The sequence below is a fragment of the Stegodyphus dumicola genome, chromosome 10 (assembly GCF_044657685.1).
Source record: "Stegodyphus dumicola isolate Sdum_Otavi_A_Nest chromosome 10, ASM4465768v1".
NCBI lineage: Eukaryota > Metazoa > Arthropoda > Arachnida > Araneae > Eresidae > Stegodyphus > Stegodyphus dumicola.
The window spans coordinates 8355099-8419304 of record NC_140777.1 but is presented as its reverse complement, the minus strand read 5'-3'; the positions used below and the strand labels follow the sequence as shown (position 1 = coordinate 8419304).

The window sequence follows — 64206 nt, the reverse complement described above, 5'->3', positions numbered from 1 at the left end:
ATACGTTCATATAGACGCCACGAAAAATTCTCTTCAGAATTCATTTTAAACCAGTTTTATAATTTTTTGGAGGAAAAGAGTCTTTTCTTCTGTTCTTACGTACAGATATCATGCAAAAACATCGTGAAATTTCATTTGATAGCAGTGAAAATGGATATTATCGTTGAAATATGTTGCCTGAAACTTTCCGCGATTACAATACTTCCTTTTTACTTCGTACAAGGAAGTAAAAAAGTTTAGACATCACTGGATGAGTTATTACTGAAGCTGTCATGTATTGATAAACATGCGACGATAAAAGCAAAATATTATAAATAATGACTCTCCGTGCCGGCGTCAGGGATATGAAATAGGTGAATGTTTGCTTTGAGATGTATTCCAAGCAGATACTCAACAACGAAGCCAAATTATTAATCTCACAAATTTATGCTTACATGATTGTTTTCTATAACGAGTTATTTTATTTAGTTCCTAAGTGAAATTAAGAATCGGAATATTTAAGTGAAAATCTCCACACGTTTTATTATGGAAGAAAAATCAAATGCGCCTGTATGAATGAAGCATACAAAAAAATGTTTGTGGCTTTGAGGTCCGGATTTTAGATCATTTCGGATAATGGACCTCCGGATTTCGGACATTGTACTGTATATATCTGCATATGTATATGTGGGATGAGGTTGTACTTTAGAGCTATAGCAACAGTCTTATAGAAGGCAACGATAGTAATATTTAGTAGCGTAATTACGAAACCACGCGAAAAAAACAGACGTAATTAATATAAAGAGGAATCCCATGTTATTTTTGATTGGTTATTTATTGTGTCTTGTTTATGATTTGTTAAACCATGATCTGTTGTAAAGTTATATATATGACATCTGAAACCGCTTATCGCTGCTTCTGCGTGTATTATTCTGCTTGTATTACTCTGCTTGTACTTATCTCTGCTTGCTTGTATTTCTTTGCGTTTAACCCTGCGTGTATCTCTGCATATCTCAATAATAAATATTTGTTTTGCGAACCACGGCATTTTCTGTTTAACATAAATGAAATAACGTAAAAAACATTTTTTATCTTTAAACGACTTTCACATGAATGCAAACACTTCCGTGGAAATTTTAGTATGGTCAGTAGAACATCCGGGAAATGTTTCGATATAAGGGGACAAAGTGACAGACGTCAACGATAGCAGATACAAATGATTTTCTTGGAGCAAATGGGTTAACATCGACTTCCATTATTTGTGCGCAGATTCCCTACAACGCCATATCCAACCACATTAGCTCTCATTTCAGGAGACTTCGCCATGGTTTGGACAGCCCGAGCGATTATATACAAGATGTACGCTTTCGTGAAGTTCACATTCAAACCCAAAGTTTCATACATAAGTTGCTATTTTATTTATAATAGTACTTTACCAGACTATTATAAATATGCAACGTTTTCTGGTGTTTTTAATATACGAAGGTTTACTAGATAACCACTCGATTAAGCATCAAGTGTCACCCTTACCAGAGAAGGCGTCCACCTTTTGTCCGTAATTCATGCAGGGCGCTTGCTGCTTTGTTGTAAGCAATTTAATGTTTCCATTCTGTTTTGGTCGCGAAAAATGCAGTAACCAGGTATAGTTTTATACCAGTATGCTGGATAATTTTCCTTTAATAAATGAAAAGCAACACCTAGAATTATAAAATCACAAGTTACTTTTAGACTAGTGCATTTTAATTTGAAAAAAATCCTATATTTATGCCTAATAAGTAATACTAAATTCTGAACAGTAGTTTTTGAAGAGTTAACTTGCATGCATCAGTATGATTCATAACCTCACACATGAACGTTATAACGAAATAGACTAAATGAGTGGGCGGGATATGCGGTCCCTACGTGTAGGGAATCTCTCATGTGATGTATTAAGAATTACGCTGTTCGTACTAGCATTCCATAGGATACTCAAACACAAAATCACATGCCAAAATAATAATAATAATAGTAAAATATTAACCGGAAAATTTTCAGGTTTTTTAAAAGGCAATAAAAATCAAAGCCAAGCCTCCTTGTGAACGGTGTTTAAACTATATGTAGCGGCAACAGGTTCCGAAAGAACTAGGATGTAAAAATTGTATATAATTTGTTTCGTACGGAAACTGGATATAACACGTTAACCCCCAAATTACATTAAAATGTGAATTTTGAAAAAATATTTTTAAATTACATTTCTTATACCATAAATAAAGCAATTATGAAGTTTTATTCGCTTACCATAACTAGGTGGTGTGGTGTGGTGGTGTACTTAATTATGGCAAAGCTCACGAGGGCTATCTGCCTAAGGGAGTGCCTTCGTGGAGGACTTTCTAAGGGAAACTGGCTCGTATACACGTTACACATGGGGAAAACCACGAAAACGCCCATGCAGCCAGCCCGTTCGCGGGATTCGAACCTCGGACCGAACTACCAGTGTTCAGCGACTTTACCGCTCGGCCGCTGGTGGGCCTACCATAACTAGGAGTTCAGATAATAGGTGACCTATAAATAGATCGCTGGGTTCTTCTGGTAATGAAAGAACAAGCAATTTGCAATATTAAAAGATGATATAGTGGAGAACATTTCACAAATTATGTTACATCGCATTTTGTACAAAACGTAGGAAATCTTTCCTTACATTTTTTAAAGTGGCATCTTCTTTGGTTTTACCTTTTACCTGTAACAGGTAGTCTTTTTTTTCTAAATGTACAGATTCTATTACTTTTGACCTCGATAACATCCCCAAAAGTTTTCCAATGCTTATCTTAGAATTTATTCCCAGCTTGAGGTACACCAAACGCGATATATTTTCTGATTTCTTTGATACTTCTCTTTTCAGAATTTGTTAAATTGAACAGAATATACGTATTTATGACAGCCATGTCAATAACTCTTGTAAAAATTGGTCAGTACCATTTTTGCCACAATTTTAATTTATTTTTTTTTTTCTGACAGCCAGTCGTGCTGATGAACACCACCCATATCTTTTTGATATTGAGCTATAGTACTAGGTTACAAAATTAGTGGTTTTACTTTCAAACCTTTTTCATACCTTGAAAGTTAGGTTAGACCCTCTATGTAATCAAAGTTTGCTGCTGCTGTTACACACTTGTTATCCTTCCATTTAACTACAGTTATTTCTTTCCTTTCGTCGAAACAGTAGTCATAAGTACCACGATTTTTTCTTGCTAATGTCTTATCAGCCATTAAAGAGCAAGAAGCAGTTCTGTTGTTTCTAATTGTGCCCGTGGTTCTGAATCCTTCGGTTTCTAATGTAACAGCAGATGATAAGAATTAAAATATATTGTCAAAAACTTGATGAGGCTATTGGGATCAATTACTGGTTGCAGCACGTTTTTTTCGCCGCTCGTGTTCCAAGCAGTTCGTTCGAAGTATTCTCAAAACTCTCTGTATCACAATATAATCAAAATTATGACACTAGCCTACTCCACGCATGACCCAAAATTTATAGAGAAACCGTAGGGGTTTGGAATTAAAAAATTGTTTTAAAACATGATGACCGTAATATCTAATCATAATTTCATCAACAGACAGAAATTTATCGAAAATTCTAAATTTTTTAAAACAGTGATTAATGTTCTTACTTTAAATATCCTGTCTGATTTCTGCATTCATGCATAATTATAGTCGGCAAAATGGATAAGATACTTAAATTCTAAATATTTATTTCGAGGCACTGCATTTTTTATTATCGGTACCATAACATCTTCTTCCTTTGACCAGTAATCACGTTAACTACGTAAAGTAAGGTAGCCGGAGAAAATCAAGAAACCAATAAAACCTTTCATTTGTAACTGGAAACTCTGGCCTAGTGTTCCCCTCTGTCCTATATCTTTTTGTTTCATTTATTATAAATTCGTAAAATTCGGGAAGTAAAAGTTCTTAAAAATTTCATGTAGATTCTAATTTTCTAAAAGATTTGAAATGCTCTCAAGGTTTTCACTAGAGAAATTATCTTCTTCGTTAAAAGCATAAATAAAGTTATTTATGTCCAAATAGCTTTTGGCTCCAGTTTTAATTTTTTCAAGCACTTTTTTTTGATTATTTCAACCTAACTGGTTTTTTATTTTCATTTCCAATACTGACGCTAGGTGTAGATGGAAGATGCTCCGTAATATTAGGTCCCAAATCATTTATGTTTCTTGATTCCCATTGTTCTTTTACCTCTATTTCTTCCTCGGGTAAACAAATTTCTTCATTACCTGACAAGTCTTTTACCGATGGAATAATCATTTCACCATCATCAAAGCACTCTTCTTCAGTTAAATAATCCACATCATCAGGCGGTAAAGGAATTATACCCGGCTCAGTATCCTTAGAAAACATATATTCTAATGCTTCTTCGGCGGTGTGAAACACTTTACGTCTGGAGTTTCTGGAAAAAATGAAAAAGAAAAAAATAGTATTAGTTACCATTAACATCCAGCGATCTATTTATACATCAGCATGTTTAATCTAAAAGATTAATTATAAGAACAGTTATTTTTCTAATTTAAAAAATGTAGGACAATTACGGAGGATTTGAAAAAAAATTTATATAACTTACTTTTACGTTCCCCCGTTGCACACAAAATGGAAAGTTGCGCTTTGAAACATCACTTGGCAACTTCAGAAGTTATCTGCTGGATTGATCTGGAAAAGAATGTTAAAAGCACCGCCTTTGGGGGGTGGCCACATATGTAATGAAACCAGAGAATGACAAGAAGTGATTCAGATATACTATTTTCATTGAGCAGGCAAAAAGTAAGTGATCCATAATTAGATCACCGGGCTTTAACGGGATAATTTCAAACTGCATTTCGGAAAAACAACAAAGGGCAGACGCAATTTAAATACAAAATCCAACAGTAAAAACAAAGAAATTGCAAATTATCCCAAAACCACCACTAAGCCTGAAATAGGCAAGCAGTTTTATTTAAAAGAAAAGCAAAATTACTTTTCCGAAAGTGTAAATATCCGTCATTTTAAAATACATATACTGCAAGAGTATATGAAAAAACTAGTAAGTAACAAGTTGGAAATATATTTTTTTTTTATTAATAGGCGTAATTTCACGGTGTGCATTCATTTCTTTAATGTTTTCGCAGATTTTCTTTAAAAGTCGCTAATATTCATCGGTAGCAATCAAAGAGAATATCATACATTTGTTTAGAAACTGAAAGGTAGTATTGTGAGATATTCTCCATGTCTCAGTTATAATAGTGTTAAGGATTTGGTATTTAAATAGCTTATGTTAGTTGAATTGTAAATTAAATGGTTTTATTTCACGCGCAGTGCAGCGCGTGACGAATATTAAAAGAAAGCTAAGCCGGAAAATTGAAAATACAAGGGCGCGTGCACGTAACAATATTTATTTATTTTTTATTTATTTATTTATTTATTATTATTATTATTATTTCGAGAAAGTACTAGAAAATGCTCGCGCGCGATTTTAAAATTGTATAAAAGGAGGAAAACTTCTCAGTTCGTAATAGTTACTTAGTTTGTTGTTGTTTAGAAAACTGCTCTTGTTGACTGTAGCGAATTCGCGGATTAGCTTCTTTAGCTCTTTTGAATGTTTTGCTTTAGCTGTTTCTCTTGAACGTTTGAGTATTAGGAGATAACTACTGTGATATATTGTGATACTGCACGATTATTTGAGGAGATTTAATCATATTTGTTGTGATAATAATAAATTTTTGTTCATTCTTTCATCGGACTTGTGCATTGATTTCGTAACGAACACGTACGCACGCAACAATATGTTTATATTAATCTTTACAAGTCTCGTACAATTTACACGACTTCGTAGGTAGCAAAATTGATTCCCTTGCCTGTGAAAAAACTTTGATCTGCATTTGATTACTAGTCTTTTTCTCTTAAATTTTGAGACTTGAATCTTCTTTATTCAAGCTGCAAGAAAAGCATAATTTTGAAATTAACATATGTTACCAATGATTGCAATACAAATTTATGTAAGCAACCAAATCTGTAACTTCAAACCTTTGGATAAGATTTATATCCGAGTTTGTAGATTTTCAAAGAAGTTACTTCTGTTCGTTTTTAGGTTAGGTTATTTAATTACGGCAAAGCCTCGAGGGCTATCTGCCTAAGAGGAGGGATGCCTTCGTGGAGGACTTACTAAGGGAAACTGGCTCGTATACACGTTACACAAGAGGAAAACCATAAAAACGCCCATGCAGCCAGCCCGTTCGCGGGATTCGAACCTCGGACCGAACTACCAGTGTTCAGCGACTTTACCGCTCGGCCGCTGGTGCAGCCTACCATAACTAACCTACCATAACATTTACCGCAGCCTACCATAATTTTTAAGAAAGTGTCAGTTTAATAAGTTGTATGATCGGCTCAGAAATCACATTCTACTTTTAACATCAGATAGCAAAAAATGTTAGGGAGTGTAATTGCAAACCATATTCGCTTGAGTTGGGTAAACCATTTTACAATGAAAAAAAAAAAAAAAAAAAAAAAAAAAAAAAAAAAAACCGTGTGAAACTGTGAACACACAACATAACGGGTTAAAATTCAAAATTTGAAATATTAGTCAAATTAACAACTGCTAAATTTGGTAAAAATGTAATGTAAGTTTGGTAAAAATCCAAATAAAAAATGATTAAGCCATTCGATGCTTTGATACATGGTCGGTTTACTGGCCTGGAGCAGGCAATAGTGATCCCTACACTTGCCAGTTATTGAAAGAGTCCAATTAAGGCCTGACTTGTGATACAACCGTAGAGAATATTCTCCAAAATAAGATAGGTAACTGACGAGGAGAGAACAGATTGAAGTGTTTTGCTTCTAAAAATTGAAGATCGGGTAGGTCTGGAGACTGCTCGGTCCTCTCGATGCTGGTGTTCTCCCAGAATTCATACATTCGCGAAGACACAATATCAATCTAATTAATAGAAGCACTATGGAAATTAAGACATTCCTGTGGTTTATAACCAAAAACATAACGCAAATCAAAAACGATGACTGGTAATAAAAGAAGTATGTCGAGAATGAGGTTGGTTTACGCTTGTATTTAAGTTTCAATTACTTATAAAAGAAACGCTTTAGTAAAAGTTTAACATATTATAGGTTTTAGTTTTAATTTTAAAAGCAAGGTTTCAGCTGGAAATAAACAAATGGTTTTAGGTATTTTAAAAGCTCAGGGACTTAAATCAGTCACGATATGCTTCGAAGAGATTTTAATCTACATGACAAGATTTACACCATTTAATTTTCTAAAAGAATGCTTAGCTTTTATTCGTCAACAGATAGACATATCCGCCTTACTCGCAGGCAATCAAAGTAAACGTTCAACTTAGACTCCGGTTCGCATATTTTACAAGTGCACATGAGCGTAGCCACTGAGGGAGGGGTTTCGAAAACGGACCAATGAGCTGCTATTGCTCTTGTGACGCTAAATCTCCGTGCATGTGAGCATATGTTGTTTACGTTTTAATTTGCATTTGTTTCGCAGTTATAAATTTATGGCGTAATAGTAGAAATCTTGTAGTGCTTTCGTTTTCTGAGTTTGAGCTGAGAATGACTGAAAGGATTACGATGAATCTAGTGTTTTCTTATTTCAGTCCTTGCATTCTTTTGATTTTTAAAGTGTAAGATTCAGAATACATATGATCTAATGAGTATCTCTTGTGCAGACAGTACATTTAAGAGCCAGTTATTAAATGTGAAATTTAGCACACTAAATCTATACGAATGCAAATTAGTAAAGTTCACTTTGAATAAAATTTTGCGTTGGGTATTATTATAGAACATCTTTTTCATATAGACTGCAATAAAAAGTCATGAATTCTATTTACATATATAACTGGTGTAAATATTTTTCTCATACGCATAGTTTTATGTAAAGATTGCATTTGAGCTTAGATGTTTAAAGAATGCTTAGCTTTTATTCGTCAACAAATGGTTATATCCGCCTTCTAATAGACTTCATTCGCAGGCAATCAAAGTAAACATTCAACTTAGACTCTAATTCTTTGAAAACGCTATGGTCGCACAAAATGGCCTTAGACAAATGTCTAATTATGTATAAAATTATGCAGTTGTTTAACTATTAAACACAATTTTTGTTATCCAAAATTAAATTAAAGTTTGATCAGAGTTAAGGTACGTAGACTTCAATTTCTGTGATTTAAAGTAAAGGTAATGTTTATCACATTTAAATCTCAAACTGGAGTAAAAGGACTATGTAAATTTAATTAATATAACATATAAATGTATTAAAACATGAATCATTAGGCACCATGTATAACGGAAATTAAAAAATAAGTATAAGTATATCTAAAATTTTTTAATTCACTTATAAGCCGCTAAAAAATTCAATTCGCGAAACCTTAGGAATTCTCGTGACATTTCAAATTGCTTCGGAGAGAATTTGGAAATTATTTCCGAAACAATGGTTCTTTTATTTGTTAAATTGTTCTCTAGTTCACCCTATTTTAAAAATTATATTAGAATTTGATGCAGCTACATTTTAAAACAAAGCCATACCGGCCTCATATGGACATAGTCCAATAAGATGTGCATAGATTCCCACTTCAAAAACAGCGTTAACAACGAAGAATCAAAACAAAGGCGTCCAATTGGCGGACCAAAGCAAGTATGAATGAGACCTAAGCGAAGCGGAATAGAAATATCAAGACTCATGTCTTTAACTTGAAACATGCTCTTTAGCGATCCGATATGGAATAAAAAATATGCATTCTGAATAGCCAAATAAAGCAAGCCTAGACAAACGCATATAATCATTTACATATCAACACTTTTGATAAACGTAGCACTAAAATTGGGAAGAAATGCGAAGCCTCTTTTTTTGGTTTGGTAAAAGAATACGAAAATAAATTTCAAAATTTTTGGAAAATAAATCAAAATTTTTACATTTTTTGACTCTATTTACAATCGATATAGGTTTGTTTCAACAAATCTGCGAATATAATGCATAGATTTGTTATCTCATATTCAGCAAAAAGAAGCATCTTGCTGTATATTATAAATCAGCCCTAGGAAGAGATTTATGTGTTATACTTCATAGTGACGTTTTTTTTTTCCAGCACTATTTGAGAGTTCTTATGTTTGTGGGCGAATATTTTCAGTAGTGAAGGAAAGTAAGAATAAAATTAGAGCCAGAACATCGGATGAACATCTTGAGAACTGAGAATTTCAACCATTTCACTCGAACCAGACATTAAAGTATTAGTCTCTCGAATTCAAGGTTGAATATTATCTAAACTTTATCATTTATTGTAATTACAACCAACAGTTACAATGAAATTTTATGCATAAAATGTCTTGTAAGATGTGAAAATAATTCTCTTTCGCTGTAACTATATTCGAAAATCATAAATTAATAATATTATTTAATTTCTATATCTGCGATATAGTATATGCGATTTCTTATATAAAGCACACTTTCAGCAAACTAGAAATAATGCAGTCAAACGCGCACATTACTGTCTTAGAGGGGATATTCACAAATTTCTTTCAGTAGTCAAACCTGAGCAGAACCGGAAAATTTTCAATGAAACTTGCGTAATTATTTGAGTTTGCTTATTTCGGAGGTCACGAGTTTTAACTGATATTCGAAATTATTGGTGTAACCCGAAATATATTATCTTTTTCCAGTGCGGTCCTTCGTGGCTAAATGCTTGGATTTGTCTGCTTTAAAGCATCAAACAGAAAAGAGTCTGTATTATGTAGCTGCTGAAAGCGTGTTATCCAAGGAAGTGTCCGAGTATGGTTTCTGTCCATTTTATTATTTGCTAGGGTAATAACGCAGTTTCGTGCATTATTAGAGCAGGTGGAATCAAATGTTTGGTCTTTCTTGCTTATAGAAGCAAACCCATCAGCAGCAGAGATTTAAAGTTTCTGAACAACGGTAGTTTGATCTAGATCGCATCACATGAAGAAATAGGACGGATTTTTGTAAAGATGAAATGTACGAACTTTGCTAACAAATCTATATTAATAATCTAATATTTGAAAGTTTAGCAAAATGCCTAAATTGTTATTGAAATATTTTAATTGACGAAACCTTTCTGCGTGGCTTAAGAGAAGCTAACATGAGTGATGCATCATTAGAAAGATAGAGCTTACAAAATTTCTTAAAAATTATTTCAATTTCACGTCAGATGTTGAATCCTCAACACACACGCTTTAAATCGAATTTCCTAATTAAATTCCTATAAGAATTTACGGTGAACAAACAGTACTATGAAAAAGATAAAACAGCAAAAATTCAATTTAAGAGAAAGCCACCGCTCTGACTAACACCTTTGTTAATTTTTTATCCGTTCCAATATTATCCGTACGATGTTCCAAATTTTTATACCTCAAAACGGAATAAAATACTGGTGGCCAGTAATTTAGAAATTAATTATATTAAGCATTAGACTTGATTATTTTGACTTTAAAATCAATTATGCGGATCACTCTCCTCCATTTTTGGCCCGGCTAAAAAATGGACACTATGATGTGCTGGCGTTTTTCGCCAGTTTAATTCACTTTTCTTATGTTTTTCACTCTAGAAATCCAATGTAGAGTGGTAAAGATCTTCGGGTCGTACACCACATACAAAGCGACTACCTAGGCTCTAAAACCTAAATATTTTATCTTAACAAACGTACTTTTAAAACCACTTAGAAAGAAAACTCTATTAACAACTTCTATTACATGTCCTAAAACCACCTCTTTGCCTATTAAACGGCAAGGGAATTTTTTTTAAGAGAATACCTGAAATTGTCCAATGCTTGCTTGCAAAGATTTTTCCAAATTTTTATAGCACAAGAAGAGAATAAAATACTGGTGGTCAGTAATTAGCAATTATTCATATTAAGTATTAGACTGGATTTTTCTGACTTATTCCATTACTTCTTTGAATCAAAGCTTATATCGATAATTTCTATTTCCCGCTGAAATCATCCAAACTGGAAGCGCATATATTGACTTAAAACACAAAGAATAAGTTTGCCCAGTTTTGCATTTACCTCACAATGTAAATTTCCTTCTCGTTCATTAAATACTAATAATTAAATTTTATATATATATTACATCTTATAGCTATATAGGAAAGCTAAAATTTAAAATTAGAAGAAAAAGGAATATAAAATTATAGGAAAATTTTAAAAAGTTTAAATATAAAACACATTTAACTATTAAATTTTAGAACGAAGTAAAACATAAATTGAAATGTTAAAATATGTTGATATTTCATAGAAATATTTTAAACTAAATAAAAAAATGAATAATTTTAAACTAATCAAAACTAAATAAACACTATATGAAAATGCAAATTAATTATTCGTTTTTCATGCTTCAAATCGACTCGTAAAAGGCGAATAATTTAAAACATTAAATTTCGAAATAAAATAGAGTACTGCCTCATATTTTGTTCCACTTGATAGCCTTTTTATTTAGCCTTTTTCTGGCATAGAAATAGGGAAGCCAGTTGCCACGGCCTAAGGAGAAATAAATATCCCTCATAGTCATGTCTTATTTATCGTCATCATTATTTGGAAGCTAGTATATTTGAGAAAAAATATCTTCAATACTTAAGTATACTAAGAGTGAAATCAGAAGCAGAACATAGGACGAACATCTTGAGAATTCTCTCAGAACTGCAAACGCTTCAGTCAAACTAGATATTCTGAAATGTAAAGGGAAAATTACACTAATTTTATTTCTTACAAAGAAAAACAAAAGTTGCAATTAAAATGAATGTATTCAATGTAAAATAAAATATCAAAATGATTCTTTGTTGCTTCCATTACATTAAAAGAATCATAAATTAATAAAGTTTAAAAATTATTTTAATATATTTTTAAGCTAATTTTTGTCATCATCCATCTTTAGAGTAAGGCAGTTTTGTCTCGCCAGATAAGTCCAGTAATTGACTGATTCCCTTAAATATTTTATATATGTGATTTCTTATATACACATTGTCCACACACATTATAGTATACATTGGTTTGCTTGAAGTATGTGCATTTACGCTTAATATTGAAAATGCATCCTTAGAAAGAACTTTTAAAATTTCTTTCGAATTCCCTCGACTTTATATCAATCTCAGAACCATCGTTTCTGAAATGTTTTGCGGGGACTTACAAACCAAAACAACAATTTTAAGCTCAAAACAATGCAGTAGATATAAGATAAGTACATTTTATTCCAAAGCATAGGTAGAGCAGTTTCATTTAAATAAAGCATAATTTTATTCAATTTATGCAGCCAGCTGTCATTTAAAAGTGTATAAAGCGCAAGACTATATAAGAAAACTAGTAACAAATGGGTTGTATTTTTAATCATAATAATTATAATCTCAAACTGTAAATGCATTTTTCAATATCGATGGCATCATCGAATGGAAACCTATTTCAATGTCAGACGCATTTCATGACGAAATGTGAAATATTTTTAATAATTTTAAGAACACAATAATTAATAAATTTCGGAAGTATTTGAGAGCCCAACTTGTATAAGCTGCATTCATTTGTTTAAAAGCTAGTAAAGGGTTATTACAGATTTTTATGAAATGTTATCAGAAATAAATGCTGATATTAATCAAAAGCAATGAACGACAATATAATACACTTTTTAAGAACAGAGGCGAAGTATTTGTGAGATTTTCTGCCTGACCCAGTCTCAGGTTTACTATTAATCGCTACAAGTCTGACATAATTTATGTGACTCAAATAGGCATGGAAAAATGAGTCACAGTGTAAAAAATTTATCTGTATTTTCTTACAATGTTTTTTTATCCTTAAATTTTATTTTTTTAAACAACATGTCTGTAATTAATGTGACAACCAATTTAATACTGGAAAAACACTGAAACTTCAATTATCATTATACAAGCTAAAGAAAAATAAAATATAATTGTGAAAATAAAGTACTCTAACAACGACTATAATGATACAGCATATATATAATCAAACCTGTAGCCTCATATCTTTATATCTTTGAATAAGGTTATTTTCACATGCATTACTCATGTTCATTTTTAATGGTAATCAACGTAACGTGGAAGAGGTCTGAAAAGTATTAAAAATCTTAAAATTTCTACAAGTTTTTGTCATAATATTAAATATCATAATAATGCGAACGGAAAATGTGTTGGCTGGTCGTGAAAATTTCACCAACGGCCTCTAGATTAAGACCACTAGCTTTTAGTCTTCGTGCATTTTCGTCCTATGAAAAGCTAATTTTTAAGATAGTTTCAGTCTAATATGTTGTATGATCGGCTCGGAAATAACATTCTATTTTTTGCCTCAAATAGCAGAAAATGTAAGGGAGTCTAATTACAATCAATGTTCGCTTGAGTTGGGTTTAAAAAAAAAAAAAAAAAAAAAAAACTCTGAACACAACATAACGGGTTAAAATTCAAAATTATCCTATCCTTTTGAAATAACAGTCAAATTAACAACTGCTAAATGTAATCACAATGTAAGTTTGGTGAAAATACAAATAAAAAATGATTAAGCCTGCAATATACTGGCCTGCAGCAGGTGATAGTGATCCCTACTCTTGTCAGTTATTGAAAGAGCCCCACTAGGGCTTGACTTGTGATACAACCATAAAGCATATTCTCCAAAAGAGATAAATACCTGACGAGGAGAGCACAGACTGAAGGGCTTTGCTTCTAAAAATTGAAGACCGGATAGGTCTGGAGACTGGTCGTTGTCGATGTTGGTGTTCTCCCAGAATTCATACATTTGCGAAGACACATTATCAATGTAAGCAATAAAATCACTATGTAAATTAAGACATTCCTGTGGTTTAAAACCGAAAATTAACACAAATCAAAAACGATGACTGGTAATAAAAGAAGTATGTCAAGGGATGAAGTTGTTTACGCTTGTATTTAAGTTTCAAATGCATTTAGAAGAAAAGCTTAATTAAAAGTTTAACATATTATAGGTTTTAGTTTTAATTTTTCAACGTAAGGTTTCAGCTGGAAATATACGAATGTTTCTTGTTATTTAAAAAGCTCAAGGACTTAAATCAGTCACGATATGCTTCGAAGAGATTCTAGTTTACATAACAAAATTTACACCATTTAATTTTCTAAAAGAATGCTTATCTTTTATTCGTCAACAGATAGACAGATCCGCCTTACTCGCAGGCAACCAAAGTAAACGTTGAAATTAGACTCCGGTTCTTTGAAAAAGCTATAGGTCGCAAAAAATGGATTTCGACAAATATCTAAGTATAAAATTATGAAGTTCGTTTAACTAATCAATACAATTTTTATGATCCAAAACTAAAGTAATGGTTGGTCAGAGTTAAAGTAAGTAGAGTTGAATTTCTGTGATTCGAAGTGAAGGTAATGCTTGATCACATTTAAGGCTCAGGCTCAAGCAGGAAGATTTTGAAATAAAATATCCTCGTAAATGTACTTAATATAACTTATAAATGTATTAAAATGAATCATTAGACTCCATCTGAAACGAAAATAAAAAATAAGTTATTTGAAATTTGTTATTTCACTGGGTAGCCGCTAAAAGAATTCAAGTCGCGAAACCTTAGGTTTCAAACTGGCATAGGAAACCTGGCATTTCAAACTGCTTCGGAAAGAATTTGAAAATTTTTTCCATAAAATTGTTCTATTTGTTACATTATGTTCTAGTTCAACATATTTTAACGGGTATATTAGAATTTTATGCAGCTAGAATTTGTAATAAAGACATATCCGCCTGATATGGACATGGTCCAATAAGAGGTGCATATGTTCACACTTCAAAAACACCGTTAACATCGAAGAATCAAAACAAGGGCGTCCAATTTGCGGACCAAAGTAAGTATGAATGAGACCTAAGCGAATAGGACGTGAAATATCAAGATCCATCCCCGAAGCGGGATTGCGCTCGGGATTTATGCTGGCCTTTAACTTGAAAGACGGCGTCTTTGGCGATCCGAAATGGAATAAGAAATATGCATTCTCAATGGCCAGATACAGAAGCCCAAACAAACACATATAATTATTTACATATCAGAACGTTTGATAAACGTAACACTAAAATTGGGAAGAAATACGCAGCCTTTCTTTTTGATTTACTACAAGAATACAAAAATAAATTTCAAGATTTTCGGAAAAGAAATCAAAATTTTTATATCTTTTGACTCGACTTACAATCGATATAGGATTTTTCAACAAATCTTCGAATAGATTGCGTACATTTGCTATCTGATATTCACTTCAAGGCAGCACTGAAGACGTCTCTGTGCTGGATTTTATAAACCATGCCTAGGAAGAGATAAATATGCCTCACTGCATAGTCAAGCGTAAATCTTTGTCATCACTATTTGGCAGTACGCATTCGGGCAAATATTTTAAATAGTTAAGAATAGTAAGAAGCAAATAGTTTAAATAGTAAGAACAAACTTAGAACAAGAACATCGGATAATCGTCTTGAGAAGTCCCTGAGAATTTCTCAAATTTAAGGTTTAATAGTACCTTAGCTTTATAATTTGTAGTAATTACAACCAAAATTTAGAATGAAATTTTATGCATAAAATGCCTAGTAAAATGTGAACAAATTCCCTTTCGCTACGACTATATTAAACAATTATAAGTTAATAATGTTATTTAATCACGCAGAATATGTTTTAAAGTTATTTTTTGTCATCAGCCATCAGTATTACGCAGTGACGGCTCGCCGAATCATTCATGTAAATGAGAGATTCATTTACATTATTATATGTATGATATAGTGTGTGTGCTTTTTTATATAAAGCACACGTTAAGCAAGCTAGAAATAAGGCAGTCAAACGCGCACATTTCTCTGTTAGAGGGAAGTTCAAAAATTTCCTTAAGCAGTCAAACCTAAGCAGACCGTAGAATTTTCAATGAAACCTAAGTAATTATCTGATTTGTTTATTTCGAAGCTCACGCGTTGCCACTGACATTCGAAATTACTTCTGCAAGCTGAAATATATTATTTTCCAGTGCGGTCCTTGGTTGCTAAATGCTTGAATCTCTCTGCTTAAAGCATCAAACAGAAAAACTTCTGTATGCTGAATTCAAAAGCAGTGCCCGAGTATGGCTTCTGTCCCTTGATTATTTTCTAGGGTAAATACGCAGTTTTGGGTATTGTTAATGTAGGTGGAAAATTAAACATTTTCTCTTTTTTGCTTATAGAAGCAAACGCGCCAGCAGCAGAGTTTTAAAATTGCTGAACACTGATAGCTTCATCAACGCTGAATCACAAAAAGAAATAAGACGGATTTTCGTGAAGATAAAATGTAAGAACTTTGCTAAAAAGTCTATATTAGTACAATAACACTTTACAATAAGTTTTAAAAGATTTGAAGGTTTATTTAAAGTCTAGATTGTTATTTAATCCTTCCTTCAAGGTTTTATAAGGTTTTATATATAACATTGCTAAAAAGTCTATATTAGTACAATAACATTTTACAATAAGTTTTAAAAGATTTGAAGGTTTATTTAAAGTCTAGATTGTTATTTAATCCTTCCTTCAAGGTTTTATAAACTTGATACTTAATGAAACATCAATGAATGTATCTGTAGATAACGATTATGTAATTTATTCAAAATTATTTTGATTTCATGTCAGATGTTGAATTCTAAGCACATGTTTTAAATCGAACTTCTTAATTAAATTCCTAAAAGATTTTTCAATTAACAGGGCCATGATAAGACGAAATTCAATTTTAACGAAAGCCACCGCTCTGACTAAAATACGCAAAGCAGTTTGATCTAACACCTCTTGAAATACGCGGGGCATTTCCAATATGGTCACAAATGTATAAGTCGCCTATAGGCTCAACGGCTCTTACCAATATAGACGACTTCGAAAGTCCTTCATATGTTTGCAAATTCCTGAAGTTCCTCGATAGAACGTCATTAGTTCGTCTGAAGGTTTTAAAATTTATATAGTGCGATAGTGTAGGGTAAAACTTATGACTAACAAATTGGTTATAAGATTCTTTTTTCATAATAAATACAAGCTCAAACCGTAAATATAATTTTAAAAATCCATGACATTATCGAACGAAACGTATTCCCATGTCAGATGCATGTTATGAAGAAATATGATTTTTCTCAAAATTTGAAGCTCTAAATTTCCGAAGTATTTGACAGTCCAACCTAGATATGCTGCATGCATTTGTTTAAAATTTAGTAAAGTTTAATCATAGATTTTTCATTAAAATTTATCAAGAGTGAAAAAATAGTGCCCTTAAAAACTATTTAAGAGTAATCACAAAGCCAGTTTCCTAAAAAACTAAATAAGTGGTGATTGAGACATTCTTGTTATTTATAATCGAAAATGAAACTAAAATCTGAAACGATGACTTGTTGTAATAAAATAGTTGTTTAGTTGCTAATAGAAGGCTCAGGTGCTGGGCACTTCTTCAGGCGCCTCGGCTGGGAAAGCCGCATCCTGTGTCTATCACGTGTAAGGTGGCATATCTTTTACTGGCATATCATGGCATATTACTTAGAAGAGGAAGGTTCCTCGTGATAAGCAGTGGACGTGATAATCAATGGATGAGCCCTTCGCATAAACAGCACGGAGAGTTAGTCGCGTTCATGGTAGGAGCTGCGAGTAAAACCTAAGTGATGCTACTGCTACGTTGGCCGGCGCTCAAATGAAGATGGAATGGCATAGAGATGGTCGAAGAGGTGTAGGGAGGAGCTACTGGTCACGTGCGCCAATGATTGATCTGTAAAGAAAGTGCACAGTCTTGCTTGTCAGGCATTGGATAAAAGATAAAATAATAATTAGAAACTAAAAAGGGGAGAACGCAATATAGTGAAAGGATCAAGTGCTGAAATAATATGTGGTCTAAATAACTATTATATGTGGTCGTAATAGTGTTAAGGATATGGAGTAGAATAATAAAGATTGAAGTCCGTGTGAGTGCATATAGATGGCGACATTTATGCGTGTCCTAAAATTCCATAGAAGTAGTATTACCAATACAATTTTTGAATTTTATGAAATATGGTGTGAGAAATTAATTTATAATTTGGGTAAAACTACAATAAATGCCGGAGTACAGCTCCTGGTCTCTTGTTATTTTCTTCAATCGTATAGTCGTAGGTCAGCCTGGGAATGGAACTATAATTAACTTTTTCAATATTGTTGAAAAATTTTTTTGCTATTTTAGCAATACAAATACTGATGCTATCTGTATTTAGTTCGTTGTGGATGGCTTCGTTTCTGAAGTACCAGGGGCTGTTAGAGATTCTTCTTAGTGTAATTTTCTGGCATTGCTGGATTTTTTGCATGTGTGTTTTACAAACATACCCCCAGACGGGACAGGCGTAAGTAACAATTGGTCGCAGCATGGATCTGAATACATGAAGTTTGTTATGAATAGATAAAACCGAGTTTCGAGCAATTAGGGGGTTGAGTAATGCTTTAGTTCCCCGAAACGTATTCAGGATATGTGTGATGTGTGGGGCCCATGTGAGTTTTTGGTCTAAAATGACACCAAGGTATTTGACATGCTTGGCCCAGGGAATGTTGACTTCATACATCTGGAGGGTGATACTCAGGTCGACGATTCTTTTTTTGGTGAAGTAAACAGCTTCGGATTTTTCGACGTTCGTTTTAATTTTCCATTTGAGCATCCAGGACTCTAATGCATGGATGTGTTCTTGTAGTGTTTGTACGACTGCGGCCATGGACGCATCTTGGTATAGGATTGCAGTATCGTCTGCATAAAGTGCGAGTGTAGTGCGGGGATGGTGTGGGATGTCGTTCGTATAAATTGAAAATAATGTGGGCGAAAGTAAACTTCCTTGAAGTAAACCCGCAAGAGTTACTTTCCGTATGGAGTGAGTATTGTTATAGCGAACGACAAAGTGTCTATCGTAGAGAGAGGAATTAATGATGTTTATGATGTAATCTGGGAATCCCAGAGTGAGTAATTTGTAAGTGAGGCCCTGTAACCATACACAGTCAAAGGCTTTCGAAATATCGAGGAAGAGAGCTCCTGTGATTTGCCTCCTCTGGAAGCCGTCTGCAATCATCTCAGTAACTCGGTAGAGTTGATGCGTAGTTGAGTGTTTACTTCTGAACCCATATTGCTGCGGGATGAGGACGTTGTTAACTGTTAAGAAGTCTTGCACTCTCTTCAAGATGACTGCTTCTGCAATTTTGCTTAGAGTCGATAGCAAGCTAATCGGCCTGTATGAGGTACCCAGGGTGGGATCCTTTCCTGGTTTTAGAATTGGAGCGATAATGGCTGTTTTCCAATTGGTCGAAAAGTACTGGAGGCGGAGCATGGCGCTCCCATCTCTTTAAGCATTTTATTACTGATTTTATCCAGTCCAGGGCTTTTTCTGTTTTTTCTCTTCTCGATATAACTAATAACCTCTGATGCAATAATTAGGGGTGTGTTGTTTGTGTATGTTTTTGTTTGGAATTGTGTGATGAGTGATGCGACTGTGAGTTCTGTTTGGGGGTTAGAGATGTTGTGAGTGCGAAATTGAGAAGCACAGTGATCTGCATTCAATAGACTCAGCTTTCTCAAAATCGGTGTATGCGATCCCGTTGGGGCCATTAATGGGCGGAATATTAGTGTTAAGTCTTTTAAATTTAGAAACAGCGTTCCACAGCGAATTATCATCCGTGGAAAGTGATTCTAAATGGCTGGCCCAGTCAAGTTGTGCATGCTTTTTTAATTGAGTCCTGACTTGCTGGTTAAGTTGATTTAATAGTGCTTTGTCCGTAGGGTATCTGAATCTCTGCCACTGCTTACGAGTGTGATTTCTGCGTCTGATGATTTCTCTGATGATCTTGTTCTTGTAGCGTTTATCTGCTCTCATAGTTTTGCTGTTTTTCAGCAGAGCATCGTGAAGTTCATCCGTGAATTCTTCCATGAAGGCGTCTAACTCATCCCTCGACTGTATCGTGTGGATAGGGTACTGAGTGTTGTTGAGAGCTTTGGAATAACCTGCCTAATTCGTAATAAGGGCTCGTTTGTGTGGTGTACTATAGGAATCGGTAGAAATTTCCATCATCACAGGGTTATGATCTGATGATAATTCAGTCAGACTTTCCACATAACTGGGTGGATTGATGTTTTTTAGGATGAAGAAATCCATGACTGATGGTCTACCTATCCCATAATGTGTTGGTTTTTCAGGAACTGCGAGGTGAATATTGGCCGCTTGGGCAATGGTGTGGATGACTTTTCCGTGTTGGTTAAAATCCCAGCAGTTCCACTCGCGGTGGTGTGCGTTAAAATCTCCACCTATAATAACTCGATTGTTAGTGTTTAATAAGGTTTGCAAATCTGTCTTGAGAGAATTTTGACTGTGATTGGTCGTGAAGTGTTTGGCGTGAGTGTGATAGCTAGGGCTTCAACTGCTAAAAGCTGTGGTAATGTTGTAACATGATGGGGGATGGAGCGCTTGATTAAAATGAGCAACTCTCCTCTTGCGTTGCCTCTTGGAGCATATCTGCCTTCTGTGGGTCTGTTCCAACGATGCGTCTCGTAGTTTAATGCTCTGAAGTAGTTTTGGGGGCCAAGCATGTGTTCTTGTAGGAATAGAATATCAGGGGAAACTTCATGTAAAAACTCCTTAAGCTCGTAAGCTTTTTGGAGCAGTCCATTTGCGTTCCAAGTAACACAAGTAAAATGCATATTATGGTTGAGCTGAGACATTATTGTGAATTTCATTTACTATTTCATAGAACATAAATAATTTATCAACAGGGTCACTTAATTCTTTTAACCTTGGTAAATATGTTTTAACACATTGTTCATTAATCTGATATTGTTAATTCCTAAAACATTATTGAATTCTGAGATATTTTCATAAAATACAAAAATTCAGAGCCTTGTGGCTTCTCTTGGTTATCATTTGTGACATTTTCACTAGATTTGTTTACATTAGACATATTTAGGTTTTTTAATGCATTACTGAGATCAGTTAACTTAATATTTTCACAGTTTTTACTTTGTGCAGCAGAAGCCGATTTTGGGACTGACATATTTGGATTTTCGTTGAACATATGCGCCTGGTCTTTTAGCATATCTGCAAAAGAGATTCCTTTTTTAACAGTGTTATCCTTTTTTGGGGGATTAATTCTGTTTTTGGGAAACTTTTCGCAGCCACGGTAGGAAGCTACGTGATTTTTTAGGCAGTTGGCACATTTAGGTTCTTCCATTTTTCCTTTCGTCAGGCAGTCCATAGTTTTATGCTCTTGTGAACATTTAACACAACGTGGAGCGAAATAGCAATTTTCTGATGAGTGGTGCCACTTTTGACAATTATAACATTGTGGCACCTGATTTTTGGAGATGTATTTTTCCACCGTGACCGCAAAAAATAATAAATCACTAACGTTATATATTTCCTCTGCAATTTCATTTTTAATGACCTGTACCAAAAAGAGAGGCATTGGGGCTTTAGTTCGTTGTCGTGTGAGCTGGGTTACTTTGCTGATTCCAAATCCTTTGGCAGTAAGGGCACCGGGAATATCATCTGTGCTTGTGGTTATGGATAAACCCCTAATAACCACTTTTATGGGTCTGGCGTAGTTTGCATTTATGATATAATGCTCCACTTTCTTTTCCAAGAATAAGGCTGTAAGCATCCGATGGTCGTCAGCTGTCCTGGGTAGTACTTTTATGAGTTCTCCGTTCACTTTTCCTAAGAATTTTGCCTCTGTTTTTAAAGATAATTCTTTTAGAAAAACCTCATGGGTTAATTTCCCTGGGTTAACCATAATTGGGGGGATAGTTTGGGTATGATTATTAGTCGGCTGCTGCTGCACTGCCTGCTCATCTGGGGTAGCAATAATATTTACATTATCAACATCAGCATTATCATTGAGTACATTAAATCTGTTCGCGCTTTCCATAACAACAGGAATTTTTTCAAGATTTTGCTGCTTAGCAGTCTTACTGGGAATTTTAAATCCATCACTATCAGTAATATCTGAGTTACTACTATTTTTCCTTTTATTTTCAAAATTTTTCCGTTTAAGATTAGGGTTAACTGGGGGGACAATGCCTGAGAAACAAGAAAAATCGCACTTACTTCTAATATCCTCCGCTTGAGCCTGGAGAGTTTGCAGATTTTTCTTCATAATATATGTGATGGTGTCTGGATCCGATACTGGTCGAAGACGTTGGCACGCTTTCATCGCAGTCTTAAGTCCGTCGATTTCTTTTTACAAATCCATTAATTTTTCGCGGTAATAATCCATTTTGGTTTCGTCAATCTGAGTTTGCGGGGGAAGACCAACGCAGCTCTCAGTAGTAGTAGTCGCCTCTGATGAATCGCTGGTATCCATCCGTGCGCCGTTTTCGGCTGGGGTACTCGTTTCCGTCGGAGCGCTCATGACCGTGGCCTTCGAGATAACATGGCCTGGTTAGCTGCGAGTGACGTCACGAAAGGCGTCCGATCCTTCCGTGACTTTCATTGCTTCAGATTTGAATGCGAGCGTTTCGTTCGATGTTTAGAGTGTTTTGTTTTTAATAATGCAAATTGATTAAATTTCCAGAGACTTGACGGGAAAACGTATATAAAAGGTCGTATATTCATTTGCAGTTAAGATTAATAACTTAATAAATATTATTTTTTAAGAAATATTCACGAAGTTTTCTATGCCATGTTTTAGGTTATCTTGTGCATTTTTTTTACACTGTATTGTAATAATTTGTTAGGATACACTCAAAAAAGAAAGTTTTGAATTAAGGAAATAAAAAGGCTGTTATTTATTAACATAAAAATGGCTTTACAGTTGGAGAAGGAGAGGAATGAAAAGATTTAGAAATATAAATAATTCACTACAAAAGTAAATATAATTTAGCAAATTAAAAGACATAAAAAATTATTTTTCCTTGAAACTATAAATATTTCAGGGCTTCCAAACATTATGCAAATACATTTTTAATTCATTTAAATTACTATCTAATAAAATGAAAAGCAGTTCAAAAGCCACAGAAAAAATTTAAACCTCGAAACTTTGTAAATTAAATAAATTACAATTTTCCTGCAACATTACAGAAAACGAATAATTTTCACATATTTATATGTTATCTATAGCAATAATTATAATAATATTTACGTCATTCTAACGTTTCAAAAATTTAATAGTTCGTTATGTTTTATTTTTTAAATGTTTTTAAAAATTTTTTCTGCAATAGTATATATATATATATATATATATATTTCTTATTCTACTCTACTACCTAGGGTGATCTACCGATGCCTACGGTGGTATCCGTAGATCTACGGTGGCACCGGTAGATGGCGCTACCTTATGGATATGACTTGCTGATGCGCTTCTTCTCAGCTCTGAAGTAATCTTGCATTCCCTCCTGCTAGTTGGTTCATCTCGAATGGAATCCGGTCGATCGCAAACACCATTTTCAGATTAAATCGTAAACTGATAACAATAAGGTCTAGGAGTAACGTGTAATTCGAATCTATTTCGGGGGAAAACATATAAATAGGAGGAACGGCTCCGGCAAAACAAGAAACCAGCATGTAATATATTTTTCCGTTGTAAACAGGCGTGTAGACGAAATGCTGATAATTCCATATTTCTGTTTTTCATGGGACCTAAATAAGAAATGATTCGATCTCGATATGATCTGCTATTTCATTATTATTAGTAGATCTGAAACCCTTCCAGTTCACGGAAACTATATGTAATAATAATTATAAACCTCATCTTTTTACTGTCTGTCTACGGTAAGAACAGCTCTCGCCAGTTTGTCTGCGGCTGTCTGTTGCCATAGAAACGAGCCGTGACCCATTTTTCGTAGGGGTGTCTTGAAGATTTACTTCTCAGTTTGCCAACTTGGCATATTTAAAGATGATTTGGCGATATTCACATTTTGTTTTAGTTTCAAGTAAAATGCTTGTTGACCCTTTGCGTCGACCCCGACATTAAATTTCCGAAAATGAAAATTGATGGCGTAAATAAAGTTTTTGCAGTTAAGGAACGGTCTTTGATTTTGCCGAGTGAGGTGCGAGTCGCTGAATTTGCCATCTTTCTAGATGTACAATGAGTAAAAATATATCAAAATAACTTGTAGGGAAATGCATTTAAAAATCCGTGCTTATTTTTGAAGAAAAATGCTCTCAATAAATACTTTTTGCGAACATTTCTTCTTTTCCCATACCTTCAAACTAAACCAAAAGCTGGTCAATTGAATGACGAAAGGAAGCGAAGGTAAATTAAAATCAAAACTGTTTTTACTTAATTACCAGTGGTTTGGGTTGGTTTATATGATTACGAAAAGCCTCCAAGGTTAAATGCCTAAGAGGAGGGATGCATTCGTGGAGGGCTTGCTAAGGAAAACTGCCTCGTATACACGTTACACATGGGGAAAACAACCATGCAGCCAGCCCGTTCACGGGATTCAAACCTCGGACCGAACTACAAGTGTTCAGTGACTTTACCGATCGGCCGCTGCTGGGCCTCTTAATTACCAGCGCCCATTTATGCATCATGCTGCTTTTTATAGACACTGTAATAGCTTGTAACATAATAAAATGTTAAAATCAGAACAAAATTAAGGTCTCTTAAATTATTCAGTTACCTATTTTATATTTAAAATTATACGAAATTTATATAATTATACAAAATTTGGCTTTTATAACTGCAGTGAGCATTGTTCATTAATATAATTTTGTGTTAATATTTTCATAATAAAACAAAACTTATTTAATTTCAATTAAAGATTAAAAATTATTTTTTAAGCATATTATACCATGGCTTGTGGGTCCCCAAGAACACAGTAATGGGAAATGAAGCAACCATTCAGTGTTCTTTATTATCCACAGGGGGGGTTTCGCCTCTGCCGAAGGCTCATTGTTGCCCACTTTTGGTAATCTTTCATTTACATAGTGGCAAAGAAAATATTGAACCTAGAAATATCCTTACAACTTGACAAAGCTATCAGATGAAGAAGAGGAATGCCTTCGTGGAGGACTTTGGTATAACATCTGAAAAGTCATCTAGTCACTGTCGCAAGATTCCGTTTCTTTTGAATCAGAATCAGAATCGCTGCTGCCAGTTTGAATTATTAATCCATCCACTATCTCTTCTAAAAGTTCGTCCTTGTCCCAATAATAATTTTCAAGTTTTTCTACGTGGTTGCAGTGCGCCTGCCATTCTTGAGAAGTGACTTCATCCAAAGCTTTTTGTGTTAAATTTTTCAAATTTTCCAAGCTTAAGTCTCCAGTCACATTCCTTTCCCTGATCAGTCTTTTAACTGATGACCAAACGTATTCAATTGCGTTTAGATCACAGTGGTAAGGAGGGAGACGTACAACATGATGCCCATTTTCTTTTATGATGTTGTCAATTTTATATATTACTTTTTTAGGACGATTGCATTCTATTAAGCTGAACAGTTCCGCTTTTCGCATTTTGGGATCGCAGCATATCGTCTTCTTCATCAGCCAATTTACCATTGTTTGCTTTGTAGCATATTTCGTGGGTGTCGGATCTTCAATTTTTGTGTGATACGGGGCATTATCCATGCATACCACACTTTGAGGTCGTAAATTTGGAAGAAGCTTTTCCTACACCCATTTTTTAAAATTTTCATAGTTCATTTGCCCATGGTAATCCCCGCTTTGAGCTGATGCTTTATATATAAGTTGGGCACCTGGAATAAATCCTGCGGAAGAGCCAGCATGGACAACAATCCTATTTTTGGAACTGACATTTATCTGTGCGCCCAAAACCGTATCATGCTGCCAACATTTCTTAAAAGTTAAATTGCTGTCAATCCATGTTTCATCGATGTAAACGATGTGGCGTCCACTTGCTCTGAGTTTCCTCATTTCGCGTAAATAATTGTTCCTCCAAAATACAATGTGAGGTCTTTCGATAAGAATTTTTCTTTTGTTAACACACTTCCTTGCAGCGAAAATTCATCGAACGCCAAACTTTGCACAATGAGTCTTTTTGCCACGGGAAGTCTATTTTTTGCCTCAAGACAGGCAATAATTTCCGCACAGATGGCACTTTCTTTTCTTTGATGTAAAAGTCTTGTATAGTCTGCCGTATAACGCATTTGTCAAAATCGTCAATTTCGCACTTATGATTAGCAGGGCTTTTGCGTTTCTTTCCAGGCGTATTTAGAAGTTGATCTTGCCCCATTGTTGATACTTCGCGCTTAATTTTTTTAATTGTATACTCCAATACTCCAGTAGCTTGCGATGTTCTCTTCAAAACTTGAGGAAGAGGAACTACTAAAGAGTTCGCCGAAGCTTCAGAAGCGCAAAATTCTGCGACATTGTACACTATTTGACGTGCCTGAGACTTTAAAGGTTGACCTTTCTTAAACTGGAAGGGCATTTTAAAAAATTGGCGATTAACAAAGCACTACGAAAATCAAGCTAAATAGAAGCAAATTTGAACAAATACCAGTACAAAAGATATAACAACGAGAATAAAAATAGCTAATAGTAATAATATAAGGCTTAAGAAAAGATGCGTGCAGCTGGAATGAAACTAAGAAGACGAATGATAAACTCTTTTCCCTTCAGCCAACAGTCGCCAAAAACAAAATAACAATAAAGCAACCCTTGGTTCGTCCCTATTTGAAATATACTAGCCCTGTTGCTATAGCGACCGCCACCCGCCAGACACCGTGGCGGGAGGTGTTCTTACCGTAGACAGACAGTACTTTCCTGCCTTTTTGCAATATGCTTTTTTGTCTCACTCATTGACATCTTCCACGATGTTATTTAAGCAAGACTGCAGTAATGAGATACGATCAAGATGGAAAGCGTATCAAAGTCAATCTACTATGAAATGTAAGAATGAATGAGATTTTGATACAGGAGTAAATTCGATTTCGGTAGTTGTAACATCTTCCGCTGAAGAAATAAAAAATAAAAATTAAACCAAAAAAAAAAAAATCTGAAAGGTTTCAGATTTTAAATTATGTCCAAAGAGGCTTTTTTTTTTTTTTTTTTTTTTTTTTGACATTTTGTCTGTTACCTTTATTTATTAAATATCACGTTCTTCGCACTTAAAATTCAGTTCAAGAGCAATAATAAGTTTTAAACTGAGCACATGTTTAGAATTTCCGAAACAGAGTCTCGCGCGCGGGAAATATTTTTTTTTTTGGTAGAACGTTGCCATTGCTTGTTTTGAAAGCATTTAGTTTGTTAATAAAAAATTCGTTAACATTTTACAAAATATGAAATCGATAATAAAACAAATTTCAAATTCAAATTTGGGCTTTCACATGCCCATATTCGCGGGAGGATTACGTCATTCATAATTCTATGCCTCTAGGCACCGTTGTTTTATCACAATGCGAGAAATATACATACATTTGTGCAAATTTTTCATTATTTAATTTCCTCAAATATAATGCAGGACTCTAACATTTGGTGGCAACAGTTTGAAAAGTGAAACGGACATTTATAGTAAATCAACGCAAAACGAAAACAACAGTTCTTCAAGGACAAAGCCCCTTTAGAGTAAAAGTAGATATCAATGAAAAAAAATTATGTATTTGCTCAAGTTACTTGTGTTGGCAGAATTCACATGTAATACAATATTTCACAAAGTTAAAAAAATGGAATGTACACCTTGGGAAAAAAAAAAATGGGACAATTCTAAATCTCCCCGTTCTACTGGACAAATTGTCCAAATTTAACTTGCGTTTTTCATACCTCGAAAGCTGCGACTTAGGATATATATTAGATTTACATATAGCATTGTTCTATCATAGGCATTTTGACACTAAATCGGACTTTTTCTGAAATAACACCAATTTTTTTCCATATTTCGATTCTACGACTCAAGTAAAAAAGTACCAAGTTTTATAAAAGCCACACGAGTAGTTTTTAAAAAATTTAGCTCTCAAAAGTTTAGCTCCTCCATTGGTTAATTGAATTTGTATATATTTATTAACATCTCTTTCTTTATTACACTTATCTGATTCATCATTTCCCATTTCGAAATTTAGGTTCATTCCAAATAAAAGTCGCCCATTTTTTTTTTTTTTTTTTTTTATAATTTATTTCTAAAATTTGTATTTTAAGTAGTTTTTATAAATTTCTCGAAACAAATTTTGAATTATAATCTATGAAATTTTTACCATCATCTTAAAGTAGATGCATTTCTAAGCATACCTGCAAAAAATTAGAGCTTTTTATTCTAGATTTTCAACGATATACGGGAATTCACATTTGGCGCGTTTTGAAGTTTGGCATATTCGTTATAAGCGATAATAACGCCAAATATGGCTTACGAACTTCGTGAGAATTATTTGAAAGTAGGAACGACGATCTTTTTTCCGGTAGCGTACAGTGAAATAAAGGAAAAGAAAATAGGTTGCTATAAATTAAGAAGTTCGCCAAGTGAATTATTCTAGGCGCAAACTAAAAAAATTCGCCAAGGACAGTTTTTTTTCCCCCCCTCCAACTTCTCATCAAATATTACAAAATTTATTATCTAGACATAATTTGAGTCGCAGAACCGAAATATGGAAAAAAAAAAATCTGTGTGTGTTTTCAGAAAAACACCGATTGTGTCAAAATACATATGTTAGAATAATGCTATATATAAATCTAATTTATATCCTAAGTCGCGCTTTCGAGACATGGAAAATGCAAGATAAATTTCGACAATCGGTCCAGTAGAACGGAAGATATAGAGCAGTCCCTTATTTTTGTGCAATGTGTACACTAAAAATGTGTAATAAATTCTTTTACCACTATAGAGATGTATCCAATCAATCACAACACATGGACAATGATTCATAACATGTAATTTTAAAATATTAAGCTTCAACACATGGACAAAAATTCATAACATGCAATTTCAAAATATTAAGCTTTATTTTGCTTAAGTGTTCAGTACAAATACATTCACAGGATACTTAACTACATGTTTCATTGAAAAGAGGTTTCTCCACAGCTGCAGCTTAAAATATAGCCAACAGAATTAACAGATGTGCATATTCAACATGATTGTAAGTAATTTGTCTACACATACAATACAAACACTACGACTTTTATAAGATATATTGATTGATGATGTAATGTATAATATGTTTAACATTTAAATTCCAACACATATATTTAATGAACATTACCAAAACAGCGTAACTACTAACTCAACACAAAAAATCTGTCAAATTTAAGAACGATGAAAACTGATCCTGCAGATAGGGCTGTCAAAAAACGGCCATCATAGTCTTCAGGCGAATACAAAACTGAGGCCAGAAAATATGTAGGGAAAATAGTCCCGACAGTGTACGAAAATAAATTCTAACATTGTGCAAGCATTTAATTTCTTATATTTTCTTGATACGTCAGCCCCAGTGCAGAAAATTAAACGCGCAAAACCACTGACAGTCATTTTAACCGTGACAAATGGAACATCCATGCAACTGGCTGATATTGCAGAAACATTACTTTAATGCTTGAGTAAATGAACACTGCACAGCAACAGTTTAAAAATGCTATTTCAAAACACCAAAATGTGGGATACTTAAGTAATTTCGATTTTTCATTGTTACAACATACGTTACTGTTAAACGTTAGCATAAATTACCCTCATCAAAAAATAGCCCAAACATGGTGTAAAAAGCAGTATTAATTTGTTTCACATAATTGAGCACTACAGTGGCTACATAATGAAACAATAGTGAAATTTCAAGTATTTAAAAACAGATTGTCACAATGTGCACTATAATACTACATTACTTACTCAGCAAATACTAATTCCACTTTTGGAAAACAAGAACACCTTCACACATATCGTCTGAGTAGAATATTAAGCATAGGAATAAGACCACTCTTAACGAGTCAATGAATCATGTGTTAAAAACACTAAATTACAATAATAAGCAATTAGAACATCAAAAAACAAATTAAATTTAATACATCGCAATAAAATTATAATTACTGGGAATATAATAGTATCGAAGTAATTTCAGATTTATATTAAAGCAATATGAGGAAAAACCAGACCTTCAAAAGGTAATAACAGAAACGAAATGATTGCATAAAATCAAATTATTGCACAACTCGTCGAGGCAGAATCTTCAGTAAACATATAAAATGTTGATAGATTATATTAAATCTTAAAGCTGGAAACAAACAACAGGCAATAAATCAATTGACAAATACGAAACCATAAGTAAAAAATATTAAGTCTGCTACTATTGTATTAAGCACTCTAATAAATCCTAACACAAAATGTGAAAAAATTACACAATTTAAAACACCTTACTGCAAACATCCTAACTCGCTTTTTGCTACTAATGATGCTAAAAGCTCTTTCGTGAGAGGAAAAAAAAAAAAAAAAAAAAAGATGCGTTTGCTGGCATATTGGCCAACGCTTAAACAGTTTTAAAAAAAGTGTAAAAATACAGATTTCTATTTTTACGTTAAGAGAAACATACGAGTAAACATAGCCTAATATATGACTGTATAGTATCAGCCAGTCGCATTGCAACTAAAATTACAAATACAAACCATGCCGCACTACAATATCTTAAGACATTGGCTATTTAAAGGATCAGTTTCATCCATTAACTTCATCCATCAGTGCGATCCTCAGCATACAAACTGTAAACAATAAGCAAAACTAATTCTATCAAGTTCGCAACGGCAACTTGTTTACATTGCTCAGAACTAGTTAAAAGTTAAATTCTCAAATATTTGGAATATAACAGGACTGAGTTCGCCAAAGCAAAAGTTCGCATGACTCGATAACTATCAGATCTTGATGTAACTATTTTCAACACTTTTCACTTAGAGTACTTAAAAATCTGTTCGGCGCGTAATAAGAACGAGCAATAAATATAAATAAGTCAACACGAAATTTGATACACATTAAAATTAACAGGTAAAGTAGCACCCATGTTAAATATAACTAATAAAACCTGGAATGTAATCTAAATTGACAGTACAGGAGAAAAATGCCTGCACAGTATTGGAACAGAACAGTCCTGGTGGATGAGACAGGTCACAAAGGCAAAGGTAGGTACTGTGGTCCAAGCATTTTATTAAGGTAGAAAACTCAGATTGGCAGAGTATTGAACAACTGTTTTCACAAAGCGGCCACCAATCTTCAAAAGGAAATCACAGGAAAAAGGTTTTTACAATGTATCTTTGGCTTTACCAGTCTTCTTAAAAAATTGTGTTTTACCATTAATAAGTTAAAACATTGTTACATTTCAATATAGCACAAAAATTTGTGGGAACAAGCAATGTATGCAGCTTCAATAGTAGCTGCTGGCTATTATGACCAGGGCCAGTAATAACATTTGACAACTGCAAAAAATATGGTATATCTTAAAGTAACTATTTTAATTTCAAATCCAGCATAATAATGCGTGTCAAGTAAGAGGACACTTCTAGAAAAGTACTTGGAGTATTAACTGCCTCTTCATTAACAAGTGACCGCTGTATTCAAGTGTGCACATAAAAACTGTTGGACATCTTCACATTTTATTCTGCAAACTAAATTTACAGATAACACCAACAATTTGCAAATACAGGTTACCACATATGTTTCTTCCAATAACTTTCTTTCACATATTTACTTTCCCATTTCATTTGCAACAGCTGCCCGAAAAGGCAATAACTGAGTATAATATTTCAAATACAACAACTTCACTAAAGATGATTTCCACATAGTTTAAATTCCTAAACATGGAATCTACATATAACGATAGATGTACAAGTGGTAATCCTTGCTAGCAAGGACAACTGAGCCGTCATCCATTAAAGCAACATCAAAGCACTGGGCATGCTTAACTTTACTTTCAAAAGCATTCACTAATCGTCCATCTTCTGTGAATATTGTAATGTTGAAGTTGTTGTGATTGTCAGCTACTAAAATTTCACCATTCTGATTAATACAGACACCAATGGGATAGTTAGTAAGACCCTCACCTCCGATCTGACGAAGAAATGCTCCATCATAGCTAAATACCTTCACACAGTGTGTTCGGTTATCACTAATAAATATTTCTTCCTTATCATTCACTACAACTCCATTTGGAAACTCTATATGTTTAGAGCAACCAAATTTCTGCAAGACATTACCAAGTTGGTCAAAGATTATCACTCTCATGACCTTACACTCAATGACAATAATTCGACCATTAATGTCAACAGCCACTCCTCGAGGATGCTGAAGAATATTATCCCCAAATTTTCTAACAAACTGTCCATATTGATTATATATTTGAATTTGATGAGTAGGGCTTCTCTCTGTTACAATAATGTCTCCAGATGTTTTCGCAATAGAAACTCTATTGGGATATAACAACTGTCCATCTCTTTTCCCACATTCTCCAAATTGAAAATGAAATCTTCCTACTTTATCAAAAACTTGTATTCTGTGATTATTTGTATCTGCTACTAGGATATCATTTTGGGCATTAACTGCTACACCACTAGGCTCAGTAAATTGTCCTTCCATAACACCAAAGTCTCCAAACTTACAATGATAAATCATTTTTTGCCTTTTAATTTGAGATCTTATGGGATACATGCTGGGAGAAATGAATTTGGGTGAAAAATCAACAGCTGGTTCACTAGTCAGATGAAATAAGTCAGCTGTTCCACTGGACCAGTTTTCATATGGGGACGGGACCATTTCAGACTGCACCATTTCACTGGACCATTTCATACCACCCAAACTTGTAGAAAATGCTCCAAGGCTATTTGCAGAACCAAGGCTATTTGCAGAACTTTTAGATATGATGTTTGACTCATAGGCATGCGCATTTTGATAGGTACGATCAGAATTAACCACACCATTTGGCCTTGCAATTGTTTGTGCCTTAGTAGTTGGAACATCTTCAGAATTATGGCGAATATATCCAAACGTGTTCCGAACACCAACTTGGATGGCCTGGTGATTGGACAGAAACTCAAGATCTAAAGATTGCATATTGACTTCAGGATTATACGAAATAATACTCTGTAATTTAGAGTCAAGAAGCTGTTTAAACATTAAAATTTCTGAATTGCTGTAGAATCTCTTCTTAATGCGATCAACAAACAGAAGCGTTTGTTGAGCCCTTTCTATCATTTCTTGGACTTTATTGCCCATTAAAGTTAAAGAAACCATCTTAGTATTATACAGATCGTCAAGCTCTTTCTTCAGTTCTTCTTTACGTTCTTCCAATACAGAACAATAAAAATTAAAAGTGTCATCGATTTTTGTTTGTGCTTTATGATACTGCATTTGCAGACGTGATGAAAAATCTTCTACAGATTTGGCAGCACTTCTTAAATCATTCGTTTTGGTTTTGCTCCGTTCAAGCAAATCCTCAAGTATTTCTTGAGATTTGTAATCATGGAGACCTTTTGGATGATCATTCTTCATGCATTCTTTGCAAATTGGTGTATTACATGCTTTACAAAAGGATCTGAGCGTTTCCATCATGTGTCGAGGACAACGTTTCACTTTATCTGTTTTAAAGTCATCTTTGTCGAACTTCTCATTATGATTGAAAATATGATGACCTTCAAAATAATTCATAAATTGATGAGCCATGACACAGTTTCGGCACAAATAATTGTCACAGTCAAAGCAAAGAGCAACAGCGTGAGTATCTTTTGCCTTGCAACCAGTGCAAGGATGAGAAACTTCTAAGGCAGAGGTTTCAAGCACATTGCTGATGGCGTTACCTTGAGATAAAAGAGCACGATCCTGTTCATACTTGGGACAATGGATTTTATCGTGGTTTTCTGTTAGTTTTTCACGACAAGTTTCGCAGAAAGTGCGTAAACAAGGTAAAACTTTTTGAGTTGTATATGTTTCGGGGCAAAGACTGCCCTCAGTGCCTACGTTTTCCGGTTGTGCTCGGTCTCCAAAGGACTCTAACTGACGAGATCCAAATAATGAGGAATCTAGGACAGAAGGAGTAGGTGATGCCATTATAAGAGATGCCTCAAATTATTGAAGAACCAACCTGGAAAACAAATGAAGAAAGTAAATATTGAAAAATATACAATATAACAATTATATTTCCCATAAAAATTTTCACTTCTTGTGTAGTTTCTAACAGAATTACAAAACTTACAGCAGTTACTTCCTAGGACCAACACAGATATGCTCACCTTAAACATAAAATTTACAACCAGGGTTCGTACACATTTCTGTAGACGGAAATTAAGTACTTTTAAGGACCATTAATGAAAACAAATAAGGACCTATCAGCAAATGGGAGCTGAATAAATTTAATTAAAGATATTATCTATGCCTGAACTTCACTTTTGTAATACCAATTTAAAAATAAAATAGATCCGTAAGTAGATGCATTACTATTAAACATAATTATTAATAAGCTTGAGAATAAAATAAACTTTGCGAAATTTATCAAGTAGCATTAAATATTTTACACTCATATAATATTTGGACATATTTGAAAGAAGATAAGTGACATTTTATTTGCGTTTTACTAACAGTTGGCTTTATGTTGATTATTTTTGTGTCTCATTTTGTCACAAACTCAGTCTAGAGCTTTAAATAGCCAGTAGATTTCACGTCAAGCGGCATAGGTTAAAATGAGATGTAAAAATGCATGATTCATTACAAAAGACTAGCTGTTGTCTTTCGTTATGAATCATGCATTTTTGCTACTGCATTTTTGCTACAGAATAAGAACATGCGTTTATGGTCTGCCGTTTGCCTAGAGAGAGATCTGCTGATCAGAACAAACCTGTAGGGTCTGATCTAGGCACGGTCGGCAAGTGTTGAAAGTTAGTCAGGCTCTGTTTGATGCAGTTAGTGTCGTAGCTTCGTGTACAGTTCCAGGGGTTGTAACCCAGGTAATATACTTTAAGGTTCCAATAAGCCAAAGCACCAGAGTGATAAGTTGTTTTGTATTATTTCAAGTCTCACTAAATGCGAAGAATAAGTTTTACATGAATTTTACATTTTCGAGTTTTATCTCGTGACCACGGTAAGGATAAATGAAACGTAATAACTCCTTTTAATATGCAGAGATAATTTTTAAGAATAAGCAGTTAGTTATAAATTATTTAATTAAATCAGCTAGTTGGATAACCTTAATCCTTATGGATTTACATGACCACTATTAGATTTTACTTATTTTTTAACAATATTTGTTAACTATATTTGTTAAAAAAGCCCTATTAAAATCACAATCTAATAAAATTTCACAGTTTAAAATATATGCAATTTATGACATTGATTCTTAGAAAAATATCAGGATAATTACACATTAAAACCTACAAAACATTTATGTTTTGCAGCAACAACACTCAACAAAATATTTATGCTTCCTTTTAATTTGGAGCCTTCCTAGACATTTTGGCTAATTTATATCAATTTCCTCCTCTATAAACATCTTTTCTAACAATCAGAAATTTGCCTCAATACGAAAACCAATGTTCTCAATATTTTCTGCGTGCTTTATCTTCTAATTTGTAAACCTCTTCACAATGTACCTATGAGGATTTATTTGATCTGGTGACAGTTAAATAGTCCAAAATATCCACACAGACGTGAAAGAAATTATTGCTATGTCTGAAAGTAACTACAGTTACAAACAAAGTCAGATAAAGGTTTAAATAAGCAGAACAAATAAAGCAGATAAAAGTCAGACAAAGGTTTAAATAAGCAGAACCTAGACCGTAAACGCATGTTCATATGCTAAGAAAGTCAATTACAGCTCGCGGTGATGTAATTAAACAAGAAGAGTCAAATTCAAATTAAAAACGGGGACGCCTGGTCAAAGACTAAAGAATATAATTTTAATTTATGCTAGCTCAGTAACTCTATCATCATAACAAATTGAAATGTCAGCAGTGATAATCCAAAGCAGTTACAAATGATCAGAGCTGGCAGGAACTAATGCAGCAAACAAGCGGTGAGGTCAGAAACACGTTCTGTCTTATACTCCAAAAACCTCAGTTTAAAAACTGTCTAAGTGATTGCATTCTGGTCAGGAAAGCGAAATAAGAAATTATAGTAAAGGCCGAAATTATAAACAATTGGGTAATTTTCATAATAGTAACTGTACATAGCTTTGAAGAAAAATTTTCTCTCTGTTTATGCATTCATTTCCTTTCTTCAATACATTTCCTTTTTATTTTAGAATTTAAAGATTTCTAATATTCTAAAAAACTAAATGTATTGAATAGAATGTATAGAAAGTATAGAAATATAGAATTAGAATAGTGTAGAAGGTATAGAAACATAGAATGTATAGAATATGCTGGTAATTTTATTTCATTAGTCATATGAACATTCAGAAGAAATATGAAATATATATGATAACGACCAACTACAGAGCTGGTGCGGCAGAATTTTTAGAATTTAGTGACACACCAAGCAAAAAAAATCTAGAAATGTCAAAACTTTTAGAACTTAGAGCAGGCACTGGAAGCAGAATTTAAAAAGGCACTGGGCAGCAGAAGTTAGGATCCACAGAGATTGAATGAGGTGGGAGAATGTCTATTGCCAGCCTTGTGTATGATGCATTAAGACATATTAGATGAATCTATTAAATTGTCAATTTTCAATTTCTTTATTAATGAAAAATTTCCTCTCTATAATGTCTGTCCATGTCATATGATTAGAAGAATTTTTGATACTTTCCATGCTTGAGTCTGGTAGAAAACAGAGAAAATAATAGATTATTTTCCTATTTGTTTTATAGAGAAAATAAATAGGGGAAGATAAACATGTTAAAAAAAAGATTTTAGCTTTAGCAGTAAAACATTCAACTATTATGTTTTCAATGTTCTTCCAGATGTTCTCCAAAAAGTAAGAAATTCTTCGCAAACTTTCTGTAAAATACATCCATTACAACTGAATACCATGGAGGCATTTTTCTGGTATCTTCTAGAATCGTGGGTCTATAAATCTTGCCTTCAAATGATCCTAAACTTTCCAAGCTGCAGTGTCTAATACCCTAAAGAAAAATTGCTTCTACGAATTCTACAACAGCAAATAGCCAGAAATCTTTTGGAAAAAAAATCAGAGGGGAAGATGTAAAATGAATTTTATAGAGAAAACTGATGCATATTCTGAGAATTCTGAGACAAAAACATGGGAAAAACTCTTACCATAAAAAAATTAAAAAGAAGATACTTTTAATTAATTACACAGCTATTTTGCTTTTGCTAACAACTGTTTCATAAATTCGGCTTTTTAAAATTATACCTTGTTTATTTTTCAGATTCAAAATATTGTATAATAAGTGGCCAAAATGGAAGTGTACAATATGACAGCAAAAAATAAAAATGTTTTTTTTTAATGTTATTTTTTAAACATAATTTCAATGCATTACCATTATTTTAATGAAATTTGTCAATGCTACAATGTTTTAAAAAAAATCGTCGAAAAATACCCAAATCTCGGAATTAAAAATTTTCTATAGAAATTGATCTCAAAATCGCCAAAATGTTGATAAATCGACAAATGTAGAACCGTTTAATAAAATAATTCACATCCCCAAAAGCGGAAAGTTAGGAAAGCGGAAAGTCCCAATAGGAAAAATTAAATAATTTTAAAATGCTTATGTTTCACGTCTTGCTCAAAAACTCAAGTATCCCTCCGTGTATATTAGAAATAGGAACGAATTATAACCCATGAACCCATTTAAAAGATAGCCATATTTGTCAGTCAATCGCCAAAAATATTCCTCCAAAATGCTAATTCACACTAAAAATGGCAGTCGTAAAAACAGACAGAAATTTCTAATGATTAAATTTAAGGACCTTCTATCCATTTTGGCCAAAATTAAGGACTATTAAGGACCAAAAATCGATTAAAAAATACCAAGGACTCTTAAGAACCGTATAAAAACCCCGTAAAACGTAATCAGAAACCTAAACAGCAGTTCATTACCTGGCTTCTCCAACAGATTAAATAAAATTTTAATTCTGATAGTTTAGGAGATATCGGTCAACTGTTTTTCACATTTCACAAACTTTATAATCACAGATATGCCTTCACATGTTTCATCATCTTATAGAAGTTGATGCAACCACAATACTTCTTTCACTGATGTTAAAGCTGAAACATATTCAGTCTCAGTGCTAAAGATATAGTACTCATGTGTGTGTGTGTGTATTTAATTATGGTGTGTGTGGTGTATTTAATTACGGCAAAGCACACTAGGGCTATCTGCCTAAGGGGAGGGATGCCTTTCGTGGAGGACTTTCTAAGGGAAACTGGCTCGTATACACGTTACACATGGGGAAAACCACGAAAACGCCCATGCAGCCAGCCCGTTCGCGGGATTCGAACCTCAGACCGAACTACCAGTGTTCAGCGACTTTACCGCTCGGCCGCTGGTGGGCTATTTGATTATGGCAAAGCAGCCTAAGGAGAGGGGTGCCTTCGTGGAGGACTTTCTAAGGGAAACTGGCTCGTATACACGTTACACATGGGGAAAACCATGAAAACACCCATGCAGCCAGCCCGTTCGCGGAATTCGAACCTCGGACCGAACTACCAGTGTTCAGCGACTTACCGCTCGGCCGCTGTTTCATCAGGAGGAAAAGAAAAGCATCTTTTGGTGACATCCACACACATCACTGGATAAACTCCTGAATCTTCAAATAATTCGACTGAGAAAATTATGGGATTCTCCATTTATGATTCGATATGATGTTCTATAACGTAATTTAAATTTATACAATCATATAGTCTAAAACCAGTCGCTCTTCAATCTGCAATGATATCGTTTTTGTCTTTTCTCTTAACACAAGCTCAATTGATGGTATTTGATCGTGTACACGTCCAAGTGTTTTCTCTTTCAACACCTAAATTCTTTGAAGTATCCTGAAAGTATATTCAAAAGCGTCCAACTTTTTGAAACATCTTGGTATGTCTAACAGCCAAATTTCCCTGCACATTTTTGCTTACTTTTCTCCCTAATTTTCTTCTTTCCTTCTACAGTTATTTTCAGTGCTCACACAAGAAAAATATGATTTTTCCATTGCTAGACTTTCATAAATTTTGCATTCTTGTCAATTTTTTTTTAATATCAATTACATGAATTGCGTTTCAGCTGAAGACAGTTTTTAATTTTCTAGTCGTTTTAACTATACGTGTAAAGGAGGTTATGGGAATTTATTTTCCGCGGGAAAAAAGAGTTCATATTAAAGATCATTTTTTTATACAATGAACGTCTCACTTTTTTATACAATGAACGTTCATTTATACAATGAACTTACCACCAGTGGAAAAATGGCGCTGTCTACAATATTGGTAAATGAAATAAGACATGAAAAGATCTGTTTAAAATGTATTTAATAGTTTCCGAAACGTGTTACAAAGCATGTTCAATGTAGCGTCCAGCATTTTCCGAGAGCAAGTTAAATCCTGTTACTGCATTCTCAACAGCAGCTCTTAGCATATCCAGGAGGAATGTTACGGACATGTCAGTGTATCACATTTTTCATTTCTGCCAAATTGTTTAGATTATCACCATAAACAGTGCTTTTGAGATAACCCCATAGCCAAAAGTCACAGAGATTGAGGTCTGGTGGGAAGAGGGGAATTGCCGGCTTATAAGACGTTCATTCGTGAAATGTTGCCTAAGTAACTGTGCGACACACGTGAGGTGGGGCCCAGTCCTGCATAAAAGTCGTAGTATCTAAAATGCCACGTTACTGCAGTTTATGTATCACGAAACATTTTAACATTGACTCTAAGTGAGCTGCAATCACAGTGGTCCAGCTGTCGACTGCTCTTCAGAGAAAAATGGGTCAGTTATAAAACTAGCTGTCATTCAACACTAAACGGTGTGGAATGACTGCTCTGCAATCGAATGCTGTACGAGAATGCACTGGAACTAGATAGATAACATGAGGGATTTCTTTGGCCCAAATCGATTAAAATCGTTTTGAATCAGTATCTTCATGTTTTAGGGCCGAATTCAGGCTTCAAAAATTACAAATTAGTGATCTGTAAGAAAACGATTTCGCACTTGTGCGAGTGATTTGCGATCTCACATTTTCTAATCGCTAATTCGTGATTTTCACGGAAGAATTTCTCACCTACACGGATGGCGCACTCGACTTTTATCGAATTTAGCGCCTTTAAATGGTAATTTGCTTACTTCAAAGTTTCTTAAGAGTATACAACATATTAAACCCGTGTAACAAAAGGTTAAGTTAGATTCCGCCCAATATTTCGTTTAACAATATTGCATACAGCGCCATTTCTTCCCCGATGGTGAAGTTTCGAACTTTCTTTTTTTTTGCGGAAAATAAATTCCCATGACATCCTTTACACTGTTACAAAGTTTGATAACATTTGATCCAGTAGTTTTCTTTTTATGACCGTTTCAAAGCGAAACTTTAATTATAACCACCCTGTATATTATTAAATTTTAATTTGAAGCTATGCATTATATGTATACCATGCGTAAGATTTTCGCTTTTATGGAAAAAATAAAGAATCGAAGCAAATATACTTAAGATACTGGACCAAAACTGAAAAACTTTCCCCTCCCTCCGAAAATAAAATATTGAAACTTCGACCAAGAATTTATTGAATTATCAAAATATTCAATTTGACTTATCTTCTAAGTCCTAGTTCCGACAACAATTCCGTAAAAAATTTCGAATTACTGAATCTGAAGTAAAAAGTTTAGTATATATTCATTGTATGTTAATAAAGTAATCAGAGTGTAATAAAAATAGATTATAGAATTTACGCTGATGCAACTTTTTGTCTGACTGCACAACATGTAATGGAAGAGAAGGCTTATAGAGATCTGTTTTTGACATGCCTCTAAAAGTAGATGTCATACTTCTTTTGTCTCTTCAATGTCAAAAAACCTTCCTTTGAGAGACAACTTTAGTTTTTGGGAAAGAAAAAAAAATCACAAGAAGACAAATTTGAAAAACGATTGAGTACACATACTTATTTTCGGAACAGAAGCGGTTCTCCGACTGGTTATTGAATAATGAAAAGATGCATTGTCGTGCAATACAAAACATTTGGAATACATTTTCTGACTGAAAATGTAAGGTTAAAAGTCATCTGCTTAATTCACAGCCATTTACAAGTCAGCTGCTCGGGCAATTGCAGAATCGTTTTGATCCTAAGCCTGTAATACAAACCTAATATCACTGGATTTAAACACTTCTTTAATCTTCCGAGAACGTTCCTTCTTTAGCTCATATTCGAAGAATATTAAGTGAATACAATTATTGCAAAAGAAATTGAATATTCATTTGCACTACGGCTTGGTAGTTTACTAACGAGTTAACAAAACTTAAATTCTGCTTTTTGTGTCTACGAATACAAAAATATTTTAAATATTTACAAATAAAATATTAAATTGGAGATTTAACTGGAGCCTCACCAGTTGCCTAGCATTTGAAGATTGTTAAATACTAATGTTTGTTGCGAAGTCTAACCAGGCTGCATGGTTGGTTTTCGTAGTTTTCTAGGTTCTCTTTACAAAGGTTCTCTACGAAAGCATCTTAATCAAATAGCTCCCATGTTCTTTCTGTGTTCAAATAACCAACAAACCTAGTTTAATCGCGATTTCCAAGGGAAATTACTAGCAAAACCCGAATACTCATTAAAAATCATGTAGCTTGCCAATCGGGAGTAACATGAAAGATACGGCGCCAATAATTGAATTGCTGTTACGATGCGCTGTTTCTAAACTTAGATGGTCATTCCTTAATTAAATACTCCACCAGCGTCCGAGCGGTAAAGACGCTGAACACTGGTAGTTCGGTCCGAGGTTCGAATCCCGCGAACGGGCTGGCCGCATCGGCGTTTTCGTGGTTTTCCCCATGTGTAACGTGTATACGAGCCAGTTTACTTTAGAAAGTCTCCCACGAGTGCATTCCTCCCTTTAGGCAGATAGCCCTCGTGTGCTTTGCCATAATTAAATAATCCAATACAATACAATTCTTAATTAAATATCATTGATTTGTAACTTCTACTAGAACTGACGGTAAGAATTGAAGTGCAAATAATAATATCGTGTGCAATCTTGATTAATATAAAGTAAAAAATATTTGCATTCAGACAGAAAGTTTTTGAAATATTTGCAATTACTTTATACGAAGGATTTATTAATAACCGTAATAATTACTTATTATATTACTCATGATTAGGATTCAGTTCTTGACAATTACGTTCTAAATTAGAATTTTAAGGATATAATGAAAATACGTTACGCACAAAAATACATTTTAGGATAAAAAATGAGTTGATTTTTTATGTTTTAAAACTTCTTAAATTCATTTAATAAACATCGTATCCTCGTTGTTAATTGAATCCAGAATGTTGGGTGTCGTTTATATAATTATTCTTACTTGTCCACGGAATCTGCTGACTTATCCTGCCATTAAGTAGCTGCAGATTATTTCTACATAACCATTGAACTTCCATTAATTCAGTCTCTAGAGGGTTGTATGTTTATAGCATAATTTGACTTTTATAAAAATGATTATTCTAAATCTTATGTTTCTATAAAAATAGACTGTGCTTTAAAAATGTGGATGATAGTATCAGCCGCTCTTTCAGCCACTTCAAAACAACAGTTTGTTTCGAAATAAATTATGCAGTTAATGTCATAAAATTCAAATAAATATCAAACGAAAATTCTCAGTTTTAGACAATTCGATTTAAACGAAGTAAAGTAGCAGACGATAAAACGCCGAAGGTCAAAATTTACTCTTGCAAAAATTTACTTATGTTTTTTAAAAATTTATTTATTTATAAAATTTATTATTTAATTTTTTTTATGTTTTTTAAAAAAAGGAAGATAGAGAGAAATTAAAAAAAATAGTTAAATATTTGAATAATATCATCTATAATTTTAAAAAAATAGCTTTTCATATAGTATTAATAAATATTTATTATGCATCAATGAGGGAAAAAATGTCATATAATTAATTCTCCGTAAAATTTTACTTGAAATTTAAGGTTAAAAATAGCTGTGGCAATTCACTGTAACAAAAATACATAGACCACATTTGGCGCTATTATCGTTCAAAAAAAAAAGATGCCAAATTTCAAAACTCGAAAATATGTAAATTCGTGTATATCTTAGAAAATTTTGAATAAAAAAGTCTAATTTTTTCCAGATATGCTTAAAAATACACCTACTTTAAGATGATGGTAAAAATTTTATAGGTTATAATTCAAAATTTTTTTCGAAAAATTTATACAAATTATTTAAAAATAGAAATTTAAAAAATAAAACACAAAAAAAGGGTGAATTTTATTTGGAATGAACCTAAATTTCGAAATGTGAGAGAAAAAATCAAAAAAGTTTAATAAAAAAAGAGGTATTAATAAATATTTCCCAAATTCAATTAACATTGAGGAGCTAAAATTTTGAGAGCTAATATTTTAAAAACTACTCGTATGATTTTTACAAAACTTGGTATTCTGGCATAATTTGAGTCGTAGAATCGAAATATGGAAGAAAATGGTATGTTGTTTCAGAAAAAGACCGATTTTTGTGTCAAAATACCTATGTTAGAATAGTGCTATATATAAATCTAATATACACTATGTCCATAAATTAAGGATAATGTAAAATCAGGTAAAGGAAGAGTTAGAAGCAAAGCAAATTTCACTTATTTGTAAAGCTTATATATTAAACAAAAGGTAAAGAGCAAAAAGAGGTGCTATATATTTGATATTGTTAAAAATATTAGCGATTTTTTCTCCTTGGAGCAAATTACAAAAAAAAAAAAAAACCTATTTACAAAAAACCAATATTACATGATTGGTATGATTGTTAATACATTGTATGTCTCCCAGACGATGCAATACAGTCCGTATAACGCCTAGGCATGCTGAGTGTCAAATTATCGATCTGATCTTGGGGGATATTACACCACTCAAAAAGCAATGCTCTCCGAAGTTCCGGTAGACATGTAGGAGGAGGTTGACGGGCTGTAACTGGTCGACCAAGCATGTCCCACACGTGCTCTACCGGATTCAAGTCCGGTGAGAATGCTGGTCAGTCCATACGGGTGATATCCTCCGATTGAAGGCATTCGCTTACAATGTTTGCAGGGTGAGGACGGGCGTTGTCATCCATAAACAAAAATTGTGCGCCCATGGCGCCCCGAAACAAACGTACATGTTGTTCCAGAATGACGTCCCGATAGATTTGGATTGTCATGGTTTCAATTTGAACATGCAGGTCAGTTCTGGAACCCAGAATAATTCCAACCCAAACGAGCACTCCTGCACCACCGTAACGGTGTCCTTCAATGATGTTTTTTTGGTGGTAACAGGTACCTGGAGCTCTCCATATCAACGTTCGGCGAGAATCAGACTGCAAGCTAAACCTGGACTCGTCGGAAAACATCACACAAGCCCACTGTTGCGGTGTCCACAATGCATGCTCTCTACTCCAGGCTAACCGCAGGCGACAGTTAGTTGCAGTAAGTGGAACGCATCTGACAGGTCTACGAGCATATAGACCAATCTGCTCTAAGCGTCTGTACACGGTCTGCCTTGAAATTGTCGTACCAGTGGCCGAAGAGAGCTGACGAGACAGGTCTGAGGCTGTGCTCCGCCTGTTTCTTTTGGCAGTAACTGCCAAATACCGGTCCTCATTCGGCGTTGTAACTCTGGTGCGACCTGTGCTGTAACGTCTACTCACATTACCATCATCTTGGAATCGTTGCCAAAGCCCAGAGATGACACTCTGGGCAATTCCAAGTTCTTCTGATACTTCCAGTTGGGTACGCCCACATTCCAGACGGCCGATAATTCTACCACGTAAAAAATCATCCAAATGCGTCCTTTGTGTCATAACTATTCGGTTATTGCACTGAAATGCTTATAAAGCGCCTGCGAACAAGTTTACTTCTTTGCCTGTGTTCCTTTATCAATCTCTTACACTCTCGTCATTGTGACGTACCATCGGTGTCATCTGGTTACTTCCTGAAATTTGCATATGATTCTTGAAGATGTGTGTAGTCATTTTACAGGTGATATACTTATTTTAGAGTTCGATTTCCGCGTGACTCCGAATTATCCTTAATTTATGGACATGAGTGTATATCCTAGGTCGCGCTTTCGAGACATGAAAAACGCAGTTTGAATTTTGTCAATCGGCCCAGTAGAACGGGGAATATAGCACTGTCTCAATTTTTTTTTTTTTTTTTTTTTTTTTTTTTTTTTTTTAGTAGTGTACATACGTTCGTACAGACGCCACGTCCTTACATACAGATATCACGGAAATACATCGTTAAATTGCATTTGAAAGAGGTCAAAATGGGATATTTTCGTTGAAATATGCTGCCTGAAACTTTTCGCGATTACAATACTTCCTCTTTACTTCGTACAAGGAAGTAAAAAGAAAACGTACATAACCATTTTAGTAAATCCAGCTAATGTAATTTCAGAAAAATATTGAATAGTTCTAATTAAACATGTCATGATTTTAAAACATGTTTATTTAAATCAATCACATTAGAAAGTAGGAAAAAATATTCTCAACAGCTGAGCTTATTGGTTTTAAATCAATTATTTAATTACTCAGTAACCTTCCAGATTAAATATGAAAGTGTGTTAGGCTTTATTGAAGAGCAACATGCTGGCGAGTGAAGGATTAAAAAAAAAAAAAATTACTCTCGGTAGCGGCAACACATTGCTTTCATAGAGTCGAGGTTGTTACTTACAATTGAAAGATAAATAAATACCTTACATTTATTCGATTGGCAACAGTCTCGACAGCTGAGATAAAAATGTTTTATTTCGAACAGTATTATCACTGCTTCCTTTCATATCGTTAAATTTGTTAAAAAAAATTCATTAAATAAAAAAAAATATGAGATGAATAATAAAAAGACAAATTAAGAATTCAGAATTCGGGCTTCCAGGTGCGTATATTCAGGTGGAGGACTACGTTATTCAGAATTTAATATCTTAACTTAATAAGGTAGGTCGGTGTATTTTCAAAATGTGATAAACACACATTCATACACGAGAAATCTTCATTCTTTAATTTCTTTAAAAATAATACAAGGCGAAAATATTTGTTGGCAACAATTTGTAAAGGAACAGGCCGTTTATAGTGAACCAATGCTATATTAACTGTAAGAATCGCTCATATTGATAAATTTAATTTTAAGTTTAATATTAGGAATGATTTTTGGATTTGGTTTAACTGAAATGCAGAAGATGAACAGATTAAATATACGATCAATATCAAACGCTCCAATTGACATGTTTTGAAAACTGAGAATTGCAAATAACATACTACGATTTCTCTTTTAATTTGTAAAGTTCATTTCAATTTAAGTACCAGAATCGTGCCAAGTTACTTCATTGATTTATACTTAAAAAGTATGTCTATTCATTATTCGATCGTAATAATGAGATATATAGAAACAAAATAATATAACCAAATAGTTGCATAAAATTAAAATAACACCGGTATACTCAAAAATTATTATACCTGTTTTCAGGCAATTTTTAATTTAATTCTTGTAATTGTAGTTTAATTATATAGTTTGATTAATCTTCCTTTTAGCGAAACAAAATCAATTTTTAATAAAAAAACCTACTGTTAATGATGTCAGTTTCTTGTAGCTGTTGGTTTTATTGTATTAAATTAATGCAGGTTTATGAATCCTTTCATGGGTATTGAAAACGTATTAAAACACATTAAAATTAACCCGGCGTTACTCGCGCCGGGTTCCGAGGCCTGATCAATTTGTTAAAGCTATGTAAACCCTACCCCTTAATACTGAAATGGACCACACCCGGTCTAGCTGAGTGTAAGGTGACCTGTGACACAAAGGACGCATTTCCGGAATTTTGTTTCATTCTGTTCGGACAAAAAGCCATTTTTCGGGTCGCTTAAGCCAACACCTCCTAGAACTAACTCAAGGCCACGGCGCGATTCCCAGGAGGTGGTTTGACGTCAGTATCAGTAGGGATTGCATTTCATTTAACTCTCCCCACCCAGGAATGTGGTGGGTGGATTTCCGGAGTTTTGACGGTCACTCGGTCAGAAGTCGTCCATAAGAACAGTCGACATTTTCTTTCTTTTTTCAGATATCCATATTATAACTATTCCACTTTATTATTTGTTTTTCAAATTTTTGATATGGTTTACACATGCTGTGTACCTAACTGTAAAGGGAACTATCCAAATGGTCCTAAAGTACAGGTTTTCTCTTTTCCGAAAGAGAAAGAATTCTTAACCCTCTGAGCGTTATGACCGGGTTTAGGCGGTCAAGACGGCCTACCTCGAAAGCGTTACGGACGCTTCTAGGCGGTCACTGGAAAAGTGTTCGAAAGCGTTACTGACGGTTCTAGGCGGTCAGTGGTGAAGACCTCGAAAGCGTTATGACCGCCTTAAAGCGGCCGTGCAGATGTCTCTTGCCCCCCCCCCTTATTTCTGGAACCCCGGAGATCTCTAAATGACAGTTCTTAGTAGGAGGCAAAGAGGGTTGCTCTTTTTCGTTTTAGACCGATATGTTTAATCACCAAGAAAACGCTTGAGCATGTAGTGGTTTATAAACAACAAACAAACGTGAACATTCTTCGCAAAATAAAAAAGTAGCATGTAAGCATGATTTTTCAATACTCTCTTTAAACAGATAACATGTTCATAAAATATCCTTTAGTTTTTAAATTGAATGTTCAGAAATATGCGAAATGCTCGTGAATTCAATTAAAATATAGCATCAGGAAATATTTAAACAAATTTACTTATGGATATATAGATACATAATTAAAACCGACAAGTTATAAGTTTTAATTATTCGAGCGAAACGAATAGCGCATTAATTATATATAATTACATGTAAAGAATAACATAATTAAGCAATAATTCAAATAAAAATTAGCCATCAACAGTAATTTATAATAAGCGTATTTTGAACGGGTTTATGAAGCATGATCTAATTTGATAGTAAAAATAATAATGGCGAATTATTTATTCATTTTGGAACAATATTCGTGGCTTATACTGGTTTGATGAAGTTCTGTTCAAATTCATTGCAAATATTCCAAATCTTTTTATGTACATTGATTTCAATGCGATTTTTATTAGAAAAAAATTCAATGAGTTTGATTTTCTTACATAATTGTAATTACATTGTTCAACGAAAAATAACTACAAGCAGAAAGGCAAAGGTGTGTTAAAATTTCTGTATTTTGCTATATAAATTATTAAAATAACCAACCTACAGCCTAACAACTGAATGTCCGACATATAACCCGCAACTTTTCTAAAAGTAACAAATTTCAGTTAAAAAAAAACCGCAGTAAATAAATAAAACGAAATACTATTAAGAAAAGAAGCACGAAAATTTATTTTTTTATATTTACTTATTTTATTTTTAGTTCAAAGGGGCAATTTGCCCTGAAGGACTTTTAATTTCGCTTTGGCATTTTTCATTGAAAACTATAAACGGCGAATCACTTTTCAAATTGTTGCCACTAAATATTATCGCTCTGTATTATACTTAAAGAAATTAAATATTGAAGAATCTGCATGAATGTACGCATGTTTCTCGCATTGTGATAAAACAACGGTACCTAGAGCTATCAAAATTTAAATAACGTAATCTTCCATACAATATGGGCATGCGGAAGCCCTAATTTGAATTTGAAATTTGTTTTATTATCGATTTCATATTTTATAACACTTCAACGAATTTTTGATTAAAAAAACTATACGATTTCAAAGCGAGTAATGTCAACACCGTAAGAAAAAAATCCTATTTTTATCTCCAGCGCGAGAGACTCTAAGATGCGGTCATTTTAAAATAATTTTGAGATATTGCTGTTGAACTGAACTTTATGGTTTGAGTACGTAGAACATGATATTTAATGAGGTAACACACAAAACGTTAAAAACGCTCCTTTGGACGTAGTTTAAAATCTGAAACCTTTCATATTTTTATTTATTAGTCCAAAGGGACGTATTAGTATTTAAAACAATAGTCCATGAGAGACTATTGTTTTAAATACTAATACAGTTTTCGTTTTTGAAATTTTGCGTTGAATCACTAGAATTTCTGAGTAAAAAACTCAAAGGTTTCAAAACAAGCAATAGCAACACTCTACGGGGGTGGAAACCTTTTTATCTCCAGCACGCGGAATTGTGTACCGGAAATTCTAAATATATGCTCATTTTAAAATTAATTATCGACATTGCTATTGAACTGAATTTTATGGTGTAAGTGCAAAGAACATGATATTTAATAAATAAAGGTAGCACACAAAACGTTAAAGAATGTCCTTTTGGACGTATTTTTTTTAAAATTTTTATTGTTTTTTGAATATATGTTGTGGGTGAATGACGCAGTAGTCGTGTATAATCTGAATATATAATAATTATTTGTGCTATTTTTTATTTGAAATGCATAGAATTCTCTAAAATAGTAGCATTCTTAGATTGAATATTGTCTAAGCAGGTGCAATGATATTTTAACTTCATTACCATATCAAATACAGTTTCTTTTTAATTTAAAAACTTCGGTCTGAAGCAACTTTTTGAATCATAGTATGAGTTGTAATAAAATTTGTAGTATTCCGAATTTCTAAAAGTATTTAGAATTACTGAAATAAAAAAAAGATAACATTTTTAGAATTTCTTTATCAAAGTATTACATCTTAGGCCAGCAAGACTTGATTAGTAAAATCTGGGAAAGGATCTATGATTGTTTAGTAAGAAGTAAAAAAAAAAGTACTCTAGGTCTAAGCAGTAAAAAAAAGCTTGTCCCTCTATAGAAAATTGTCACGTATGTTAGAAAAGATTTTGCAAGACATTAATATTTTAGCTCAAACATGATTTTTTTAAAATTTAGTCTCTTGTTTTGGAGATGGTGTTCAAGCATTTTACCATAATTTTATTTTCACATGTGCAGAATTTTTATATTTTTTATTGATCGCTGTATTTTTAACTTCCATAGCATAAATTAAAAAAATACACACAGCAACTTCAGCCATAAACAGATGACTTAAGAGAAATTTGTTTTGACATATTATGTGAAAGACTAAGTAAATATTAAATGCTTTTGCATTTATGTTACATGACAGTAATTAGAAAACAATAACTGTAAATGCGCAAAAAACCTGTACTTATAACCTTCTGCATTTTTAAAGAAAGTACAAAATAGTTCAGAATAGCAGATGGCTTTCAGATTATTCAGTAATGTCATCGTAAGTATATTCTCTTCACGTTCAAAAGAACTGCAGTAGTTCAGATTTGTCGTAAAAGACTAATTACACACCTGGGGATTGGCGTACTTAGGGAACGGAAAAACAAGCTTTGAAACATACTCATACAAAAGTCTTACTTTTTCTTCGACAGATAAATGACAGATGTGATATTTGAACACATGCTTTCAATCAGTTGTTTCCTTCTAACAAAGCGTCTTGCGCGGCTAGCAGGATCCTAGCAAAGTCTTGTAATAGTCTCTTATTTTAAATATGCTGTGTTCGAACTCAAATTCAAAGACAGGCATTTAAAGATTTTATTAATGCTCTTTTTTTTTTTACATTCGACGATTCAATATTTGTTAAAAAAATAAACACATAAATAAACTTGCATAGCAGATCAAAATTATGTTGCTGTGGAAATATTTTATCAACAGTTATTAGTAGTTATAACAGCATAACTAAATAAGCCCATTTGGAAATATGGATGATATTGCATTCATTATTTTTAATCTGAAACAATATCATGTTGTTATTACTAGATAAAATGGCTTAAAATAAGCTGACACATTATAAGAAAATTTTTTTAAATGAAAATTGGATTCATTTTCTTTCACATAATTTATGACCAGTTCTTCCAAAATATTTTAAGGCTTAATTTACTACATAAAAGAAATGTTTCCACGTTCGTTGTTTTTAGTTAGTTAGCAATTTTAATTGGGGCTGTTATATAAGAAGGCTATTTATCGTTGTTGTTGTGTTACAGTACTTATTTTATTCTATACTGCAAATTTTGATCAATTGGTTAATTTTATAATGTATAGAGGAACTTCAAAAAGAACAAAAGTAATTTCCACCGTTATAATATGTCCTTAAATGGTTCCCAATAAAAACATAGTTAACTAAGTAGTATACTACATTATATTAATTAATTTACTAACCAAATAGCAAAAACATTTCAAATTCGAAATCCATCTTTTTGCTAAGTACTTTTTGCAAAGTAACAAAAATTCTAATCCCTTTGCTGTTTAAATTAAAGATAAACAATTTTTTTTTTTTCATAAAATGCTAATTTTATGTTATTTGATAAAAACTGGGAAGTGCAAAAATCAAAATCCTGGCGAAATACATATACTTATGAATGAACACAGCACACAAACATTTCTTCACCCTAAGCACGAGGCCCACCAGCGGCCGAGCGGTAAAGACGCTGAACACTGGTAGTTCGGTCGGAGGTTCGAATCCCGCGAACGGGCTGGCTGCATGGCCGTTTTCGTGGTTTTCCCCATGTGTAACGTGTATACGAGCCAGTTTCCCTTAGAAAGTCCTCCACGAAAGGCATCCCTCCCCTTAGGCAGATAGCCCTCGTGTGCTTTGCCATAACTGAATAATCCATCCAATCCCTAAGCAAGAACACAAATAATATTTTAAACAGCTTAAAATAAATCCAATTTCAAAGTATTTAATTTGTGATAGATAATGACAGCTGAAAACATTTTCCAATATTACAAGATAAAATGAGGTTATTTCTCACATAGATTCACAAATAAACTCACAAAATAAAGAACGCTTTTTTAAATTTTTAATTTGCAATATGTTAGATGCTTTATTGAAGAATTTGCAATAATATTATTCTGATTTTCATTTTATCCAAGATTACCATTATGTTTCACTGATGAGCAACTTGCTAATTATTAGTCCAATGTAGAGTCCTCCTTCTGTTTTCTCATAAAATCGCCTTTGTAAATTTAGAGTTTAATTTAGCAAAACGTTTTCCACCTAAGTGGTAAAATGTCTTCGTAAAGGATTCCCTAAAGAAATCTGCCTTGTATTTATGTTACATTTAGGGATATTTTCAAAAACACACGCTGCTAATTGTTATTTTTAATAGGTAAACAAAAGAAATATATTTTTAAGAAAAAATATAACTTAACTGCAGCGCTATATCTTATTCCTAGATAGCGAAGCTTGATTACAAACTCAATTTTTAAAATACATTTAATTATCTTTATGCTTTAAAAAATGCCTTGTCTGGTAATTGTAAATGCATAAATCACTTGTTTTTTAAAACTAAGTGATCCACTCTGAGTTGAATAATTACAAATAGTATAATGTGAACGATTAATGAAGCTATAACCGCCAGTTTATTCTTATGTAATTAATAAAAATTTCATTGTTTCAGCATCCTAGTATCTTTCTTCTTCCATACTAAAGCTCACATTTAAGCTTTAGAAAATAATCCTATTTCTTTCAATTACCATCCCTCAGTGGAAACTGATGAATAATAGTTTTCATGCATAACAAAGGTGTTTTACTGGGTATTCGGATAGAAAAAAAATTCTCGAATAATGAGTTGTTAATATATTTTTGGATAACATCCTGAGAGGAATTCATTAATAATAGTAAAGCCATGAAACAGGTAAACTCAAAACGTCCTTGGAAGGATCAAAATCATGATCGATTCAGTTATTTAAATAACGCAAAGCTGCGAGGGCTACCTGCCTATGAGGAAGGATGCCTTCGTGGAGGACATTCTGAGAGAAACTAGCATATTATACAGGGGGAAAACCACAAGAACCAACCATGCAGCCGGTCAGTTCGCTTGTGATCGAACCCAAAACAGGTCGAACTGCCAGTATTCAGAGGTGTATCTTAACCACTGATGAGGCTTGGATCACAATCATGAATCTTCAAACTTATTCATCTAGACGTGCTGTCAATTTACCTTACAAGGGCAGCCCCCCCGAAAAAAAAGATCATTCCTTATATTCTCCTCCCTTAAGGACCGGGATTCGAACCACAGATCTTCCAATTTTACTAGCTGGATCTGCTACTACTTGCACCACCACAGGACGCAAGGTAAACCAGTAAGTCTTTATAAATGTACTAGCACGACAGCATTAATTATATGAATTGTTGGGCATTTTAACTTAACATTAATATTAAAATTAGATAGTTTAACATTAAAATTAGATAGAATAGTATTTGAAAATGAATATTATGTTCAATTATTTTTAAGTTTGTTTGTAAACTGATCGTTGCCTTTCCAATTAAAAAAAATTTCGAATTATATCTAGATGCTAGATATATCATTAAAACATTTACTTGATTTGGCCACCCACTTAACTTACACGTTGACCATTTAAATAGAGCACTACCAATTGGCACATTCGCATCTCGTTTCTGTTTCGCATCTCTTTCTCGGAAACAAATATACCTCTGTAGTAGATTAATGTATAGGTAGCAGACATTCTGTCACTGTCAGCCGAGCGGTAAAGTCGCTGAATAGTAGCAGAATACCGAGTTCTGACTTAAGTTCGATTCTAGGAGAACGGGCTGGCTGCATGGGCGTTTTCCTAGTTTTCCGCATATATAACATATATACGAGCAGTTTCTGAGCGGTAAGGTTCCGAGCGGTAAGGTCGTTGAACAACACTGGTAGTTCTGTCCGAGGTTCGAATCCCGCGAACGGGCTGGCTGCATGGCTGTTTTCGTGGTTTTCACCATGTGTAACGTGTATACGAGCCAGTTTCCCTTAGAAAGTCCTCCACGAAGCCATCTCTCCCCTTAGGCAGAGAGCCCTCGAGACTTTGCCGTAATTAAATAACCTAACCTTTAAAAAGTCCTCCACGAAGAGACCCTCCTCTTAGGCAGACAGCTCTAGTATGCTTTGATGTAGTCAAATCAGCCAAAACATTCTGTTGGCGAAAAAGCAAGATTGCATTTATTGTGAATAATTTCTAATGCAAAAGTTATACTTGTTACTAAGGAAAGAATTTATTTTTGTGTAAAATTCAGATTGCCTGAATTTTAACAATTCTCAGAAACGAAACACAAATAACAAGAAACTAAAAAAAAATATTCATAATTAATTAGGATATATAAACGATGTAATCATTAAGCATATTTTTAGTAAGAAAGAATATTTTGTAATAAATAAATGAAAAATATATTTAATATTAAAGAATCCTCTATATATCTCTACAAAGTATAAAAATTACAAATATTTTTCAAGGTGCATGTGTATATGTACCTGATAAAAAGATTTACATTGTTTATTATTCTAGCGATATTTTTAACCAGATGCATATTTTCCGTGAGGCATTTTCCGGAGATTTTTTTCACCGATATACATTTTCAGGATATTTTCTTGGCATTCGTTTTACTCAAGTGGTTAGATTAAAGTGTTATTTTGTATGCTGTGAAACCTAACTAGAATTTATTTTCATTCCATAGTTGCTTCACATAAATTTTCGATTTCATGTAATATTCAGTTTCATATTGGCATTTTGAGATTTACTATACTTTTCAGTTTTTTTTAATTAAATGTCGTCTACAACTACTTTCAATAAAATACTGATATATAATAGGGAAATATAACATACACGCGCACTCATGCTCACAAACATACATCACCATATGTATACACGGTGTTTTGTTACGTGTGTTTACATATATATATATAGTTTACAAACAAAACTGTTTTAATAATTCCTACGAAAAATGTGATAAATTTTCACGAAATAAACTGCTTGCGCTTTCTATAGTTTAACATAGAGGAAGATTTTAAAGTCTGAATTTAAATAATGATATTGTGTTTATATGTACTGTAATTACTGATGAAAGGATGTTTCTGAATTTAAAGCCAAGGTAGCTTAAATTACTAACAGACGGCAAAAACACAACTTGAAATCAGAGTCTTTGGAAGAAGCAATAAATTTAGAATTTACGGCAGCTTCATTTCTCGTCATAGTTAACAAAAGGAACAAACTGAGAAACATCAGAGTTATAGATAGCGGATGCTTTTTTGTCCTTGCACAAAGGTAATGGTCTCCCATACAAAGTAGAAAATGTACAAAGGTGGTAAGCTTTTAGTTCAGTACCCCCTGGAGGTATATTTACGTTGAAGTCAACTTGGAGATTCCGCTATTAGGTGTTTTCTTTGAAAACGGTAATATCCTTTTCAGCACATAACCAGAAATAAGAGTTTATGTTTTCATTACTTAATCTTCAAAGCTGTATAATTTGGAGCATCTGCTCGGAAAACTGTTAACTTATTTTTCATCATTCATGAAAAGACTACACACCTGCGTAAATGTCTTGGAGAAATAATATCGTTAACAATTTTGCTACAAAGATTTTTTTGTTTCTATTAACATCTCGATAATGCACGTAGTATATAAATACTTGCATTGTAACTCTTATATAGTTAAATACAAGGAAATTGCATTGTAACTCGAAAATACATTTATTTTCTCAAGAAGCTTCTTTGACCAAGCTATTTACTTGTTTTCTACCCCCAAAGTGATTTTACTCTATAAACCGAACTGCCTGATCTTATTCATCAGCCACTTCATCTATTCTGCTGTTATGTTATCTGCTGCTGCTATTTCGTGCTGTTTTGAAAAGAAGCATATATGGCTAGTGAATCTCAAGAAGAAAGTTTATTATCTAGCTCAGAAAGCGAGTTTTTATCTTCATCTGAAACTAAAAGTGATTCAGATGAAGAACAATTAAGCAAAGTGCGGGATTGGTGCAAGATAGACACTTCTAAAACTCAACTAGGTTTAAAAATGACCATAAAGAATGCGAATGATCCTTTACAATTCCTCCTTCTCTTTATCGATGACGAAGTTGTAAACATTGTAGTTGAAGAAACTAATAGATATGCCTCCCAGTATTTGGCCGCAACTATATTAAGTCCACGAGCAAGAACACGCGCATGGACTGCGTAATAGTGCGCATGGACTGCGTCATACTGCGCATGGACTGCGTCATACTGCGCATGGACTGCGTCATACTGCGCATGGACTGCGTCATAAATAACTAACTACTAATAAATTTATGATGCAATCTAAAGAATTACTTAAATCTAACACTTTAAACTGGAATAATAATATTTGAAAATTAAATATAAACATGATACTAAAATAAGTTGCGACTAATTTGTATTCGAAAAATTGAAACACGAGAGTAGTAACCGCAGGTAACCGGGCGGCGGAAGTGATGTCACAGAAAAGGGGCGTGGCCTCCGCCATTTTGAATTTCTCCGGAAGTGACGACACCAGCGCCATCTTGTATCACGTGTTGGAATGACATCATTAAACTTTCGTTTTTATGGTGTGGCAACGATCTTTTCAAAGTTTTTATTTTTTGTGGCATCGTATATATATTTTTTAGGCTTTCTGGCAACGAACTCTTGAACCACGTGTTTGGAATGACATCACTTTTAATTTATTATTTTTAATTATTTGACATGTGATTAATATTATTTTGTTATTTGATTAATTTTTAATACGTCATTAATTTTAACTTTTTAATTATTAACTATTTAGTACATCATTATTTTACTTGTTACCTTTAATGATTTTTGTGGAAATTAATATTATTTTCCCTGAATTTTAAAAGTAACTCCACCGCTGGGATTCGAACTCGCTATCTCTGGGATGGGAGTCTAGCGCTTTACCGCTCGGCTACCCTGTCCTCTTATCACACTTGTTATTTGAAACTCTCTTTGTCCCTGAGTTTTTGCACCCTTGATGACATAAGGCTGAAAGTCTGCGCATGCGCTTTGACATGAAAACCGCGTCACACATTTGTTTTTACACGACGGCTAGGATTTCTTTTGGCTTCTTAATCATTACTTTATTCATTGCTGTTTTAAATGTAAGATTATCCCACGGTTTAATTTTTTTTATTATTAAGATATTTTAATTGTTTTCAATTTTCATCTCATTCTTACTTTTTTTAAGTTATTAGTTAATTTATTAATTTTTATTTTATTTTTTTCCCTTTCCCAAACATAAATTTTATTTTTAACTTCAACAAAAGTGAATTTAAATTTTCTTTTTACTTTTTATCTTGCAAAGTTTATTTTTTTTTTTATATTTAATTTTCTTTTTGGTTTTACAAAAGTAATATTTATTTTTACGAATTGAATTTTTCCTTTTCACTTTTTTATTTTACAAAAGTTTTTTTTTTTTTTTTTTTTTTTTCGAAATTTTTTTCCTTTTCGTATTTTTACTTTACTTTATTTTAATTTTTTTTATATTTAATTTTCTTTTTGGTTCTACAAAAGTAATATTTTTATTTAAGAATTGAATTTTTCCTTTTCACTTTTTTATTTTGCAAAAGTTTTTTTTTTTTTTTTCCTTTCCAAAATTTATTCCTTTTCGTATTTTTACTTTACTTTATTTTAATTTTTTGTTTAAACTTTTTTTTTTTTTTTGGTTTTAAAAAAGTAATATTTATTTTTAGAAATTTAATTTTCTTTTCCGCTTTTTACTTTAAAAAAAGGTGTTACTACATTTTAACTTAATTTTTTTTACAAAAGTAATATTTAGTTTCATAATTTTAATTTTTTTGAGTTTTTTGTTTACACAAATGTTTTTTTGTTACATTTTTATTTTACCCTTAACTTTTTTCCCTTGTTTTAAATACAATACGATGTTACATTTCCATTTCTCCAAAAGTAAACTTACCTACATTTCTGTGTCTTTGAAATTTTAAGCTGGAATTTACATGCATATAACTTCACTAGATAATATTTTCTGTAACATTAAGCCAATATACACAATGCTCTTTCTATATAGTTTAACTGGAATACTACATTTCTTACTTTTTTACTACTAAGTTGGAGATACTCAGAACTTTTCCTTCTAATGTATTTTACTAACTATACAAAACTCTGTTGATTCCCTTTTACACGTCTTACTTTTATTCAAAGGATTCACCAAACTATGTCTGACAAATGTAATTTTTACACTTTCCATTTACACATTTACCCTTATATTTAACTTATAAAACATATTCATGCTGTATTTCTGATTCCTTTTTCCCATAATAAATACAGACTTACACATGTTTCTTTATTGTAAGACCTACTGACTTTAAATAAATCTTATAAGGAGCAATAAATATTCATGGTATGAAGTTACTCAAACCAATGCATGGAACATTTCTACCCAGTTAAGTTTAGATACATACCAATAGTACTTCATTTCTTCTTATTTTACTCTACAGACATTTATACATATATATTCAGAACACACCCTTTTATTCAGTAAGATTCATTTATACTACTAACACAAATTTTGCTAACTCTTTGAAATATTTTACAAAAATATCTTGTATTTTCTTGCACATATCCTACTTAAATCACCAAACATACACTGAAACCTTGATTTTTTCCTTCATGTGAAAACGTCACTCGGCTTCTTAATATGATTCCAACATTTATCGCAGAACTTTATAAACACTGCTCTATTTGAACTATTCACAGCCTAACTCTCTTAACAATGTACAGAAGATTGAATTATATTTTAACTACAGAGAAGAATATCCACATTGTAACGTATTATTTTAAATTTGAATTATAGTCACATTTTGTGAAGGAGAACTTAATGTCTATAATACACATGGAATTAATATTCAGCCATGGAAATGAAACTTTATCGCCTTTTTCCCAATTTGGAATATAAAAATTTGTTAACTTGGAATATTTTTAACGTATTTATTGTAACTTAACTGAAAAAGACCCATATTTCACATTGTCAGTAATTTATTTAGCACTGAACTCTTACAGCCTTTTGAGAACGAAATTTAATTTATCATACCTGACAAATGACTCCTACATAGTTATGATACATTACACGAAATATCGAGTAGAGTTCCAAATAATGATCTAACATAGTATTTAACATGACCTAACACAAATAATTTTAAGATAGAAATTTCAAACTGACATTGCTTAGTAATGAACTTTTACAGCTTTTTTGACATTTAACTTCTCATAGATAATAAATAAAATTACACACAAATAATTATACAAAATAGGTAATAATGACAAAAAGTCCATATAATGATCTACTATAGTCACCAACTTTAAAAATTTTAACGCATTTCTAATATAAGAAAGACCACACTTTTTTGAAAAGCATTATTTTAATTAAACATTGGAACCACGCAGTCCTGCGCACATGTATAACATTTTTTATTTATCATAAGCATGACACATAATAAGTAAATAAAATTTTCACAAAGTACGAAACACATTTCTCTTTTAACTGAACTGTACTCTTAAGAAAAATACAGTATGGAATGCTTAGAACACTCAGGGCCACAGTTCCTCATTTCCCCACGCATTGACCAAAATATACATGTACTTTAAAATCAGTTAAACAAATTCAAATGTTAGTATTCAAAGAGGAACACTTCACAAATTAGATGAAAGAAAGGTACACAATGAACTTGAGTGAAAAATACACAAAAGCATGTAAGGACCGAGAAAAAGATGTATTCGTGGAGAACTTTTTTAAGATAAACTTGCTCTATTTTTTGCACATGGGTTACATTTTGCATTTTAGATTAAGGAAACATTCAAGATAATTCCTGTATAACTAGGGATTTTCACATGTTAGTAATGTAATTTATTAGAACTGTCACAGATATATAGGACAAGTATGCCATTTCCAAGGAAAACAATTTTCCCAAGTCAGACTTTCGCAGTGAAATATAAAAGGAAATAAGAATATCCCATATTTCAAACAAAATTAGTATCTGAGTATGCCAAAACATGAACAAGAAACGAATATTTTTTCTGAAAATATTCCGAATGGTTTAAGTCAGGGCTAGTTTCATGAACAGAGCATGAAAAATAATGATGAATTTTTAATTTTATTTTGTCTGTAGTACATTTGTCTGTAACATGCTAAAATCTTCCACTTTGGTTGACTGTACTTTACATTCAGACCTTAGTTGATAAATCAGAGTGATTTTGTGTTTTAAAGCTTCAAATTCAGAAATACTACAACTCAAAAGCAAAAAGATTAAAACGACAAGAGAATATACTGCAAGCAAGCGAACGTGATAAATGACTTTTTGGGCTGAATTTCATGAATTCATAGATGGGGTGCAAAATTTTAATGCACTGTATATGAACTATTTTTCAAATGTATTACGATCACCAACTTTACATAGACTTTAAGTAAACATTTCATGTTAATTTACCATTTTATCTATGTATTAACTAAATTTTTGCATTTTGTTTATAAATATAATAACAAAAGGACATAAGAGAACATTTGTTTCTTGAAAATGTCCATAATTTTACCCAACTGTTATTTCTTTCATAGCTTTGAAGTAACCTATTAAACACATAGTTATCTTGTATTGACCAGACAGCCGTTGGTCTTGCCAATGTCTGAGGGAAGTCACAAAGCTAGAGAATTTAAGTAATATTTTACCAGTACGGAGAACTTCTTACGGCGTTTTCGATGAAAATTGAACGAATTTAGTAGTTCATTACTAACCTAGGAGCCTTTAACTATTTTTTTATTCGAAAAAAACACACCAGAAATTATCATCAAGATTTTCCATACAGATATATTGTACTACTTTTCATGCCATTACATTTCAAATGAAATTTGATTCATTGTCAGATAGTTAAATGTTTGTTATTTTTTCGCATACGAATGCATTTTCGTGTCTCACATACGCTCATTACATATGATTTAACAAAATTACGAACAAGTTAGAAGTTAAATGAATATTTCCTGAAATAACTGTACATTTCATTCCGGAAAGTTTACATGAGTACCTTCATTTCGAAACCCCTAATGTTTCTTTTCCTGAATTCAAAGTAAATTTTGAGTGTAGAATTTTCAGTTTTGACAGAAGTTATTTGTAAGTGGCTGTGATGTGTTCGTGTTTTCATAAACCGTTTTTGTGAAACACCCTATTGGTAACCTGTAGAACAGTTTAAATATTACCATTTTTTACCTTACTGCCACTGCAAATCATTGAATTTTCAAATATTTTCCTTTTTTATCGTTTACAGTGCCTCGTAAAGTCTTGAGAACAAATTTTTACTAAATACTTATATCATTCGATTTAATAATTTTGTTACACGTTTGGAAGATTTAACTTCACTATCACGCTAAACCAGAAGTTAAGAAAAGAAATGTAATTGTTATCTTATTCTATGGGGATAGATTAATTTTCTCTGACATTGACGTATTCGTATGTAGATAATAGAGACTTTTTAACCCAGCTCATACAGACTTGGAATATTTTCTCTAAGTCACCACGATGACAGACTTGCATTGTCATAGACGTTTTTCTCGTGAAATATATTTCTTTCTTAAAAGTTTATATACTAATTTCTTTAGAAACATGTCTAAGAAAATACCTCATCTTCATAAGAAACATCAGATTTGATTTAAATTAATAATAAAATAAGAATCATTAATTTGTAAATATATTTCTCTTTGACTCAAAATTTTCTTTATCATATTCGAAATGAACAATTAATTGTACATAACTAATATATTGTATTGATGAACCAGAGTTATATTTTATACTGCATTATATTTCAAAGTGAATGTGTTTTATTGCATATTTTAATAAAATCTTAAAAGCTTAAATGAGTGTTTCATTACAAAATTTGTACTTTCTAACTTCATTCTACTGAAACGAAAACATTCATAACTTATTACGAAGAAAAAGTTTTACATATTATACTTTTTGATTAATTTTCATACCACAGTATTATCTTTGAAAATTTGTTTCCTAATCCACTGCTAATATATTACTAATTTTCGCTCTTTCAATACACTTCGTACGTGATAAAAAACTCAGTTTAGAAACTTTTTTCCTTAACGCCTTGTATTGCATTGCTGAACCGGCACCATGCTTTCATTTTTATTATATATCATGCGAATATTTAAAAAAAAAACATATTTTTCCTTCTGTTAGCACAATTTTAACCAGCATTTTACTATTACAGAGACTTCTTTAGTAAAATTTCAAGGGTTAAATTGATCGTTTCACTATTAATTTTGAAGATTCTGGATATATCCTATTTAAAAGTTCATAACCGATTAGCAAAATAATTTATATATGTACTTTGTTGTCCTCTTGGTTAATTTTTAAAGCGTTTTTCAACTATAACACTTGATTTCTAGCGAAGTATCGAAATGATTATTTACTTTCCACTTTTTCCAAAGAATTTCGTAGACACATATGTTCAGTACAGAATATTTTCCTAACTTAAAAATATTATTACCAAAATAGAAAAATATGCAAAATTTTCCTAAAAATTTATATATTTGTTTTTTAAAAACATGTACACGAATATCCACATTTCATTACTTAATGTGTACTTTCCTATATCAGAACTAAAATTTCGAACGAAAATTTTTTAAATAATGTCATATTCCATAAAATTTATGTCTTTCTGATGTCATCGTCTTTTCGCAAACGTTTTGAGAGTAGACGTTTAGACATTTCGAAACTGTTTTCTCTTTGCTATTGGAAGCTATTTTATCTTTGCTGTTGGTATATGCCAATGAATTCTGGATACTTTTTTCTCTTGGTTTATCTTCAGCTTATGAGTTATTTAAATACTTAAAAATATATTTGTAGATCTTTTATGTTGACACTTGTGATAGATTTTTTTGGACGTTTTTGGAAAATGTATTTTATTCACGTGAATGAAACTGATGTTTTCTTAAAATTTTATTATTCAGAGTGTTAGTCAATTACGATAGAATGCCGGATTTGTTCTCTTTATTCAACATTCATATGAACTTCGGTATTCCAAATCCCTCACGCAAAATGTAATTTTTCTATCAGTAATAGGAAGACGAATGGAATAAATGCAGGTTATGCAGACATAAGATAAAAAATCTGGAAGTAAAAGACATTCTCCAGATCTAAACAATTCAATAGAATGTGTAAATATTCATCCTATTCGAAGCTTATTTTTTCAATTACATAGAATATAAAATGTAAATTTAATAAAAGAGATATAATGAAGATCGAGTATTCTGCAAAATCTGGATGGTAATTATACAAAATTAGTCATAAAGCAGGTTTTCGTAAAAAGTGGCTCCAGCGGAGGAGACATGCCAGCAGTTTTCTGAAACTCTAAGTGGTCATTTGATCTTCGCTCTTACGTAGAATTTACAATTCTACTTAGCTTTTGTAAGAGCAAAGATCAGGTGCTCACTTAGAGCTTCAGAAGACTGCCGGCGTGTTTCCTCCGCAGGAGCCACTTTTTACGAAAACCTGCTTTATGACTAATTTTGTATAATTACCATCCAGATTTTGCAGAATAGTTGATCTTCATTATATCTCTTTTTATTAAATTTACATTTTATATTCTATGTAATTGAAAAAATAAGCTTCGAATAGGATGAATATTTGCACATTCTACTGAATTGTTTAGATCTGGAGAATGTCTTTTACTTCCATGTTTTTTATCTTATGTCTGCATAACCTGCATTTATTCCATTCGTCTTCCTATTACTGATAGAAAAATTACATTTTGCGTGAGGGATTTGGAATACCGAAGTTCATATGAATGTTGAATAAAGAGAACAAATCCGGCATTCTATCGTAATTGACTAACACTCTGAATAATAAAATTTTAAGAAAACATCAGTTTCATTCACGTGAATAAAATACATTTTCCAAAAACATCCAAAAAAAATCTATCACAAGTGTCAACATAAAAGATCTACAAATATATTTTTAAGTATTTAAATAACTCATAAGCTGAAGATAAACCAAGAGAAAAAAGTATCCAGAATTCATTGGCATATACCAACAGCAAAGATAAAATAGTTTCCAATAGCAAAGAGAAAACAGTTTCGAAATGTCTAAACGTCTACTCTCAAAACGTTTGCGAAAAGACGATGATATCACAAAGACATAAATTTTATGGAATATGACATTATTTAAAAAATTTTCGTTCGAAATTTTAGTTCTGATATAGGAAAGTACACATTAAGTAATGAAATGTGGATATTCGTGTACATGTTTTTAAAAAACAAATATATAAATTTTTAGGAAAATTTTGCATATTTTTCTATTTTGGTAATAATATTTTTAAGTTAGGAAAATATTCTGTACTGAACATATGTGTCTACGAAATTCTTTGGAAAAAGTGGAAAGTAAATAATCATTTCGATACTTCGCTAGAAATCAAGTGTTATAGTTGAAAAACGCTTTAAAAATTAACCAAGAGGACAACAAAGTACATATATAAATTATTTTGCTAATCGGTTAT

The 64206-nt window shown here is 32.8% G+C and overlaps 2 pseudogenes; both read right to left on the bottom strand.

Moving 5' to 3' along the window:
- Positions 1–24994: 24994 nt before the first annotated feature.
- On the bottom strand, positions 24995–25597 carry LOC146994883 (uncharacterized; annotated as a pseudogene).
- A 6061-nt stretch (positions 25598–31658) lies between these two features.
- Positions 31659–33914, bottom strand: LOC118186571 (protein brain tumor pseudogene; annotated as a pseudogene).
- Positions 33915–64206: the final 30292 nt, after the last annotated feature.